At 48.0% G+C, this 72,089-nt stretch overlaps 1 protein-coding gene across 1 annotated transcript; it reads right to left on the bottom strand.

The window, feature by feature from the left end:
• Positions 1–35,558: 35,558 nt before the first annotated feature.
• LOC141264258 (protein QNR-71-like) lies at positions 35,559–44,245 on the bottom strand. Its single transcript, XM_073676546.1, has 11 exons — positions 44,057–44,245; positions 39,611–39,763; positions 39,389–39,532; positions 39,148–39,312; positions 37,956–38,114; positions 37,190–37,534; positions 36,893–37,051; positions 36,717–36,816; positions 36,435–36,637; positions 36,083–36,170; positions 35,559–35,766 (listed from the first exon to the last, which is right to left on the bottom strand). The coding sequence occupies exons 1-11, from the start codon at positions 44,121–44,123 to the stop codon at positions 35,616–35,618; spliced, it is 1,734 nt and encodes a 577-aa protein (XP_073532647.1). The 5' UTR covers positions 44,124–44,245; the 3' UTR covers positions 35,559–35,615.
• Positions 44,246–72,089: the final 27,844 nt, after the last annotated feature.

The following is a 72,089-nucleotide window of genomic DNA, read 5'->3' on the forward strand; positions in this document are numbered from 1 at the left end:
CTAACAGACCGTCGCATGCGACTATCCTCCGATAACGTTGACCGGCTTACTTTTCTCAAAATGAACAAGGCCTGGATCTCTCATGAATTTGCCAGTCCTCTTCCAGAATAAATAATTGGTTGGCAACAGTATCCAGGTCTCCTGTTCTGTTCATGTTTCTACCACCTGAACTGTAATCCCTGAGCTCCAACACCGCCAGTTGGCGCTCGGAAGTGCCGTCTGCACAGTCAACACTTGCTGCCGTGTTATTGGGGTTCAGTAACGTCAGCTGTTCTCCTGCTGTGCGGACGGCAATTTCTCCTGATTTGTCCACATCCACTGTACTACACATTTTAAAGTTGCTCCAATTACTCCTCTGGCTCCTCTGTTTTCATTCTTATCCCTGGGCTCCAGCACCGCCAGTTGGCGCTCGGAAGTGCTGTCTGCACAGTCAACACTTGCTACCATGTTATTGGGGTTCAGTAACGTCAGCTGTTCCCCTGCTGTGCGGACGGCAATTTCTCCTGCTCTGTCCACATTCTCACTACTACAGATTTTAAAGTTGCTCCAATTACACCTCTGGCTCCTCTGTTTTCAGTATTATCCCTGAGCTCCAACACCGCCAGTTGGCGCACGGAAGTGCCGTCTGCACAGTCAACACTTGCTGCCGTGTTATTGGGGTTCAGTAACGTCAGCTGTTCTCCTGCTGTGCGGACGGCAATTTCTCCTGCTTTGTCCAAATCCACTGTACTACACATTTTAAAGTTGCTCGAATTACACCTCTGGCTCCTCTGTTTTCATTCTTATCCCTGGGCTCCAGCACCGCCAGTTGGCGCTCGGAAGTGCCGTCTGCACAGTCAACACTTGCTGCCGTGTTATTGGGGTTCAGTAACGTCAGCTGTTCTCCTGCTGTGCGGACGGCAATTTCTCCTGCTTTGTCCACATCCACTGTACTACACATTTTAAAGTTGCTCGAATTACACCTCTGGCTCCTCTGTTTTCATTCTTATCCCTGGGCTCCAGCACCGCCAGTTGGCGCTCGGAAGTGCCGTCTGCACAGTCAACACTTGCTACCATGTTATTGGGGTTCAGTAACGTCAGCTGTTCCCCTGCTGTGTTCACGGCAATTTCTCCTGCTCTGTCCATATTCACTGTGCTACTTATTTAAAACTTGCTCCAATTACACCTCTGGCTCCTCCGTTTTTAGTATTTACCCTGGGCTCCAACACCGCCAGTTGGCGCTCGGAAGTGCTGTCTGCACAGTCAACACTTGCTACCATGTTATTGGGGTTCAGTAACGTCAGCTGTTCCCCTGCTGTGCGGACGGCAATTTCTCCTGCTCTGTCCACATTCTCACTACTACAGATTTTAAAGTTGCTCCAATTACACCTCTGGCTCCTCTGTTTTCAGTATTATCCCTGAGCTCCAACACCGCCAGTTGGCGCACGGAAGTGCTGTCTGCACAGTCAACACTTGCTGCCGTGTTATTGGGGTTCAGTAACGTCAGCTGTTCCCCTGCTGTGCGGACGGCAATTTCTCCTGCTCTGTCCACATTCTCACTACTACAGATTTTAAAGTTGCTCGAATTACACCTCTGGCTCCTCTGTTTTCATTCTTATCCCTGGGCTCCAGCACCGCCAGTTGGCGCTCGGAAGTGCTGTCTGCACAGTCAACACTTGCTACCATGTTATTGGGGTTCAGTAACGTCAGCTGTTCCCCTGCTGTGCGGACGGCAATTTCTCCTGCTCTGTCCACATTCTCACTACTACAGATTTTAAAGTTGCTCCAATTACACCTCTGGCTCCTCTGTTTTCATTCTTATCCCTGGGCTCCAGCACCGCCAGTTGGCGCTCGGAAGTGCCGTCTGCACAGTCAACACTTGCTGCGGTGTTATTGGGGTTCGGTAACGTCAGCTGTTCCCCTGCTGTGTTCACGGCAATTTCTCCTGCTCTGTCCATATTCACTGTGCTACTTATTTAAAACTTGCTCCAATTACACCTCTGGCTCCTCCGTTTTTAGTATTTACCCTGGGCTCCAATACCGCTAGTTGCTGCTCAGAAGTGCCGTCTGCACAGTCAACGCTTGCTCCAGTGTTATTGGGATTCAGTAACGTCAGCTGATCCCCAGCTGTGTGTCCGGCAAATTCTCCTGCTTTGTCCACATCCACTGTAGTACGGATTTAAAACCTCCTCCAAATACACCTCTGGCTCTTCTGTTTTTAGTATTTACCCTGGGCTCCAGCACCGCCAGCTGGTTCTCGGCAGTTCCATTGGCTCTTGTACCTTCTGCTACCCATCCGGGTTCCAGTACCGTCAGCTGGTTCTCGGCAGTGTCTTTGGCAGGGGTACTCCCTCCTGCCCAGCCTGGTTCCAGCACGCCAGCTGTTTCCGGGTAGTGTCAACGTCACTTTGCCTCCAATGCGTTGTCCTGTCGTGTTGCGGTCGGGTTAGCCGACTCTATGGTGCCTGCAGTTTAGGTGACTCCTATGTGGGCTGCGGGATCTGGCAATGAAGGCTGGTTCCATAGTGCCAATAGGACAAGCACCCTCTGTAGGACTGTGGGTTTTGGTAACTGCGGCCGGCTCGCGGCCTTGAACTTTTTTTTTACATGGGTACCTTCTGCTACCCATCCGGGTTCCAGTACCGTCAGCTGGTTCTCGGCAGTGCCTTTGGATTAGGTGCCTCCTTCTCGGTATCCAAGTTCCACCAACGTCTGCTGGTCCTTGGTAGTGCTTTCTGGCACAGGTACCTCCTGCTTAGTAACCGAGTTCCAGTAACATCAGCTGGTCCTCGGTAGTTCCATTGGCTCTTGTACCTTCTGCTACCCATCCGGGTTCCAGTACCGTCAGCTGGTCCTCGGTAGTTCCATTTGCTCTTGTATCTTCTGCTACCCATCCGGGTTCCAGTACCGTCAGCTGGTCCTCGGTAGTTCCATTTGCTCTTGTATCTTCTGCTACCCATCCGGGTTCCAGTACCGTCAGCTGGTTCTCGGCAGTGCCTTTGGATTAGGTGCCTCCTTCTCGGTATCCAAGTTCCACCAACGTCTGCTGGTCCTTGGTAGTGCTTTCTGGCACAGGTACCTCCTGCTTAGTAACCGAGTTCCAGTAACATCAGCTGGTCCTCGGTAGTTCCATTGGCTCTTGTACCTTCTGCTACCCATCCGGGTTCCAGTACCGTCAGCTGGTCCTCGGTAGTTCCATTTGCTCTTGTATCTTCTGCTACCCATCCGGGTTCCAGTACCGTCAGCTGGTTCTCGGCAGTGTCTTTGGCACGGGTACTCCCTCCTGCCCAGCCTGGTTCCAGCACGCCAGCTGTTTCCGGGTAGTGTCAACGTCACTTTGCCTCCAATGCGTTGTCCTGTCGTGTTGCGGTCGGGTTAGCCGACTCTATGGTGCCTGCAGTTTAGGTGACTCCTATGTGGGCTGCGGGATCTGGCAATGAAGGCTGGTTCCATAGTGCCAATAGGACAAGCACCCTCTGTAGGACTGTGGGTTTTGGTAACTGCGGCCGGCTCGCGGCCTTGAACTTTTTTTTTACATGGGTACCTTCTGCTACCCATCCGGGTTCCAGTACCGTCAGCTGGTTCTCGGCAGTGCCTTTGGATTAGGTGCCTCCTTCTCGGTATCCAAGTTCCACCAACGTCTGCTGGTCCTTGGTAGTGCTTTCTGGCACAGGTACCTCCTGCTTAGTAACCGAGTTCCAGTAACATCAGCTGGTCCTCGGTAGTTCCATTGGCTCTTGTACCTTCTGCTACCCATCCGGGTTCCAGTACCGTCAGCTGGTCCTCGGTAGTTCCATTTGCTCTTGTATCTTCTGCTACCCATCCGGGTTCCAGTACCGTCAGCTGGTTCTCGGCAGTGCCTTTGGATTAGGTGCCTCCTTCTCGGTATCCAAGTTCCACCAACGTCTGCTGGTCCTTGGTAGTGCTTTCTGGCACAGGTACCTCCTGCTTAGTAACCGAGTTCCAGTAACATCAGCTGGTCCTCGGTAGTTCCATTGGCTCTTGTACCTTCTGCTACCCATCCGGGTTCCAGTACCGTCAGCTGGTCCTCGGTAGTTCCATTTGCTCTTGTATCTTCTGCTACCCATCCGGGTTCCAGTACCGTCAGCTGGTTCTCGGCAGTGTCTTTGGCACGGGTACTCCCTCCTGCCCAGCCTGGTTCCAGCACGCCAGCTGTTTCCGGGTAGTGTCAACGTCACTTTGCCTCCAATGCGTTGTCCTGTCGTGTTGCGGTCGGGTTAGCCGACTCTATGGTGCCTGCAGTTTAGGTGACTCCTATGTGGGCTGCGGGATCTGGCAATGAAGGCTGGTTCCATAGTGCCAATAGGACAAGCACCCTCTGTAGGACTGTGGGTTTTGGTAACTGCGGCCGGCTCGCGGCCTTGAACTTTTTTTTTACATGGGTACCTTCTGCTACCCATCCGGGTTCCAGTACCGTCAGCTGGTTCTCGGCAGTGCCTTTGGATTAGGTGCCTCCTTCTCGGTATCCAAGTTCCACCAACGTCTGCTGGTCCTTGGTAGTGCTTTCTGGCACAGGTACCTCCTGCTTAGTAACCGAGTTCCAGTAACATCAGCTGGTCCTCGGTAGTTCCATTGGCTCTTGTACCTTCTGCTACCCATCCGGGTTCCAGTAACATCAGCTGGTCCTCGGTAGTTCCATTGGCTCTTGTACCTTCTGCTACCCATCCGGGTTCCAGTACCGTCAGCTGGTTCTCGGCAGTGCCTTTGGATTAGGTGCCTCCTTCTCGGTATCCAAGTTCCACCAACGTCTGCTGGTCCTTGGTAGTGCTTTCTGGCACAGGTACCTCCTGCTTAGTAACCGAGTTCCAGTAACATCAGCTGGTCCTCGGTAGTTCCATTGGCTCTTGTACCTTCTGCTATCCATCCGGGTTCCAGTACCGTCAGCTGGTCCTCGGTAGTTCCTCAGCTTTCTTGTACCTTCTGCTACATTTCCAAGTTCAAGCTTTTTGAAATGGTTCTTGGTAATCACTCTGGATCTCCCTGACGAGGACCCTGAAGACGAGGACCCTGAAGACCAACCCTAAGAAGACGAGGACCCCGAAGACAATGACCCTGAAGACGAGGACCCTGAAGACCACCCCGAAGAAGACGAGGACCCTGAAGACCACCCCGAAGAAGACGAGGACCCTGAAGACCACCCCGAAGAAGACGAGGACCCCGAAGACGAGGACCCAGAAGACCAACCCGAAGAAGACGAGGACCCCGAAGACGAGGACCCCCGAAGACGACGACCCTGAAGACCACCCCGAAGAAGACCAAGAAGATGACCCTGAAGAAGTTGACCAAGAAGACAAAGAAGAGAAGACAAGCACCAAGATACAGAAAAACAAGAGACAGAAAACCAAGAAGCAGAAATACAAGAAGCTGCAGAACAAAAAGCGGAAGAACATTAAGCATAAGACTAAAAATCAGAGCAAAAGATAATATCTAAATTATAAGCAGAAGATGACTAAGCAGTGTATGGGGGTGAGTCCGTTCCTCCTCGTGGTGCCCCTGGAAAAGACCTGCTGCTGCAGGCCAAACTGAACGCGGACAAATCCTGTTGTAAATCTTTTGTGACGGGCAGAACGAAAGGTGTAATGTCCAACCTTTTATAGATAACAACTACAGGAATGCCTGTCACAAATAAGAATATGATGAAGAAGAAGAATATGAAGAAGATGAAGAAGTAGAATATGAAGAATGTAAAAAAAAGAATAATACGAAGAAGGTGAAGAAGAAGAAGGTGAAGAAGAAGTGGATGAAAAAGATGCTGAGGATGATGAAGGAGAAAGTGTGGGAGAAGTAAAAAAGAAGGTGAAGAGCATGGAAGTAGTGAAACATAAATATCTGACAAAATATAAAAATACTTAACATAGTTAATATTTCCGTAACTCAGAACATAATAAAAAAATATTAATTCCTGCTATTCCATTTGACTGGGCTAAACCTCTATGCCTTTATTGTCTCCCCCACCTCCCCCAATACATTCTACATTATTCTTAGTTGTTTTCCTTCATGTAGAAATAACCTACAAGGAAAGAAAGGGTTTATTTTAATTCCGATATTTATGTCCCATTGACTTGCATTGGTTTCCGGTATCGGAATCGGCGATATCCGATACTTTTTCGGTATCGGTCCGATCCAATCCGATCCGATATTTCCCGATATCGGAAGGTATCGCTCAACACTAGTGATGAGCGAACGTGCTCCCCACTGTTCGGCACTCGCCCGAGCATCACTGTGCTCGACGAGCTCGGTTCTCGCCGAGTATTTCCGGGTTGCTCGGATGGGAACTCGGGTCCCTTCCCTGCATGTTTGCCGCTCTTTAGAGAGCCAATGAACATGCAGGGATTGCCTGTAATGCACTGCAATGCCGTAGCCATGTTGGTTGTGGGCATTACAGTGATTGGCTGGCCGCACAGCATCATCAGGTGTATATAAGACCGGGCGCCGCCATGCTCGTCACAGTCTACCCCGGAATCAGGGAGAGTAGGGAATACTGCTGCTGTGTCAGGGAGAGATTTGCTTATTTACAGTTAGTTTAGGTATTCCACAACATATATCTATATCCATCTGAACTAACAGTCCTTCTGAGGACTAATCCAGCTGCATATAATCAGTGCTAGGCAGGCAGGCAGTGTATGTGACAGACTGCAGTGTATGATACAGTGCAAGAGGGTCCATTGAATGTCCTGTCTGCTGCTGCTGTTATAATTACAGATATTTCTAGACATAGAAGGGCAATTTTTTTCATCTTAATCCTGATTATTTGCTTACAAAGCAATCCAGAGTACACCCTTTTTCTGCTACATTTGCTTGTTCTTACTGCAGAATAAAGCCAGATCTGTTCCATATTTCAGATATAAAAATCCAGAAATTTGAACTGAACGTGGAAAAGCCTCCTTTTCCATTCTGTTGCAGTGTGTCGTGAAGCTATTCACACTAGGTCTCTGTGTAGAATAATATTACTAAATTACAGGCCTGCTATTTAAAACCGTGGTTCTCTGTCAGACATATCACCTATAAGACTGTTCAAAAATCATACATTTCTTCCATTTTCATTCCGTTGCAGTGTGTTGGTGAAGCTATTCACACTAGGTCTCTGTGTAGAATAATATTAGTAAATTACAGGCCTACTATTTAAAACTGTGGTTCTCTGTCAGACATATCACCTATAAAACTGTTCAAAAATCATACATTTCTTCCATTTTCATTCCTTTGCAGTGTGTCGGTGAAGCTATTCACACTAGGTCTCTGTGTAGAATAATATTAGTAAATTACAGGCCTGCTATTTAAAATTGTGGTTCTCTGTCAGACATATCACATATAACTGTGTTCCAAAATCAGCCATTTCTCGTGAACGTGGAAAATATTGTCATCCATTAAAAATGGGCAAGGTGCGTGGCAAGGGACGGGGAAGTGGACATGATTGTGATGGTGCATGCAGAGGCCGAGGATGTGGCCGTGGGCAAGCCAAAATTGTGCCACAACAAACACTGACATCTTGTCGCTCGACCTTCCTGTCCCAATTAATAGGGGACCATAGAACACCACTATTGAACACAGAGCAGTGTCAAAATGTTATTGGTTGGATAGCAGATAATGTTTCCAGTCACTTAGCCACCACCACCAGCACCACCCTGTCTTCCACACGGTCAAGTCTCAGTAGCAGTGAGTCTGGACCGCATATTCCTCACCCTGATCCTCCTTCCTCCCACCATGCCGAGTGCCCGGAGACAACTGATCCCACACTTGGACACTCAGAAGAGCTGTTCACTTTTCCATTTGTAGATTCGGGCCTCTCACCCGGCCAGCTTCAAGCGAGTCAAGAGGAGAATGCATGTAGCAATGCCCAAATATTGGAGCATCCACCGTCACATGCGACTTGCGACTGTAGGAAAGTGAAATTACTGTCGCAAGAGGTGGATGATGAAGATGATGAGACACAATTGCCAGAAAGTCAGGAGGAGGACCAGGGTGCGGAAATGGAGGACGAGGTGGTAGATGATCTACAGTAACTGACAGTTAGAGTCTGTTTCTTTGGACCATCCGCCATTTTGTTGTGGGTTTCTGGCTGTTGGTCTTTTCCCCCTGGTGTTGGTTTTGACTAAGGTCAGGTGATTCTATCATTCTTTATTACCTAGTACCTGCCTCCTAGTCCTTGCCGGACAACAGTGCAGTGTAAATTCGCGAGAGTTGTGGCTAGGAGGTTTGGTAGCAGTGGTTTCTGTGTTTAGTTTTGTGCAGTTCTGGGATCTTCTAGTTCTGCCTGCTGAAATTCCTGTATTCCCTTTTCGTTTCTGCAGCTTCCTCTAGTTTCCTGCTAGGAGGTCACCTGTTTGTTTTCTCACAGTCCTTAGTTCTTTCAGGGTCTCCTTTCCCTCTTCCTTTAGGTCTTCTTTTTAGTTTAGTCTAGGAAAAGTCAGTGGGTCTATTCTCTAGGAATAGGTTGCCCACTCCATCGTAGAGCTTTAGTCTAGTCCTAGTGCAAGGACAGCTTTTCCCCCTTCTGCCCTAGTTCTGAGTTGCAGTTTCGTAACACTGATTTAACCTGGCAGGGGGACATACAGAGTGATGACAGCAGCACACAGGGGAAGGGAGGCGTAGCACCACAACAGGCAGGAAGAAGCAGCATGGTGGCCGCAGACACAAGGCTCAAAGGCATTCCTGGTAACGCCAACACGACGGAAATTGGCAGTACAACTATTAGGTCTTCCCGAGTCTGGTTATTTTTTTAAAGACTTTGCAGATAACCCCAAATAGGCCTTTTGCACCACCTGCCAGGCCAGCATCAGCAGGGGTAGCAAAACTAGCAGCCTGACCACCACCAGCATGATCAGGCACATGGCAGCAAAGCACCCGACTAAGTGGGCCGAACCCCATTGTCCAGCAACAGTGTCTGTGGGTGACACCACTGTTTGTCCCGCTGTTGTGCATGCACACCAGTCCCCTGTCCATGGCGCATGCCAAGATGCCTCCCGTCCTGCATCCGTCATTGCACACTGTCAACTAGCACCATCAGCAAGCACGTCCACGTCCTTGTCCCAGCGCAGCGTTCAGTTGTCCCTACCCTAGTCCTTGGAACGCAAGCACAAATACGCAGTCAACGCCCCACAGGCCATACTTCTAAATTCACACATTTCACGAATGCTTGCGCTCGAAATGTTGCCTTTTAGGCTCGTGGAGATGGAAGCTTTCCACAACCTGATGGCGGCGGCCTTCCTTCGGTACTCAGCCCCCAACCGCCACTATTTCTCCCAGTGTGCCGTCCCTGCATTACACGAGCACGTGTACCACAACATTAGACGTGCCCTCAACAACGCAGTTACAGGGAAAGTCCACCTAACCACAGACACGTGGACAAGTGCTTGTGGGTAGGGACGGTACATCTCCCTGATGGCACACTGGGTTAATATAGTGGAAGCCGGGACCCAGTCGGACCTTGGGACGGAACACGTCCTCCCGATGCGGAGGATTGCGGGCCCTGGGTCAATCAAGGTTTCCCCCACATTCTACAGCTCCTGCACTTCCTCCTCCTCTTCAGCATTCATCTCCGAAATGACCACATCAGTCACAAGCTGGAAGCACTGCAGCACTGCCTCGACCAAGCGGCAACAGGCTGTGCTGAAGCTAATATGCTTAGGTGACAAACCACACAACGCTGAAGAGTTGTGGACAGCTCTGAAAGAGCAGGCAGATCTGTGGCTGACACTGCTGAACCTACAGCCAGGCATGGTCATGCGTGACAATGGCCGGAAACTGGTGGCGGCTCTGAGGCGAGTCGAGCTCACACACGTACCATGCCTGGCCCATGTGCTTAACCTTGTGGTTCAGCGGTTTCTCAAAACCTACCTGGATCTGATGGATCTGCTTGTCAAAGTATGCCGCCTGTGTGCCCATTTTAGAAACTCACCTGGTGTGTGATTTCCCCACGCGTTGGACCTCTACATTACAGATAAGAGCAGTTGTTGATTACCAGTATCAACAAGGCCGTTTGTTTTCAGTTGAGACTCCACACATAAGACCTCAGGAGTGGACATAGATGTCAGACATATGTACCATCCTCCAAAACTTTGAGGACTCCACCAAGATGGTGAGCGGCAATGATGCCATAATTAGCATCACCATCCCGCTTCTCTGTCTTCTGAAACGCTCTCTGCTCACAATCAAAGAGGATGCGTTGCAGGCGGAGAACGATGAGATGGAGCAAGAAACCATACAGGGTGATTCCACACAGCCCAGCCTCATCTCATCCCAACGTGGATTGGGTGACAATGAGGAAGAGGAGGAGGAGGAAGAACAAGAGCTAGTTTACTGCGCTACAGACGGTACTAACTGCACAACTGTCATACCGTCTGTTCAGTGTGGATGGCCTGAGGACAGGGAGGAGAAGGATGAGGTGGAGAGCATGGTCAATCGTCCTCTTGGTGAGGACACGGAAGTCTTGCCTGTTAGCAGTCTGGCACATATGGCTGAGTTTGTTACGCTCCCTTTCCCATGACCCTCGCGTTCTCCAAATTTTGGGTGACAGTCATTACTGGTTGGTGACACTTCTAGACCCACGCTACAAGGAGAACTTTCTATCTCTTATTCCCGAGGCGGACAGGTCTACTAAAATGGGGCAGTACCAGAAGGCCCTTGTTGCGGAATTATTAAAAAAATTCCCATCTGAAAACGCTGGTGGCGGAGGTCACAGTTCGTTGGACAACCAAGGAGTACAGGCCAGAGAGACACAACTCCAATCCAGCAGAGGCAGGGGAACACTGTTAAAGTTCTGGGACAGTTTTCTCAGACTCTCTCATCTTACAGGCCCTGAGGCGTGGGGTACTCTCACAAGGAGTGCAAAGTTTCGGAAGATGGTGAGGGAGTACCTTGCCGACCGTACCAACGTTTTCCGTGATTCCTCTGTGTCTTATAATTACTGGATATCCAAGCTGGACACGTGGAATGAACTGGCTCTCTACGCCTTGGAGATCCTGGCCTGCCCTGCCGCTAGCTTTTTATCAGAGCAGGTTTTTAGTGCCGCCGGTGAAATTATAACGGATAGGCGCATCCGCCTGTCAACTGAAAATGCTGACAGGCTGACTCTTATAAAAATGATCAAGGGCTAGATTGGGCCAGACTTCTCAACACCAACGAATGATAGCAGCGTAACCTAAACTAAAAAACAGTGTCTTTTATCGGGAGGTCTAATTCTATTCCCATGCACCTCTGTCTTCATACCCAGACATGGATATACGCTTCCTGATTTTGTCTATTTGCTCTTGTCCTCCTCCTTCTCCTCATCCTCCATCACCATATCATTCACCACCATATCTACCAAATCACCTCCTCTACGTGTCTTGCAAGGGGCATTGGAGTGCCTTCAGATTTTTGGCAGCTTTTGCATTCACTGCATAGGCAAACACTATGGGAGACCCACTTCCTAATAATGGGAACATTGTTTTTAGGAGGCTCTCCAACCTCTATGTCTCTTCTAAGGGGCATTGGAGTGCCTACAAATTTTTGGCAGCTTTTGCATTCACTGCATAGGCAAACAGTATGGGAGACCCACTTCCTAATAATGGGAACATTGTTTTTAGGAGGCTCTCCGACCTCTATGTCTCTTCCAAGGGGTATTGGAGTGCCTGCAAATTTTTGGCAGCCCTTGCAGTCACTGCATACGCAATAACAGTATAGGAGACCCACTTGTTAATAATGGGAACAACAAAGCATAGCTGGCTGATGGCTCTCTAACAATAGCGAGGGCCAACTTCTGGCCCTTTAAGAATAGTAAGGGCCGCCTGAAGGCCCTATAAAAAGAGGCTTTGCGACTTTCAGAGTCCCTCCATCATAAATGAAACAGGATGTGCCTCATGATGTGTCACACACCACATGGCCAGATAAGATTGTAAAATGTTAAAATTACATTTACCAATGAATGCATTTGTCTTGATTGAAAGCAATGCAAAAGTGCAAAAAACGCATGAAAAACGCTACGTGTGAACATAGCCCAAGGTGTGGAGGAGCATTTTTGTTTTGGTTATTTATTTTGCCTTATATACAAGTCTTTACCCTGGAAAGGATGTTCCTTAACATTTTTCCCAGGAAATTCCATTTTGGTTTTGTTTTTGTATGTTTTATTGTGAATCCGTAAAAGTGGCGTAATACCTCTGACAACATTGTTGACAGCAGTGACATGGGAGTCAGGTTACTCTGCTTTCATTCGTTGGTGTTTAGAAGTCTGGCCCAATCCAGCCCTTGTTCATTTTTATAAGAGTCAGCCTGTAAGCATTTTCAGTTGACAGGCGGATGCGCCTATCCGTTATAATTCCACCGGCGGCACTAAAAACCCGCTCTGATAAAACGCTAGCGGCAGGGCAAGCCAGGACCTCCAAAACGTAGAGAGCCAGTTCATGCCACATGTCCAGCTTCTATACCCAATAATTATAAGGCACAGAGGAATCACGGAGAACATTGGTACGGTCGGCAAGGTACTCCCTCACCATCTTCCGAAACTTTTCCCTCCTTGGGAGAGTACCCTGCACCTCAGGGCCTGTGCGATGGGAGGGTCTGAGAAAACTGTACCGGAACTTTGATAGTGTTCCCCTGCCTCTGCTGGATTGCATTTGTGTCTCTCTCGCCTGTACTCCTTGGTTGTCTAACGAACTATGACCTCTGCCGCCAGCGTTTTCAGATGGGAATTTTTTCAATAATTCCGCAACAAGGGCCTTCTCATACTGGCCCATTTTATTAGGCCTGTCCTGCGCGGGAATAACAGACAGAAAATTTTCCTTGTAGCGTGGGTCTAGAAGTGTCACCAATAAGTAATGACTGTCACCCAAAATTTGGACAACGCGAGGGTCACGGGAAAGGCAGCGTAACATAAACTCAGCCATGTGTGCCAGACTGCAAAGAGGCAAGACTTCCGTGTCCTCACCAAGAGGACGATTGACCATGCTCTCCACCTCATCCTCCTCCTCCCTGTCCTCAGACCATCCACACTGAACAGACGGTGTGACAGTTGTGCAGTTAGTACCGTCTGTAGCGCAGCAAACTAGCTCTTGTTCTTCCTCCTCCTCCTCTTCCTCATTGTCACCCAATCCACGTTGGGATGACATGAGGCTGGGCTGTGTGGAATAACCCTGTATGGTTCCTTGCTCCATCTCATCATGCTCCGCCTGCAATGCATCCTCTTTAATTGTAAGCAGAGAGCATTTCAGAAGACAGAGAAGCGGGATGGTGACGCTAATTATGCCCTCATTGCCGCTCACCATCTTGGTGGCGTCCTCAAAGTTTTGGAGGATGGTACATATGTCTGACATTAATGTCCACTCCTGAGGTCTTATGTGTGGAGTCTGAACTAAATACCGACGGCCTTGTTGATGCTGGTAGTCAACAACTGCCCTCTTCTACTCACAAATCCTTTCCAACATCTGCAATGTAGAGTTCTATTCCAATGCATAGGGGCATCGCAGATCAGTCGGTGAGCTGGTAGCTGCAAACGCTGCTGAAGCACAGCAAGGTGGGTGGAAGCTGTAGCTGACTTTCTAAAATGGGCACAGAGACGGCGTACTTTGAAAAGCAGATCCGTCAGATCCAGGTAGGTTTTGAGAAACCTCTGAACCACGAGGTTAAGCACATGGGCCAGGCATGGTACGTGTGTGAGCTCGCCATTGTCACACACGACCATGCCTGGCTGTAGGGTAAGCCATGTCAGCCACATATCTGCCTGCTCTTTCAGAGCTGTCCACAACTCTTCAGCGTTGTGTGGTTTGTCACCTAAGCATATTAGCTTCAGCACAGCCTGTCGCTGCTTGGCCGAGGCAGTGCTGCAGTGCTTCCAGCTTGCGACTGATGTGGTCATTTTGGTAATGGTTAGTGATGAGCGAGCATGCTCGCTACTGCTCGGTGCTCGCCCGAGCATCTCACTGCCCGAGATGCTCGGCGCTCGCCGAGTATTTGCGGGTTGCTCAGCGGGAACTCGGGTCCCCTCCCTGCATGTTTGGCGCTCTTTAGAGAACCAATGATTGCCTGCCATGCATTGTAATGCCGTAGCCATGTTGGTTGTGGGCATTACAGTGATTGGCTGGCCGCACAGCGTCATCAGGTCTATATCAGACCTGGCGCTGCCATGCTCGTCAGTCACTCCAGATCAGACAGTGTAGGGAGAGCTGCTGCTGTGTCAGGGAGAGATTTGATCGTGTATTAGGTAGTGAAGGGAGAAAAACCGTACATTACACATATCCATCTTAACAAACAGTCCTTCTGAGGACTAATCCATCTGCAGAGATATCAGGCAGGCAGGGTGTATAGGCAGGCAGTGTATATAGCAGACTGCAGTGCATATAGCACAAGAGGCTCCATTCCAATTCTGCCTTCTGTTGCTGTTAGATATTTCTATACAAAGGCCCAGGTCTCAGGGGCCAGGAATACTTTTCTTTGGATCTTAATCCTCATTATTTGCTTAAAAAGCAATCCAGAGAACTCCATTTTTTCTGCGCCATTTGCTTGTTGGCACTGCAGAATACAGCCAGGTCCTTTCCATATTAGAGCGCTAGAAATCCAGCTGTTTAAAACTGTGTTTTCTCCGTCAAATGGATCACATATACGTGCCATTTCTGGCCTCCATTAAAAATTTCCTTTAGTGTGTCATTGAAGCAATTCACCGCAGTTTGCTGTTCAAACTACTTACCTACAGGCCAGGTATTTAAAACTCTGTTTACTCTATCACACGGATCACATATAAGTTCACTCCAAACTCAGTCATTTGCAGTGAGCGTGGAAGATACTGTCCTCCATTTAAAATGGGCAAGGCACGTGGCAAGCGACGGGGAACTGGACGTGATGGTAATGGTGCATGCAGAGGCCGAGGACAAGGCCGTGGGCAAGCCGAAATTGTGCCACAACAAACACCCACATCTTCTCGCCTGACCTTCCTGTCCCAATTTCTAGGAGACCGCAGCACACCACTATTGAACCCAGAGCAGTGTCAAAAGGTTGTTGGTTGGATAGCGGATAATGCTTCCAGTCACTTAGCCACCACCACCACCCTGTATTCCACACGGTCAAGTCTCAGTAGCCGTTAGTCTGGACCGCATATTCCACACCCTGATCCTCACCATGCCGAATACCCAGAGACAACTGATCCCACACTTGGACACTCTGAAGAGCTGTTCACTTTTCCATTTATAGATTCGGGCCTCTCGCCTGGTCCACTTGAAGCAGGGCAAGAGGAGATCGCGTGTAGCGATGCCCAAATATTTGAGCAGCCATGGTCACACGAAGGTGACGGTGGGAAAGTGTCACAAGAGGTGGACGATGATGAGACACAATTGCCAGAAAGTCAGGAGGACGACCAGGGTGCAGAAGTGGAAGACGAGGTGGTGGATGATATAGTAACTGACCCAACCTGGCAGGAGGACATGCAGAGCGAGGACAGCAGCACACAGGGGGAGGGAGGCAGAGCACCCCAACAGGCAGGAAGAAGCAGTGTGGTGGCCACAGACAGAAGGCAGGCAACCGTTCCCCGTAACACCAACACGAAGGAAGTTGCCAGTACAACTGTTAGGTCTTCCGGAGTCTGGTTGTTTTTTATAGACCTCAAAAAGGCCATTTGCACCACCTGCCAGGCCAGCATCAGCAGGAGTGGCAAAACGACCAGCCTGACCACCACCAGCATGATCAGGCACATGGCAGCAAAGCACCCGACTTTGTGGGCCGAACCCCAGGGTCCAGGAACAGTGTCTGCGGGTGGCACCAATGCTTATTCCGCTGTTGTGCATGCATGCCAATCCCCTGTCCATGGTGCATGCGAAGACGCCTCCTGCCCTTCACCTGTCGTTGCACACTCTCAAGTAGCAGCATCAGGAAGCATGTCCTTGTCCCAGCGCAGCGTTCAGTTGTCCATACCCCAGTCCTTGGAGCGCAAGTGCAAATATGCAGCCAACGCCCCACAGGCCACACTACTAAATTCTCACATTTCATGAATGCTTGCGCTCGAAATATTGCCTTTTAGGCTCCTGGAGTTGGAAGCATTCCGCAACCTGATGGCGGCCGCTGTCCCTCGGTACTCGGTCCCCAGCCGCCACTATTTTTCCCGGTGTGCCATCCCCGCATTACACAAGCATGTGTCCCAAAACATTAGCCGTGCTCTCAACAACGCAGTTACCGGTAAAGTCCACCTAACCACGGAGATGTGGACAAGTGCTTGTGGGCAGGGACGGTACATCTCGCTGACGGCACACTGGGTTAACATAGTGGAAGCCGGGACCCAGTCGGACCTTGGGACAGAACACGTCCTCCCGACACCAAGGATTGCGGGCCCTAGGTCAATCAGGGTTGCCCCCATGGTCTACAGCTCCTGCACCTCATCCTCCTCAGCCGCCTCCTCCTCTTCAACCTCCATCTCCGAAATGACCACATTAGTCACAAGCTGGAAGCACTGCAGCACTGCCTCTGCCAAGCGGCAACAGGCTGTGCCGAAGCTAATATGCTTAGGTGAAAGACCGCACAATGCTGAAGAGTTGTGGACACCTCTGAAAGAGCAGGCAGATCTGTGACTCACACCACTGAACCTACAGCCAGGCATGGTCGTGTGTGACAATGGCCGGAACCTGGTGGCGGCTCTGAAGCGTGGCGAGCTCACACACGTACCATGCCTGGCCCATGTGCTTAACCTCGTGGTTCAGCAGTTTCTCAAATCCTACCCGGAGCTGCCGGATCTGCTTGTTAAAGTACGCCGCCTGTGTGCCCATTTTAGAAAGTCAGCTATAGCTTCCGCCGCCCTTGCAGTGTTTCAGCAGCATTTGCAGCTTCCTGCTCAGACTGGTGTGTGATGTCCCCACGCATTGGAACTCTACAATGCCGATGTTGGCAAGGATTTGTGAGCAGAAGAGGGCAGTTGTTGACTACCAGCATCAACAAGTCCGTCGGTATTCAGTTCAGACGCCACACATAAGACCTCAGGAGTGGACATGGATGTCAGACATATGTACCATCCTCCAAAACTTTGAGGACTCCACCAAGATGGTGAGCGGCGATGACGCCATAATTAGCGTCACCATCCCTCTTCTCTGTCTTCTGCTCACAATCAAAGAGGATGCATTGCAGGCGGAGCACGATGAGATGGAGCAAGGAACCATACAGGGTGATTATACACAGCCAAGCCTCATCTCATCCCAACGTGGATTGGGTGACAATGAGGAGGAGGAGGAGGAGGAGGAGGAGGAGGAAGGACAGGAGCTAGTTTCATGCACTATAGACGGTACTATCTGCACAGCTGTCATACCGTCTGTTCAGCGTGGATGGCCAGAGGACAGAGAGGAGGAGGAGAGCATGGTCAGTCATCCTCTTGGTGAGGATACGGAAGTCTTGCCTGTTAGTAGTCTGGCACGCATGGCTGAGTTTATGTTACGCTGCCTTTCCCGTGACCCTCGCGTTCTCAAAATTTTGGGTGATACTTATTACTGGTTGGTGACACTTCTAGATCCACGCTGCAAGGAGAACTTTATATTTCTTATTCCTGAGGCGGAAAGGTCTACAAAAATGGGACAGTACCAGAAGGCCCTGGTTGCGGAACTATTAAAAAAATTCCCATCTGAAAACGCTGGCGGCAGAGGGTACACTTCTTTTGACAACCAAGGAGTACAGGCGAGAGAGACACAACTTCAATCCAGCAGAGGCAAAGGAACACTGTCAAAGTTCTAGGACAGTTTTCTCAGACCCTCCCATCGCACAGGCCCTGAGGCGCGGGTTACTCTCACAAGGAGTGCACTGTTTGGGAAGATGCTGAGGGAGTACCTTGCCGACTGTACCAACGTCCTCCGTGATTCCTCTGTGCCTTATTGGGTATACAAGCTGGATACGTGGAATGATCTGGCTCTCTATGCCTTGAAGGTCCTGGCCTGCCCTGCCGCCAGCGTTTTATCAGAGCGGGTTATTAGTGCCGCTGGTGGAATTATAACTGATAAGCGCATCAGCCTATCAACTGAAAATGCTGACAGGCTGACTCTTATAAAAATGAACAAAGGCTGGATTGGGCCAGACTTCTCAACACCACCGAATGATAGCAGCGTAACATAAACTCAAATCCAGTGTCTTTTCTTGGGAGGGCTATTCCCATGCACCTTTTCACACCCACACATGGGTATACGCTTCCTGATTTTGTCTATTTGCTCTTGTCCTCCTCCTTCTCCTCATCCTCCACCGCCATATCACCAGGGTGACCGTGGTCCGTGATGCAACACCCACATAATTTTTTTAAAAGGTGTTTATGATGCCCGCAAAAATTTTTTTTTATTCAGTATGTTCATGGATGCCCCCAGGGGTAAATGTCAGCCCATACACTTAGTCCATGCGCATTACAAGTATAGGAGGCCCGCTCCTTTCTAATGGGAACATTTTTTTATGAGGCCCTCCTCCACGTCTCTTCCAAGGGGCATTGAAGTGCCTCCAAATTTTTGGCAGCCCTTACATTCACTGCATAGGCCAACACTATGGGAGACTCTCTCTCCTTTCTAATGGGAATTTGTCGTTACTGTGGCCCTGCTCTATGTGTCTTTAAATTCTTAGTGGGGTTTTTCCTAAAATTGGTCAGCCTTTGGGCTCACTGCATACCGTATAACTGTATAGCAGACCCTCTCCTTTCTAATGGTAACATGTCGTACCTTGCTACTGTGGCCCTGCTCCATGTGTCTTTAAATTCTTAGTGGGGTTTTTCCTAAAATTGGTCAGCCGTTGGACTCACTGCATACCCTATAACTGTATAGCAGACCCTCTCCTTTCTAATGGGAACATGTCGTACCTTGTTACTGTGGCCCTGCTCCATGTGTCTTTAAATTTTTAGTGGGGTTTTTCCTAAAACTGGTCAGCCGTTGACTCACTGCATACCCTATAACTATATAGCAGACCCTCTCCTTTCTAATGGGAACATGTCGTACCTTGTTACTGTGGCCCTGCTCTATGTGTCTTTAAATTCTCAGTGGTGTTTTTCCTAAAATTGGTTAGCCGTTGGACTCACTGCATACCCTATAACTGTATAGCAGACCCTCTCCTTTTTAATGGGAACATGTCGTACCTTGTTACTGTGGCCCTGCTCTGTGTCTTTAAATTCTTAGTTGTGTTTTTCCTAAAATTGGTCAGGCGTTGGACTCACTGCATACCCTATAACTGTATAACAGACGCTTTCCTTTCTAATGGGAACATGTCGTACCTTGTTACTCTGGCCCTGCTCTGTGTCTTTAACTTCTTAGTGTGGTTTTTCCCAAATTTTGGCAGCCCTTGCAGTCACAGCATGGGCATTACTACTATAGGAGACCCGCTCCTTTATAATGGGAACATTTTTTTGACTGAGACCCTCCTCTATGTCTCTTCAAAGGGGTACTGGGTTGTGTCCAAATTTTTGGCAGCCCTTGCAGTCACTGGATACGCAATAACAGTATAGGAGACCCACTTGTTAATAATGGGAACAACAAAGCATAGCCGGCTGATGGCTATCTAACAATAGCTAGGGCCGACTGCTGGCCTTTTAAGAATAGTAAGGGCCGTCTGATGTCCCTATAAAAATAGGCTTTATGACTTTCAGAGTCCCTCCATCATAAATAAAAAAGGATGTGTCTGATGATGTGTCACACACCACATTGCCAGATAAGGTTGTAAAATGTTAAAATGACATTTCCCGGTGAATGCATTTGTCTTAAAAAATAACGTAAAAAAAACAAAACAATAGGATCTTTCTTTAGTATAAAAAACAGCGTCACCAATTTAACCTCAATGTAATCACATTGTTCAGCTCATGCACCTCCTCCTCCATCTCCGAAATGACCACATCAGTCACAAGCTGACAGCACTGCAGCACTGCCTTGGCCAAGCGGCAACAGGCTCAGCTGAAGATAACATGCTTAATTGATAAACCGCCCAGCGCTGCAGAGTTGTTGAAAGCTGTAACACAGCAGCCTGATCTGTGGCTCTCACTGCTGAACATACAGCCAAGCATGGTTGTGTTTGACAATGGGTGGAACCTGGTGACGGAGAAATGACAGCCGGGGTAGATACGGTTTCCCTCCATGCCAATCCTTTCACCGAGCTAAAGAATATGGCTGTGGTGAAATAAAACTCCCACTGAGAAGCTGTTTCAGATTGAAAAACATTGTACCCACCAGAGGATTTGATTCTGAGGGCTAACTTTTCTCACCCGCTCAAGAGCCCCATAGCAGCTGCAAAGTTAGCGCTATCATGAACTCTCCTGAGGTAAAAGCCAAGGCACACCAGAGGATTCTCTGGTGGGACTGTCCAACCCTGCTGAGAAGCAGTCCTGGCTAAGAAAAGTGTGTGGTAAGGTTCCCGGACACTCTATGGCTGCTTTTTTACTGAGGACAAAACACACGCAAACATGGGGAGAACATACAAAGTCCTTGCAGATATTGTCCTTGCTGGGATTTGAACTCAGGATCCCAGTGCTGCAAGGCTTCAGTGCTAACCACTGATCCAATGTGCTGCTGTTCACCCTCTAATATCTAACAGGCTGGAAAAACATGGACCTACTGCCACTCTATCTTCAGCTCCTGTGAGAAAATGTATTTGGGCAGCCACTCAGTCTACCAAATAAAATTCCTGAGAAGGAAATTGGGGATGGCTTCACTACTGGTACTGGGGGCGAGTAAATTCCCACAGAAAAGTACCAGCAGTAATGTTCAGGCCACATTTCAAGTGCAAGCAGCTTTAGAGGACTTCCTGGGAGAAATGACACGCAGGGTAGATACGGTTTCCCTCTATGCCAGTCCTGTCACCGAGCTAAATACAACTCTCAGCAAAAAAAGTTGTGGACTGGCTCCGTACCGTCCCTGGCCACATTCACCTGTTCACGTGTTTGTGGTTAGGCGGTCCTTCCCAGTAAGTGCACTGGGGAGGGCACGGGTAATGCTGTGGGACCCGTGCTTGTGGAAGGCGGAGGCGATACCGGGAAATATAGTGGCGGCTGGGGATGGAGTATGGACACCTGGCCGCCGCCGACATGAGGTTGTGAAAAGCTTCCACCTGCACGAGCTTAAAAGGCCATATTTCAAGAGCTGCCCAGAAATCTGGCAGTTTAGTGTTGTGGCCTGTGGATGGGTGGGTGGCTGGCTGCATACTTGCACTTGCATTCCAAGTAACAGAAAACTAAGCAGATGGTGGCCTCTATCATCATCATGGCCTCACCTCGGCACTATGAACTCTCCTGAAGGAGAAGCCAGGGCCCGCCGGAGGAGTCTCCGGTTCTCTGGTGGGCCTGTCCAACCCTGCCAAAAAGCAGCCCTGGCTAAAAAAAGTGTGGGGTAAGGTTCCCAGACACTCTATGGCTGCTTTTTTTTAATGTGGATTGGCCATGCTTATGCATGTTATTTCTCAAAATGCATTACAGATGAGGCCATTGTCCAACTCTGTATTCAAGAAATTAAATGCGCAAAGAAAAATGTGTGTGTGTGTGTGTGTGTGTCAAAGCACCACCGACAAATGCGAGTTGATGTTGGACGGGCTGCCATTGCTTCTGCAACAAGCTCAATTACAGGACTTCCTGGGAGAAATGACACGCAGGGTAGATATGGTTTCCCTCTATGCCAGTCCTTTCACCAAGCTAAATACAACCCTTAGCAAAAAAAGTTGTGGATTGGCTCTGTACCGTCCCTGGCCACATTCACCTGTCCACGTGTTTGTGGTTAGGCAGTCCTTCCCAGTAAGTGCACTGGGGAGGGCACGGGTAATGTTGTGGGACCCGTGCTTGTGGAAGGCGGAGGCGATACCAGGAAATATAGTGGCGGCTGGGGACCCAGTATGGACACCCGGCCGCCACCGGCATGAGGTTGTGAAAAGCTTCCGCCTCCACGAGCTTAAAAGGCCACATTTCAAGTGCAAAGAGCTGCCCAGAAATCTGGCAGTTTAGTGTTGCGGCTTGTGGGTGGGTGGTTGGCTGGCTGGCTGCATACTTGCACTTGCATTCCAAGTAACAGAAAACTAAGCAGATGGTGGCCTCTAGCATCATCAGGGCCTCACCTCAACACTACGAACTCTCCTGAAGGAGAAGCCAGGGCCCGCCGGAGGAGTCTCCGGTTCTCTGGTGGGCCCGTCCAACCCTGCCAAAAAGCAGCCCTGGCTAAGAAAAGTGTGGGGGAATGTTCCCGGACACTCTATGGCTGCTTTTTTAATGTGTATCGGCCATGCTTATGCATGTTATTTCTCAAAACGCATTACAGATCAGGCCATTGTCCAACTCTGTATTCAAGAAATTAAATGCTCAAAGAAAGATGTGTGTGTGTGTGTGTCAAAGCACCACCGACAAATGCGAGTTGATGTTGGACGGGCTGCCATTAGTGTTGAGCGAACATGCTCGACACTGCTCGGTACTCGCCCGAGCATCACGCTACTCGGGATGTTCGGCGAGCACCGCCCTGCATGTTTGGCGCTCTTTACAGAGCCAATGAACATGCAGGGATTGCCAGCCAGTCACTGTAATGCCGCAGCCATGTTGTTTGTGGGCATTACAGTGATTGGCTGGCCGCACAGCGTCACCTCGAGTATTTAAAACCGGGCGCCGCCATCTTGGACACAGTCGCTCTGGATCAGACAGTGTAGGGACAGCGCTGCTGATTTAGGGAGAGATATATACTGCAAAATAGTTAGTGTAGGGTCTGTAAAGGCTGCCAGATCAAACAAACAGTCCTTCTCAGGACTAATATCCATCCCAGGTATATCAGGCAGGCAGGCAGGCAGGCTGTATAGGAGACGCAGTGGTTATACCAGCAAACGCTGCATTACAGTCCTGTGTGCTGCTCCTGTTGCTGAAATTGCTGGACTTAGCTCCAGGTCCCGGGGGCCAGGAAAAATCCTTTTTTTTATCTAAATCCTCTTTTTTTTTTCCTCCTTCACAATGTACAAATACCGATATTATATGCCTTTTGGTGCCCCCCCCCCCCCAAAAAAAAAAAAAAGTGTGCCTCTGATTTTTCAGACACAAATATATCTGTTGAAAATAGTCTGGTGTAGGCCAGAGAAATAGAAGTGTGGTTTTGCAGTTCTATGGGCCATTTGTATCTAAAAAAAACCAGTTTGAGTGTGTCGCTCACTGTTCAGCCGCAAATATATATTATATTTTAAAAAGCCTGGTATACACCAGTAAATTAATACTGTGGTTTTGATGTTCCACGGTAAAACATCTCTATTATCCTGTTTTTGGCGTTTTTTGCTGTATAAAAATAATAATAGTGTCTCCCTGATTTTTCAGACACAAATATATCTGTTGAAAATAGTCTGGTGTAGGCCAGAGAGACAGAAGTGTGCTTTTGCTGTTCCACGGTACAAACCTCTGTATTATCCACTTTTGGGCCTTTGGTTTCTAAAAAAAAAGCAGTTTGAGTGTGTCGCTCACTGTTCAGCCGCAAATATCTCTATTTAAAAAAGTGTGGTATACCCCAGTAAACAATAACTGTGGTTTTCCTCTTCCACGGTTCTAATCTACTCTTTATTACCCTTTTTCCATTGATAGTGCAAATGTAAGCTATTTTACTTCATTTACAATGGGCAAGGGACGTGGAAGTGGACGTTCTGGTGATGGTTCGTGCAGAGGACGGGGCCGTGGCCAAGGTGAAAATGTGCCACCACCAACAGCCACATCTTCTCGCTCCCACTTCTTGACCGAATTACTTGGGAAGCACAGAACAACACCAGTATTGAGAACTGATCAGTGTGAACAGGTTATTAATTGGATAGCAGACAATACTTCCAGTTACCTGGGCACCACCACCTCCGGTCTGTCTTCCACACGGTCAACTCTTAGTAGCCGTGAGTCTCGACCGCATACTTCTCCTCACCCTGATGCTCCTTCCTCCCACCATGCCGAGTGTCGTCAGACAGCAAGTGATCCCACACTTGGACACTCTGAAGAGCTGTTCACTGGTCCATTTCCATATTTGGGCCCCTCGCCTGATACGCTTGAAGTGGTGGAAGAGGAGATCCCATGTTGCGATGCCCAAATATTTGAACAGCCACGGCCACAGGAAGTCGACGTTGGCAATCTGTCACAAGAGGTGGACGATGACGAGACACAATTGCCAGGAAGTGAGGAGGAGGATCGTGGTGCGCAAGTGGAAGAGGAGGAGGTGGTGGATGATCTAGTAACTGACCCAACGTGGAAGGAGGACATGCAGAGTGAGGCCAGCAGCACACAGGGGGAGGGAGGCAGAGTACCCCAACAGGCAGGAAGAAGCAGTGTGGTGGCCGCAGACAGAAGGCAGGCAACCGTTCCCCGTAACACCAACACGAGGGACGTTGCCAGTACAAGCGGTAGGTCTTCCAGAGTCTGGAATTTTTTTAAAGACTCTGCTGATAACCCCAAAAAGGCCATATGTTCCATCTGCCATGCCAGCATCAGCAGGGGTGACAAAACTACCAGCCTGACCACCACCAGCATGATCAGGCACATGGCAGCAAAGCACCCGACTTTGTGGGGCGAAACCCAGGGTCCACGACCAGTGTCAGCGGGTGTCACCACTGCTTCTTCCACTGTTGTGCGTGCAATAGAACCCCCTGTTGTGTATGCTAGGCAATCCCCTGTCCATACTGCATGTAAAGATGCCCCCTCCTCTCAGTCTTCACTTGTTATGGCAGTTTCTCAAGAAACAGCATCAACGTCCTCGTCCACGTCCCACCGCAGCATTGAATTGTCCATATCCCAAACCTTTGAACGAAAGCGGAAATTCGCAGCTAACGCCCCACAGGCCACAGTCCTAAATTCGCACATTTCTCGACTGCTTGCATTGGAAATGCTGCCTTTTAGGCTGGTGGAGACGGAATCCTTCCGCAATCTTATGGCGGTGGCCGTCCCTCGGTACTCGGTCCCCAGCCGACACTATTTTGACCGGTGTGCCATCCCCGCACTACACAAGCACGTGTCCCAAAGCATCTGCCGTGCCCTCAACAACGCAGTTACTGGGAGAGTCCACCTGACAACGGACACGTGGACAAGTGCTTGTGGCCAGGGATGGTACATCTCTCTGACGGCACACTGGGTAAACATAGTGAAAGCCGGGACCCAGTCGGACCTTGGGACGGAACACATCCTCCCCACACCGAGGATTGCAGGCCCTATGTCAGTCAGAGTTGCCCCCACAGTGTACAGCTCCTGCGCATCCTCCTCCTCCTCCTCATGTTCAGCCTCCATCTCAGATATCACCACATCAGTTACAAGCTGGAAGCATTGCAGTACTGCCTCCGCCAAGCAGCAACAGGCTGTGCTGAAACTCATAAGCTTAGGTGATAAACCTCACACTGCTTGTGAGTTGTGGACAGCTGTGAAAGAGCAGGCAGATCTGTGGCTGAGACCGCTGAAGCTACATCCCGGCATGGTCGTGTGACAATGGCCGTAACCTGGTGGCGGCTCTGAGGCGAGGTGAGATCACACACGTACCATGCCTGGCTCATGTGCTTAACCTCGTGGTTCAGCGGTTTCTTAAATCGTACCCCGAGTTGCCAGATCTGCTCGTGAAAGTACGCCGCCTGTCAGCTCATTTTCGCAAGTCGGCTACAGCTTCTGCCGCCCTTGCTGTGTTGCAGCAGCGTTTGCAGCTTCCGGCACACCGACTGGTGTGTGATGTCCCCACACGTTGGAACTCTACCCTCCACATGTTGCAAAGGATTTGTGAGCAGAAGAGAGCAGTTGTGGAGTACCAGCTGCAACAAGGCCGTCGATATTCAGGTCAGACTCCACACATAAGACCTCAGGAGTGGACCTGGATGTCTGACATATGTACCATCATGACAAACTTTGAGGAGGCCACCAAGATGGTGAGTGGCGATGACGCCATCATTAGTGTCAGCATCCCACTTGTCTGTCTTTTGCAACGCTCTCTGCAGAGAATTAAAGAGGAGGCATTGCAGCCAGAGTATGATGAGATGGATCAAGAAGCCGTAGCGGGCGATTACACACAGCCCAGCCTCATCTCATCGCAACGTGCATTTGGGGACAATGAGGGAGAGGAGGAGGAGGAGGAGGAGGAGGAAGAACAGGAGCTGCTATCATGCGTTGTAGACGGTAGTACCTGTACAAGTGTCATACCGTCGGTTCAGCGTGGGTGGCCTGAGGACAGGGGGGAGGAGGAAGAGGAGGTGGAGGAGGAGAGCATGATCAGTCGTCATCTTGGTGAGGACACGGAAATCTTGCCCGTTACCAGTCTGGCACGCATGGCTGACTTTATGTTACGCTGCCTTAACCGTGACCCTCGCGTTGTCAAAATGTTGGGTGACAGTCATTACTGGTTGGTGACACTTGTAGACCCCCGCTACAAGGAGAACTTTCACTCTCTTATTCCTGAAGTGGAGAGGTCTACAAAAATGGGGCAATACCAGAAGGCCCTTGCTGCAGAACTCTTAAAAAAATTCCCATCTGAACACGCTAGCGGCAGAGGTCACAGTTCGTTGCCCAACCAAGGCGTACAGGCGAGAGAGATGCAACTCCAATCCAGCAGAGGCAGGGGAACACTGTCAACGTTCTGGGACAGTTTTCTGACACCCGCCCAGCTTACAGGCCCTGAGGCGCGGGGTACTCTCACAAGGAGTGGAAAGTTTCAAAAGATGGTGAGGGAGTACCTTGCCGATCGTACCAGCGTCCTCCGTGATTCCTCTGTGCCTTTTAATTATTGTGTATCCAAGTTGGACACTTGGAATGAACTCGCTCTGTACGCCTTGGAGGTCCTGGCCTGCCCTGCCGCTAGCGTGTTATCGGAGCGTGTTTTTAGTGCCGCTGGGGGAATTATAACTGATAAGCGCACTCGCCTGTCAACTGACAATGCTGACAAGCTGACCCTTATCAAAATGAACAAGGGCTGGATTGAGCCAGACTTCGCATCACCACCAAATGACAGCAGAGTAACATAAAGTCAAATCCACTGTGTTATTTCGGGAGGTGTATTCACATGCACCGCTTCACACCCACACATGGGTATACGCTTCCTCGTTTCGGCTGTTTAATCTTCTTCTCCTTATCCTCAGCCTCCACCACCACTATACCACCAGGGTGCCAGCATTGCAAGTTCCTCCGTCCTAATTTTTGGCAGCTTTTGCTGGGAAAGCATAAGCAAATACCATGGGACACCCACTCCCCAATAATGGGACTTATGTTTGTAATATGCTGTACTGCATGGCTCTTGTAAGGGGCATTGCAAGTTGCTCCGTCCTAATTTTTGGCAGCTTTTGCTGGGAAAGCATAAGCAAATACTATGGGACACCCACTCCCCAATAATGGGACTTATGTTTGTAATATGCTGTACTGCATGTGACGCACCCCCTGGGCCGTGTGTACTCGTGTGTGGGATACCCGGTGCCGGGTCTCTGGGGTCTGTAGTCTCCGTGGCGGTGACCCGGTCCCGTGGCTCAGGCTGGTCAAACCAGTGGCAATCTTTCTTAGGTTTTGAGGTTAATTGTCCGACTGCGCCACCAGTGGATTGCGGTCAGGGAGTACCACCGCTGCGAGGCAGACCGCTGAGGCTGGTGTTGTGTGCGCAGCATAAAATGGGATAACTCCCCTCGGGAGGAGTATAGCCTCAGGGCAGTGAGTGTGGATGATGGGGGTGATGGTGCACGAGCGCAGCAGGAATGACTCAGAGTCTTTGCAGTGCAGTTCAGGGTCTTTACTGATGATTATAAGGTAGACCCTCCCGGGAGTACTGGCTAGCATAAGAGGCCTGGTCAGTCTGTGAGCAAGCAGGAGTTCCTCTGGCCAGGTGGAGTTGTAGGCCTCCCCGTCTGTCTGCACTCTTCCTGGCTACCTTGCTGTAAGCGGGTAGAAGTAGCCCACGTCCCTGAGTGTACCGTGTAGTGCTCACCCATATGGCTGGTGACTTGGGGCCTTCTGTTAGCCTCCGCTCCACGACGGCGGTGCTGGTCCCTTGCTTGTGACTGAGCCTCCGGGCTTCTATGGCCAGAGGACCTGAAATCCCCTGCCAGCTGGTTTCTGCTGCTGGATATATAAGTCCTCACAGCTTCGGACTCCTGTGTCCGGTTCCTATTGTCTTCTGCCAGGGCGAGCTCTGCTCAGCTTCCAGCCCCTCGTCTTTAGCTCCTACAGAGCTCCTTGCTGTTACTTTCCCTTGCTCTCACTCTGACTCTGACTGTTCTCTGTTCTCTGACTCACTCAACCCCACCCCAGATCCAGTTTATAAGGGCAGAATTCTCCCCTCCCAGGACTGGGGCAGGAGGATGTTGCATGTTTAAGGGATCCTGACCAGGAAACCTCCCACTTGCTCTCCGACGTAATCTTTATTACTGTGGTGACCAGACCCCTGGGGTGCCACACATGGCTCTTGTAAGGGGCATTGCAGTACCTCATAATTTTTGGAAAGCATTCCATTCACTGCTTAGGCCAACAGTGCACAGGAGACCCAGTTGCTATAAATAGAAAAAAAGGTTTAGTTAACGCCCTCTGACCTCCATGTCATTTCCAAGGGGCATTGGAGTGCCTCGAAATTTTTGGTAGGCATTGCACTCACTGTATGCCCTATAACTGTGTAGCCGAACCGCTCCTTTTGTTACAGAAACATATCCTACAAGACATATGTGGTTGACTGGCCTGATATTGATGTGAATGGTCCCTGTTCCTCCTGCTCTTTCTCCTTTGCCACTACCTCATCCATCATTTATCACCTGAAGCTTTGTTTTAACGGGAGTCATAGAACTTGGATAGTAGCAGGAAAACATCCAGCAATCCTCGGAGGAGGTAGGATATGCGCCAAAACACTGACCTCCTCAGGCCTAGCCGCTACTACATACATGCGCTTGCATTATAAAAAAACAAAGCAGATGCTAACTTCTATCATCCTTATCATGCTCCTCACCTTGGCACTCTCAACTCCCCTGATGGAGAAGCCAGGGCCCACCGGAGGAGTCTGATAGTCCGGTGGGCTCGGCCAATGCTGCCCTAAAGCAGGCCAGGCTAAGAAAAGTGTGGGAAAGGTTACCAGTACAAATAGGGGTGGCTGGGGACCGAGTATGGCCACCCGGCCACCCCCTGGAGGCTGGGGAGCAAGCGGGGACACCCGGCCACCAGGCGGCTGGGGACTGAGTATGGATACCAGGCCCCGACACAGCCATGGCGTGGTGGCCAGATTCCGCCTCCACATGCCTAAAAGGCCCAATTTAAAGTGCAAGCAAGCAGTATGGTATTGCAGCCTGGGGGTGGGTGGGTGTCAGGCTGCATACTTGCGCTTGCATTGCAAGGAATGGGAGAGGTACAATTGAACACTGCCCTGGGACAAGGACTTGAATGGGGATAGTTGCAAGTCTGCAACGACAGGTGCAAGGTGGGAGGCATCTTCGCATGTACCATGAACAGGGGTGTGGCATGCACACACTACAGCGGAATAGGCTCTCCTTCCCACTAAATGCACTGGGGAGGGCACAGGTAATGTTTTGGTATACGCGCTTAATCTTATGTATAAGGCACACCAGGACAAATAGGGGCGGCTGGGGACTGAGTATGGATACCTCGCTGCCGAAGCAGCCATGAGGTAGTGGCCAGCTTCGGCCTCCTCTAAACTAAAAGGCCCCATTTCAAGTGCAAGCTAGCAGTATGAATTGCAGTCTGGGGGTGGGTGGGTGGCAGGCTGCACACTTACACTTGCATTAAAAGAAAACATAGCAGATGCTAACTTCTGTCATCATCATCATGCTCCTCACCTTGGCACTCTCAACTCCACCGATGGAGAAGTCAGGGCCCACCGGAGGAGTCTGGTTCTCTGGTGGTCTCGTCCAATGCTGCCTAAAGCAGGCCGGGCTAAGAAAAGTGTGTGGGGGGATGTTCCAAGGAGAAATGGGGGCGGCTGGGGACCGTTTATGGACACCCGACTGCCCCCAGGCGGCTGGGGACCGTGTGGACACTCGGCCGCGGGGCGGCTAGGGACTGAGTATGGACACCCGGCCGCCGGGCGGCTGGGGACTGAGTATGGATTCCAGGCCGCCAACACAGCCATGACGTGGTGGCTAGATTCCGCCTCCACATGCCTAAAAGGCCCAATTTCAAGTTCAAGCAAGCAAGCAGTATGGTATTGCAGCCTGGGGGTTGGTGGGTGGCAGGCTGCATACTTGCGCTTGTAGTGCAAGGAATGGGGGAGGTACAATTGAACACTGCCCTGGGACTAGAACTTGCATGGGGATAGTTGCAAGTCTGCATTTTCTGATGCGGCAAGGATCACTTATGATGGGCACACTTTTAGACAGTGACCTGGGAGTCAGAGATGCTTCCAGGGGTCTTCCCCATGCTGTTCCCATGTCTTTTCAGCACTTTATGCATGTGTCACACAGCACATGGCCAGATAAGGTTGTAAAATGTTAAAATGACATTTCCCGGTGAATGCATTTGTCATAGTTGAAAGCAATACAAAAGTGCAAAAACGCATAAAAAATGCTACTTGTGAACATAGCCGAAGGTGTGGAGGAGTATTTTTGTTTTTGGTCATTTATTTTAACTTATACACAAGTCTTTTCCCTGGAAAGGATGTTCCTTAACATATTTCACAGGAAAAAGTTTCACTTTCGTTTTTTTGTGAGCCTGTAAAAGTGGCTTAATACCTCTGACCATGTTGTTGACAGCAGTGACCTGGGGGTCAGAAATGCTTCCTGGGGCGATCCCCATGCTGTCCCCATGTCATTTGAGCACTGTCACTATCGTTTTGGGCACTTGTTAGGCTTTTAAAAGACTGCCGGGGGTGCCACTGCAAAAATGCTCGAGTCTCCCATAGACTAACATTGGGCTCGTTGCTCGGCCCGAGCTTCGAGCACCCGAGCATTTTAGTGCTCGCTCAACACTAGCTGCCATTGCTTCTGCAACAAGCTCAATTACAGGACTTTCTGGGAGAAATGACACGCAGGGTACATACGGTTTCCCTCTATGCCAGTTCTTTCACCGAGCTAAATACAACTCTTAGCAAAAAAAGTTTTGGACTGGCTCTGTACCGACCCTGGCCACATTCACCTGTCCACGTGTTTGTGGTTAGGCGGTCCTTCCCAGTAAGTGCACTGGGGAGGGCACGGGTAATGTTGTGGGACCCGTGCTTGTGGAAGGCGGAGGCGATACCAGGAAATATAGTGGCGGCTGGGGACCGAGTATGAACACCCGGCCGCCGCCGGCATGAGGTTGTGGAAAACTTCCGCCTCCACGAGCCTAAAAGGCCACATTTCAAGTGCAAGCAGCTGTCAAAAATTTGGCAGTATAGTATTGCTGCCTCTGCGAGGGTGGGTGGCTGCCTGCATACTTGCGCTTGCATTCCAAGGAATAGGGTAGGGACAACTGAACGCTGCAGTGGGACAAGGACGTGGATGGTGATTGTTGCTAGTCTGGAATGACAGGTGCATGGCGGGAGACATCTTCGCATGCGCCAAGGAACACTTATGATGGGCACACTTTTAGGCAGTGACCTGGGAGTCCGAGATGCTTCCAGATGTCTTCTCCATGCTGTTCCCATGTCTTTTCAGCACTATATGCATGTGTCTGATGATGTGTCACACACCACATGGCCAGATAAGGTTGTAAAATGTTAAAATGACATTTCCTGGTGAATGCATTTGTCTTGGTTGAAAGCAATTCAAAAGTGCAAAAACGCATCAAAAACGCTACGTGTGAACATAGCCCAAGTTGTGGAGGAGTATTTTTGTTTTTGGTTATTTATTTTGCTGTATATACAAGTCATTACATTGGAAAGGATGTTCCTTAACATATTTCCCAGGAAAATCCATTTTGGATTCGTTTTGTATGTTTTATTGTGAGTCAAAAGTGGCGTAATACTCTGACCACGTTGCTGACTGGAGTGATCTAGGAGTCAGAGATGCTTCCAGGGGTCTTCCCCATGCTGTTACCATGTCATTTGAGCACTGTTTCCATCGATTTGGGCAATTTTTAGGCCCTCTGCAGACTGCCAGGGGGAGCCGCCTGAAAAATGCTTGAGTTTCCCATAGACTTACATTGGGCTCGTTGCTCAGGTCGAGCACCTAAGTATTCCAATTTGCTCGACCCGAGCAACGAGTACCCAAGCATTTTAGTGCTCGCTCATCACTAATAATGGTGGCTGAAGAGGAGGCGGAGGTGCAGGAGCTGTAGAATGTGTGGGCAATCCTCGGTGTCTGGAGGACGTGTTCCGTCCCAAGGTCCGACTGGGTCCCGGCTTCCACTATATTAACCCAGTGTGCCGTCAGGGAGATGTATCATCCCTGCCCACAAGCACTTGTCCACGTGTCCGTGGTTAGGTGGACTTTCCCATTAACTGCGTTGTTGAGGGCACGACTAATGTTTTGGGACACGTGCTAATGTAATGCGGGGATGGCATAGAGGGAGAAATAGTGGCGGTTGGGGACCGAGTACCGAGGGACGGCCGCCGTCATCAGGTTGCGGAAAGCTTCCTTCTCCACGAGCCTAAAAGGCAACATTTCGAGCGCAAGCATTCGCAAAATGTGTGAATTTATTAGTGTGGCCTGTGGGGCGTTGGCTGCATAATTGCACTTGCGTTCCTAGGACTGGGGTAGGGTCAACTGAATACTGCACTGGAACAAGGACATGGATGGTGCTAGTTGAGAGTGTGCAATGACACGTGCAGGGTGGGAGGCATCTCTGCATGCACCATGGACAGGAGATTGGCATGCATGCACAACAGCGGAAGAAGCAGTGGTGTCACCCGCAGACACTGTTTCTGGACCCTGGGGTTCGGCCCACTTAGTCGGGTGCTTTGCAGCCATGTGCCTGATCATGCTGGTTGTGGTCAGGCTGCTAGTTTTTCTACCCCTGCTGATACTGGCCTGGCAGGTGGTGCAAATGACCTTTTTGGGGTTATCTGCAGAGTCTTTAAAAAACAACAAGACCTAACAGTTGTACTGGCAACTTCCGTTGTGTTGGCGTTACGAGGAACGCTTTTCCGCCTTGTGTCTGCGGCCTCCCTCCCCTTGTGTGCTGGTGTCCTCGCTCTGTATGTCCCCCTGCCAGCTTGGGTCAGTTACTATATCCTCCACCACCTCCGCACCCTAGTCCTCCTGACAAATGTATCATCCACCTCTTGCGACAGTAATTGCACTTTCCCACCGTTGCTTTCGTATGACCATGGCTGCTCCAATATTTGGAACACGCGTTCTCTTGATTTGCTTGAAGCTGGCTGGGCAAGAGGCCCGAATCTATAAATGGAAAAGTAAACAGCTCTTCGGAGTGTGCAAGTGTGGGATCAGTTGTCTCCGGGCAGTCGGCATGGTGAGAGGAAGGAGGATCCGGGTGAGGAATATGCGGTCCAGACTCACGGCTACTGCGACTTGACACTGCTCTGGGTTCAATAGTGGTGTACTGCGGTCCCCTAGTAATTGGGACAGAAAAGTTCGAGCGACAAGATGTGGGTGATGGTTGTGGCACAATTTCAGCTTGCCCTTGGCCATGTCCTCGGCATGCACGATCACATACCTTGCCCATTTTAAATGTTTGAAAATATTTTCCACGTTCATGAGAAATTGCTGATTTTGGAATGCAGTGATATATGTCTGACAGAACGATGGTTTTAAATAGCAGGCCTGTAATTTACTAATATTCTACACAGACTTAGTGTGAATAGCTTGACTGACACACTGCAACAAAATGGAAAAGGAGGCAATAATAATTGGAATATGGAACAGATCTGGCTTTATTCTGCAGTGCTAACAAGCAAATGGAGCAGAAAAATTTGAGTACTTTGGATTGCTTTTTAAGCAAATAACCAGGATTAAGATCAAAAAAATTTTGCCCTGGCCCCTGATATCTGGAGCTGTCTACAAATATCTGTAATTACTACAGCAGCAGACAGGACGTTCAATGGACCCTCTTGTGCTTTATCATGCACTGCAGTTTGACACATACACTGCCTGCCTAGCACTGATTATATGCAGCTGGATTAGTCCTCAGAAGGACTGTTAGTTCAGATGGATATAGATCTATGTTGTGGAATACCTATGTGACACCCCAGGGGTCTGGTTGCCACAGTAATAGAGATATTATGTCTGAGAGCAAGTGGGAGGTTTCTCTGGTCAGGAGCCCTAAGCATGCAACACTGCCCACCCAGACCTGGGAGGGGAGGAATCTGCCCTTATAAACTGGGTCTGGTGCAGGATTAGGCGAGACAGAGCCTGCAGAACAAGCAGAGCAGTCAGAGCCTGGAGAGGGAAAGTGAGAACAGGAGCTCTGTAGGAGCAGAGGCAGAAGGCCAGGGGCTGTGAGCAGAGATAAAGCTCGCCCTGGCTGAAGTTACTAAAACCGGACACAGGAGTCCGAGGCTGTGGGGACTGATATATACCCAGCAGCAGAAACCAGCCGGCAGGGGATTCCAGGTCCTCTGGCCATAGAAGCCCGGAGGCTCAGTCACAAAGAAGGGACCAGCGTCGCCATCCAGGAGCGGAGGCTAACAGAAGGCCCCAAGTCACCAGCCATACGGGTGAGCACCACACGGTATACTCAGGGACGTGGGCTACTTGTAACCGCTGACAGCAAGGTAGCCAGGAAGAGTGCAGATAAACAGGGAGGCCTACAACTCCACCTGGCCAGGGGAACTCCTGCTTGCTCACAGACTGACCAGGCCCCTTATACTAGCCAGTACTCCCAGGAGGGTCTGCCTTGTACCATCAGTAAAGACCCTGAACTGCACCTCACGTCTCTGATTCCTTGCCGCACCAGCACCATTAGCACTGGGACCCTCACACCATCACTCCCATCATCTCTCACATTAGCTGCCCTGAGGCAATACTTCTCCCGTAGGGAGTTATCCCATACTCTGCTGCGCAAACAACATCAGCCTCAGCGGTCGGCAGCGCAGCGGTGGTCCCCACTGACCGCAATCCACGGGTGGCGTAGTCGGAAATTTGCTATACATTAAGACTGCCACTGGTTTGACCACCCTGGGCACGGACCGGGTCACCGCCACACGGAGACTACAACCCCCAGCATGCTACAACAGGCCCGGTTCCGGGTTCCCCTGCACAACACAGGCCCAGGGGGCGCGTCACCTATACTAACTATAAACAAGCAAATCTCTCCCTGACACAACAACACCTCTTCCTACTCTGCCTGATTCCAGGGTAGATGAGCATAGCAGCGCCAGTTCTTATATAGCCGTGTTGACGCTGTGCAGCCAGCCAATCACTGTAATGCCACAACCAACATGGCTACGGCATTTCAGTGCGTGGCAGGCAATCCCTGAATGTTCATTGGCTCTCTAAAGAGCGTTGAACATGCAGGGAAGGGACCCAAGTTCCTGCCAGAGCAACCCAGAAATAGTAGTCATGCTCTGGAGGGGGGAGGGGGTGCTTGTTCGCTCATCACTACTAGCCATATCACTGGTTGATACATCTGGATAACTTTATGCTAATCTTGTAATAGTACCTTGGCATCACTTTGCCCTTTACTCTCTCTCTCCTATAGATTCTAAATATTAGCATGCTCTATTAAAGAACAGTTCACAGCAGCAGTTACTATGATGTAGCCCCCCCACCCAATAGTGTCTTATTGAGGGCACTGTAAATGGCACAATATTCCACAATGCAATTAGATTTAGACAGGAGACATTTTATTAACTGCAGCTTAAACACCTTAGATGAAACAGCAGAATACCAATACATGGCAGACATTTACAGCAGAGTTATATTATTGTAGCTTTGCTTTTCAGAAGAGGATCATGCTCATTGCTTCTTTTGAAGAGAACATCCTTGACCTGACTGAAGTACACAGCAATTCCTTGACCACCCCGTCCATCTGATGCATTTGCAATAGGCTTGTATTCCTTGTATCTCCTAAAAAAGAAAAATATGTATTATTTCACACAGCATGTATTAGGCTGGTCTAATTTATGGTCTAGACTTGTGCAGGAGATGCCTGACATATACATCTATTATGCAGGAACATCTTCCAGTGTCTTGTTTTAGTACTGTCATCTGAACTACAGGTTCATTTCTGAGCAAGCTTTTTTTTTTGCAGCAACAGCTGGATAGAGTCCACAAATGCTCATCCAGTTTGCTGTAGAGTATCCACTTCGGGTAAAGAACAGACCCTAAAGATTAGATTGCAAGTGAATCCCATAAATCACAACGTGCTGGAGCATTAACTCACCTGTACAAGGCAACACCAATCACCAGAGCAACAAGGGCTACAAGAGCAAAAGGAACAAGTACTGCAGAAGCCGTCTGTGGTGAAGAACCTACAGAGGGGATGAGGAATATGAAAGGCTCAGACATTTGTACAACATTGTTACCTAGTTTCATGCAAGATCACATTTGAGGGCCAAGAATATTAGCAGTTATGGACTGGGAGTAACTGCCAATTCACTTCAAGAAACATTTTGGCTATATCAGGGGAGAAGAAGAATGTAACAGCAAGTTCACTCATTTGTAAGCTTATTAAATTAGGGTCTATATACTAGAAGCCACTATGGGATAGACATTAGCAGTACAGAGTCACTTACCACCATCTACAGACACCAGTGTGCTAGCGAGAGCCAGACTGGCACCATCGCTCAGTGTAATATTGACACAGTAGGATCCTGGCTCAAATGTCCTGCTCAGGGTCAGTAAGCATTGATCAGAAGCCGGAACTTCATCACAGACCATGTCTTGAGGAATCATGCAGCTGGCATCTGAGACTATTGTGCAGGCATCTGTAGGCAGGCTGAAAGGACAGTAGTCATCTCAAACAGGGAACAGCATTACAAGTTCTGCAGAATGGTCTTACTGTTGCAGAGACGTACCTTCCTTCACAAGTTACCACAAAGTCAATTAGAGACTTGCCGGTTGTAGATGTGGATACCTGAACACTGGTCATTTCAATGTTGACCTCAAGGATACCATCTAAAAGTTAGTGAAGAATTGAGGTTCTTGACCCTGTATATTGCAAGAATCAGTGTAGAAATATCAGACAACTCACCTACAACTGTGAGGTTGTTGTGGTAATAGCCATATCTATATATGAAGCAGTCTGGGGCAGGAGTTGGATATGGAGTGGTGGTATGGCTGGTGGTAACATTGGGCAGCTCAGTGGGTAGAGGAGTTTCAGTGTCAAAGGATGGCAAGTCTGTAGAGTTACCTGCAAGGAAAGGTTGCTGGATTGTGGTGTAGTCTTACACGGAGAACATCTGAGATACAGGTCACTATACAGCACACTGTATCCCTGAAGCTCCATACCTGTTCAGATTACATAAAGATTAAGGCCATTCCTACTTACCAGTAGAGTTGGGAGTGGTGAAAGTACTGATGGTAGTTGGTAGAAGTGTTGTATGGACTGGAGTGGGTGTAGCTGGTTTACATGGACCAGGAATGGCAGCTCTGATGGTCAAGTTAACAAGAAAGTTTCCAAGCTGGGTGTAGTTATGACTAGAGACTGGGCTGTTGGATAGTGAATCATTCCCATCACCATAATCCCAGTCGAAGGTCAGCTCATCTTTAGCCAGATAATGGCTTGGATCATGGATTCGGATGTCAAACTTGATTGGCGAATCCTTAATAAAGATGTTGTCTGAGGAATTCTTGTCATTCTTCTGAGAAAGCTTCACATCAAATGGAATTTCATCTTAAGGGAAAGGAATATATACAATTGAGAAATGCCATTAAAAACTGATCTTTATTAGAATTATATTAAAAATCCTGAATATTGAGTATACCTTTTGGGTCAATATACCAGATCTAAAGAAGCAGAGAGAAATGACTATACTGGCCAATAAGTCCCTGCCATGGAGTTTGGTACCCCTTCAACGTAGTGAGTGAGCTTTTCCACTCGACGCATGTAGTATAGTTATGAAGCCCTAGCACAAGCAAGTGCCCCCCACAGCATTTAATTTACAGAGGACACAGTACTGGATAATGTCCATTCTGCTCTACATAGCCTTCATGAATGACCCTCTAACATGTCTCTTCAGAGGCATTCTAGGATGCCACCACATTTGTTAGTATGAGCTACAGTTTATGGGCCCAATTTCTGCTTCACAACTTACCTGTTACTACATAAATGCTGCTTGCTTTTGCAACTGGGTAATGCTTCCGGTAACCTCTTCTGAATACTGTGACTGCAATCATTTGTGTGCCGGCTGTGATGTTGGTGGTATTTATGGACAGAACAGCAGAAGATCTCCCCATCTGTTGGTAATACTGGCCTGATCAGAGGGGAAAAGAACAAAGTCTTCACCATGTCAAATTAAATATTTTAGGGGAGCACCATCATCCCAACATACACCGCACCAGCCTGGTTACATGGTTCATGCCTTTTGTAAGTTTAAGTAAATACATTATAAAGTGGGTGGGGAAATTTAGTTACTCTTTTTAAACTTAATAGGTACAACAGATGCACATATCTAAATTAAGCTGACATGAAATTAATGCATCATTTAATTTAGAAGGTTTTCACCAGTGTCTCACCTATACAGTGGCTAGCTGAGAGCTTGTGGATCAGTGGTTTTATCGACATCACCTGTACAGGAAATAGGTATCCATGCTACATAACGAAGTAGCAGGTCAGAGGCCTGATTGCTACGCCACTTACTAGGAGGCTGCCAGGAAAGTCTGAGCTCAGTGCTTGGCAGCCCCATAGAGAAGGAGTGTAGTGGTGGTCAGGCAACTGACCCGCTGCTTCATTATGCAAGAGGAAGAAAAATGCCCCAGTGTGCTGATCTATGCTAGCGCTCAGACACCCACTATTCAGAAAGTGGTGACCTAACCTGTAGATGTCTAGTGAACTAAGTTCTTGTCTATCTCCTTTCAGGCACTGTTTATGACCACAACCCTGGTGTTCTTGGTGGGGTCAGATGCTCATGATTCTTGAAGAGGTGCACATCTCTACGTAACTCTGGACACACCGCTAGAAATTTTACTCCAGTCAGTAACTTAAATGAGATGTCTGGTGTAGGGAACACCACAGCTAGTTATGAATTAGACAACTGGTGGCATCACACCCCTGTTCAGGCTCTGCCTATTTTAGCAGAGCTAGGAGAACTGTTGTGAAGACTCCAAAAGTCAAAGTTTAGGTGCAACTCTGACATGCACTTAAATGTTGCAACCCATTAAAGCTTTTACACCAGAACGCTCGTGTGGAAGCTTTGATGAATTGGGCCCCAAATTCTTTAGACTATAGCTACCTGCCTTACTCAGAAGGGGAGGCAGGGGTTGAGAGTGGGAATCCACAAGCCTTACCTTGGGTGGAGAAGATATAAATGAAGTTGTGTTGTCTCCAGTGTGGGTGATGCGGGAATGGTTTTCCATCTGGAAAGTTACTGGGGAAACTGCAGTTTCCTTCATCACAGAAGTCCATCCACTTGGTCCAATTGTACACATACTGGTCTGGGAAGCTGGAGGATTCTAGATATAGACAATAGTTGAGTAGCCTCATACTATGATACAGCATCTAATATATAACTGCTCGATCTGCATTTACCATTTCCACATCCCCTTTCATATTCAATGTCTCCATCTTCATTCTCTTTCTGACACTGGGGAAACTGCTGGTTCACAGCAAAAGTGATATTTGACCCTATCAGCGCAGGGCTGTCACTGGTCAGCAATGCCACCACTTTGCCACCTAGACAGAAAGGATAAGGCAGCATGATTTTAAGTCATTTTCAATGAAATGGAGCCATGCATACACCTTGAGGAATACCTCTCCAGCAGTTCTCCCATCTAGAATCATCAGACTTCCAGGCAGGGTAGAGCTTCTCATCCCATGAGTTGGTGTCAGGAGACCAGCCATCAATATGGTTACTGCGACCTTTATAGCCAGATCTCCCTCCAAACCGCATTACATCCTGAAACCCTGTTTGTACAATGTAGGACATATGTATAAAGATCTAAACAAATCTTCTAGAAGCCATCTATACATGGACTAAACTGCTCCCTACATTTCTTGCCATTAACAGAACAGAAGGTTATACTTAAAGTGACACACACCTCCATCTTTGTAAGTGTTGCACTTCAATAGCCACCATCTAATACTGGTTTAACAGTCCAGACTAAACCCAGGGGTTAAAGCGGCCTAGGCTTGATTATACCCTGGATATATTATGGACTAGGCCAATTTTTACTGCAGGGTATAAAACTGACCCAGGCCATTTCATACCCCCTCCTCCACCTTGATATTAGCAAGTTATGTGGGAAGATAACTGACTTAAAATGTTCAAGTTCTAAATAGACTTATTACTTGAATTAGAAAAACATCAATCAGTAAAACAAAATCAAACTTCCACAAAGATATGAGGTAGAGAATCCTATTGCCCTTCGCAGTAGTTACACATTAAAAGTAGCTTTGTGTATGGTCCGAGAATGATAGAAAGATCTGCACACTTCTCAACCAGAAACTGGGTAAGAAAATGAGAAAACTAGTGAAGTGATAAAATCAAATTACAGTTGCATTCTAAGGTAAAAGCACAACGGTAATCTCAGATGTAATGACTGTTCGTTACCAGTAACATTGTATTGCAAAATCAAGCATCATGTGATTAAACACATTTACCTTCCCACTACGTGCAAGTCAGTTTTAAAATTAAAAAAAGATGGTATCTAAAAATCTTTCCTTTACAAGGGCTCAAATTAGAGAGGTATAGTTTGGTCTAGGCCATTTTACACCCCCGGGTATGGTTCAGCCTAGGACAGTTTATCCCCAGGGTATACTCTGGCCTGGGCTAAACTATACCTAGGTTTAGTCTGGACAAGGGCTAATTTGGCCTGCTACACCAGCATTGTGCCTTCAGCAGGGGCTCCAGGCCCCAACATGTGTCCAATTTAGCTTATGCTTCCTCAGGGCCTAGATTTTTATCTCCAATTAAAAGGGGTTGTCTAATAAAGAAAAGCAGACACCCATCCATAGGGCAAGCAGCAACTGCATTCATTATGGTACCATTCAGCTTTTTCTGGCAAACCCATAGAGTCCTGTGGAAGGAAGAGACATGTCTAATAACCCAGTTAGAGAGTGGTGGCTACAGGTAACACCAGGTTTAGTTAACCTTACCAGTATTTTACATATTACTCTCTCCCTATGAGAACTAGACACCATTGATAATCCCTTATTGGGACCAAGTTTCTACAGCTGTACAGAGTCAAATATTGCCATATGATCACTCAATTTACACCAAATCATGGAAATGATCTGGGGGACAATTGTGTCACCCTGGCCTGGATGCCACAAGTGTAATTAAAGCTGTGTCTGAGAGCAGGGGGGGGGGGTTTCCTCTAGTCAGGGGAACATTAGCATGCAATGCCTCCTGTCTCAGGCCAGTAGGGGGAGCTGGCTGCCCCTATAAAAGCTGGTACTGGGGGCAGGGTTAGGGAGAACTTGATGGCCTGTCTCAGCACTGAGACTTGTCCCAGAGCAGAACAGGGACAGACAGTTGCACTGCACCTAAGAGGAAGTGTGGCAGGAGGAGAGCCACAAGCCAGAGACAAGAGGCGAAGAGAGCCCGTCTTGGCAGAAAGAGGACTTAATTTACCAGACTTTGGTGTCTGAGGCTGAGAGGATTCCACATCCCCCAGCAGATAACCAGTCCGCAGGGGACTGTATATTCCCTGGCCTAAGAAGCCTGGAGGCCCTGCCACAACCGAAGGGACCAGTAAAGCCGTACCAGGCTGGGAGCAGAAAGGAACCCACGTCGCAGGCCATACAGGCAAGAATACACGGAAAGCTCGGAAACGTGGGCTGTTACCCTATCAGGAGGAAATAGCCAGAAGGAGCGCAGAAAGCATGGCAGGCCTACACCCTCACCCTGACCAGGGCCAATTTCCCCGTTGCTCTCAGACATCCAGGTCCCCTCCTAGCTGGGACTGTTTGTGGGTCAGTTTACCTGTTTAGTAAAGACCCTGGACTGCAACCTGTTGTCTGTGTGCTCCTTGCTCCTCCAGCACTATCATCACCGGGACTCTCACTACCATCACTCCCACCATCCACTATACTGCCCTGGGGCCGCACTCTTCCCGTGGGGAGTCACACTACCCTAGCTGCACACCTCATCAGCCCCAGCGGTCTGCATGCAGCGGCGGTTCCTAATAACCGCAGTCCACGGGTGGCGTAGTCGGACATAATTAATAACACATAACAGACTACCACTGGCCTGACCACCCTGAGCCACGGAACCGGGTTGCCACTACTACTCCCATCGTTCCCCCTATTGCCCGGATCTGAGTGCCCCACGGCCCAGGGGGCGAGTCACAATCTATCATTAGTAGTTGTCAATAAGTCTCAGATTCATAAAGACAAATAGTAACAATTTGTTTGTTTATTTCATAAAGCAATTGTAGAAGTTTAAACAACTCTAATGCATTGGATTCCTTCTCCTCCTGGATTGATTTTGCATTCAATTCATGAGTAAAATAACAGAATCTGTATTCAGTGAAGACAAGTAGTAGAGTTACATTTGGTGCCTTTAAAGTTCTATGAAGAGGGAAGGTGCTAGATGCAGAGTATTCTGCCACAAGTGCACCTGAAACCAGTTACATTCCTCCATAGAAACATGAGCACCAACTGTAAACTGGTCTCAGAAACAGGAAGAGTCTATTCAGACTTTACCCATGAATTGGGAATGAAAGATCTCAGGAGGGGAGCTTAAGATCTATTACCAAGTTTTTCCATTGGTTTATAGTAAACAACAACAACAAAAAAAAGTTAAACAATGGTTATGTGGCACCCCTGAGGGTTCAGTTGCCACAGAGGTACTGCACCTCACCCCGAGGTGTGGGGTCTCCCTTCTCTCGTAAGATGGGAGTGCTGCACGGAACCCCAAACACCTGCATCCAACACTACACTGCTCCAGGCCAGCATGCAGAGAGCAGCTGCTGAGCCCTGACCCTGGCTGGAGTGGGGGGGAACCCAAAGGTAGGGGGAACCAGTAGTGGGTGTGGGTGGAGGAAGTAGTTAGAGGGAGCACTTTAGTGGGAGTATAAATAGGGCAGCCATCTTAAGGTGGCAGATCAGAGTTCTAGGGAGCAGTTCAGAAGAACAGTCCAGGGGCAGAGTCTCATTAGGAGATCTGCTCCACAAGTAGGGCCAAGTCAGAGGCCCAGGAGGGGAGCAGGCTCCGTTATAGAAGGGATCCCAGGGGGTACGGCGCGTGCAGGACAGCACCCGTACGCCCCGCATCTGTCAGAAGACAGAGGGATCGTTGCAGCATTCTAGTCACCAGGAGGGTCAAGTAGGTCCCAGATCCGACGTACAGGAAGGACTTCAGAGCACCCAAGCGGGATTGAGAGTGGGCAGCACAGAGCAGGAGGGAGAAGGACCTAGTGTGAAGACGGTCAAAATAGGAACATGAGAAAGTGGGGTTCTGACAGGTATTCCCAAGCTGCCTGAGAAAGGATTGAACCCCTGCTTGGGGAACGCAGCGTGACGTGGGAGGCCTGAACCTGTACGGTGCACCTGTGGACTGTCTGAAGAATTGTGAGTAAAACCTTGGATGACTGCACTGTACTGCCTCCGTCCATTCTTTAATCGGCACCATTGTTCCTCCTGCACTACAACACCCAGCACAACCCACTCTCCCTCACATCACTGACCTGAGGCCTGCTCCACCTGTGGGGAGCCATCCCATCCCAAGCTGCCCTAAGATCTGCCTCAGAGGACAGTTGCAGCACTGGTGATCCTCACCAGACACCACAGGTGGCATCACAAAAAATCCTAAAACCCCATATAGAATTATCCCTCCTTTTGCAATGACCACCCTGGGTCACAGACCAGGCCAGCCACCGTGATATTCCCCAGCAGCCAGAGGCCCAGCTGCCGAGTACCCCACGGCCCTGGGGCGCATCAGTTACTTCTTAATATACTTTAAAGAGGCTTAGTGAGCTAGACAAGTATCAATTCCATATACTGCCTGACTACAGCCACAATGAACACCCTGTACAGATACAGTGACCACTTCTCTACTGTAGCCATTTTGTGTATAAGCCACTAAGCCCCAATACTGATCAGGAGATATAGCACAGAATTATCATCATTGACACCTAAATAACCAGCACAAAACACCACGTCAATCTTCCCACATCTAGGTCTATAACATACATTGTGGATCTTGTAATACTAAAATAGCTAATCGCCAACCAAGTTGGTTAACCCCTCACTTACTTTTTCCTGCCTGGATGCCAGAGACCAGGCAGAGCACCACCAGCCCTCCCACTGCTGCCACCAGCATCCTGAGAAGTGAATGAGCTGCTCAGGGATCTGCACTCCAGCACTTATATTCTGCTCAACAAGTCACAGCTGCAAGACATAGAGGTAGATCCCCATGATCCCTCCTCCTGTTTAGGCCACCTACACATCTCCATATAAAACACTTAAGCTACAGCCCCGCTATCAGTATTCGGTCAGTATTTTTTCTCAGGAGTGGGAGACAAAACCAGGTGAGGAACAATCAGAGAAAAGGTATAATAGAAACAAGTCACCAATTCTGCATCTATCACCCACTCCTGCTTTTGGCTCCCACTCCTGAGAAAAAATACTGACCGAATACTGACCAAATGCTGATAGTGGGGCCGTGGCCTTACATATAAAATTGATACAGGTGGCATAAAAGTGTCATCCGTGTGTCCGGTTTTACCCCTTCAGTGTCATCAGTGTTTTTTCCGGTTTGGATAAAGAAATAAATAAATTACTAAACTTTGCATTGTTAAACATAGTCAGCACATGGATGACACACTAACGCCATCCGTGTGCTGTACGTGATTTTCACGGACCCTTAGACTTGTATTGGTCCTTGTCATCCGTGCTGCCGGAAAAACACGGAAATATGCGCAGCCCCATATGTTATAATGGGTGTGTGTGGTGTCTATGAAAACAACGGATACAACATGTACTGGAAACACAGACGTGTGACGGAGGCCTAAGATTCTTAAGGTTACATTTACATCAGACTTTTTGCATCTTGAAAGGTGAAACAAAAATCATGGTAAATCTGTATGGAGATTTTATAGATTAAACAAATCTCACATAATTGTACCTTTATGGTACGTTCCACGTTCGCTTTTTTGTGCGGTTTTTAAAGCCAATGCTAAAAGGAAATGGAAAAAAAAAGGTCTCAGAGGGAAATATATTCTGGCATTTAGTATGGTGGTCTTAATTAAAAAAAACAAAAAAACCACCACTAGAGTAAGATATGCCTGCAGTTTGTCATTTTTGCTGTGTGTTTTTTATTTCTGAAGTGTCTTTTTACAGTTTTATTTAGACCTTTCCCTAAAGTAGTTTTCAAGCTTATTTTGTTGGTGTTATTTTATTTTTGGGGGCGTTCTTTTGTGCATTTTTTGTAATGCTTTTTGAAGTCTTTTAAGCAATCAGTAAAACATGAGCTTTTTTTTTTTAATTTAGGTGGAAACGCTCATAAAACTCCCTCCCCCCTCACCCCTAAAAAAAAAGCAGGCATCTTTTGGACTTTTTTTTCCCCCATCCTGCTGTAAAGAATGGAGTGTATTCCAAGCGAAGAACACCTGAAGAATTGGTCCACACACTTCTTTTAACTGTTTGGTGCTTTTGGAAACCTGAAGTGATTAAAAGTCACTTAAAAGCCTGAACATATGAACAGTTATTGTTTTTATATAGAAATGAATATGGAGATCATTTAGAAGGTTTCTGATCACTTTGTTGTCAAGCTTGTTTCCTGTTTTCATAAAACCTGTATACACATTTGGTTATGCTAAGATTACAGAATTTATAACATTGTCCATTATTGTGTAGTATCCTCTCTAGTTATGTATGGGGAATACCTTATTATATAGTAATAATATTGTATATTTCATGTCATAGCTAACAAGAGTGCACACTATGAATTAACCCATTTACCCCCCAAGGCTGTTTGCACATTAATGACCAGGCCAATTTTTACAATTCTGACCACTGTCACTTTGTGGAACGCTTCAATGGATCCCACTGATTCTGAGACTGTTTTTTCGTGACATATTGTACTTCATGATAGTGATAAAATTTATTCAATTTCACTTGCGTTTATTTTTGAAAAAAAAAAGGAAATTTGTAGAAAAATTTAGCAATTTTCAAACTTTTAATTCTTATGCCCTTAAATCAGAGCGATATGTCACACAAAATAGTTAATAACTAACATTTCCCACATGTCTACTTTACATCAGCACAATTTTTGAAACAATTTTTTTTTTTGTTAGGAAGTTATAAGGGTTAAAAGATGACCAGCAATTTCTCATTTTTCCAACAAAATTTACAAAACCATTTTTTTAGGGACCACATAACATTTGAAGTGACTTTGAGGGGCCTATATGACAAAACACCCAAAAGTGATGACTCGCCCCCTGGGCCGTGGGGCACTCGGAGCCGGGCAATAGGGGAACGATGGGGGTAGTAGTGGCGACCCGGTCCGTGGCCCAGTGTGGTCAGACCAGTGGCAGTCCCTTTATAAGTTTTAAGTGATGTCCGACTACGCCACCCGTGGACTGCGGTTATTAGGAACCGCCGCTGCAAGGCAGACCGCTGGGGCTGATGATGTATGCAGGTGGGATGGTGTGACTCCCCACGGGAAGAGTGCGGCCCCAGGGCAGTGTAGTGGATGGTGGGAGTGATGGTGGTGAGAGTCCCGGTACCAATGGTGCTGGAGGCGCAAAGGAGCACACAGACAACAAGTTACAGTCCAGGGTCTTTACTCACAGTTCATTTGTTCCAGGTCACTTCTGTCAGCAGTGACCGCCCGAGCCGTGCTGCGTCCACCAGGTGTGGGGCTCGGTCAACTCCCAGGCAGCTCAGAAGTATGGCTCAGGACCCCCTTCAATCCTTCCTCTGGCCTGCCTCACTAGTGACCCACTTTTGTCCAGCTGCTTCGAACTTGTGCGGGTAAACGTGGATCCCATTCCCCGCTGTCCTTTATGGTGCCTTCCTAGCAGGTTTGATGAGGTGCTGCACCAATAAATGGTCACAGCCTCTGGTCTTTGGCTGAGGGTTGTTTCTCCTCCACCAACTTGGGATCCAGTACCCTTAATCTGCCTGACCCTTCACCTGGTATTCTCGTGGGTTCTTAGGGTCCCTTCTTCCTTCTTGTTCCTGAGTAGAGATGAGCGTTGTTCTACTCGAACTGTTCGCCAATCTCAAATTCGAGCTGTTTTGGGCGGTGTTCGAGCCGGTCGGCGAACACGAACAATTTGAGAAAAATTCGGCTGTTCGAGGTTATGTTCGATAACTGTTCGTGCACCAAAATCATAACTGGATTTTTTCTCAGTAATGATGAAAATTAATGTTAATACGCAGTTTGAGTGTACAGCGGGGCGGGGGGAGGGGCAGGGGATGGATCTCTGCAGGAACAATGAAGATCTCCATTTTTATTTCTCTTTCCCGCATTTGCAGTGGGGAGGTGCAATCTGTCAGCCTATCAGCAGCGCACACACGGAGCGAAGTGCTTTTTTTCACACAAGCAAGGGCATGTGTGATTGGCAGTGTATGTCACATGTCCTTGCCCTATAAGACCAAGCCATTTTCCCCGTCGCCACCATTTTCTCACTGCTGCAGCTGCGTGTTAGACGGCACCGCTGTTGCTGTGTGTGCTATACCTTGTTAATTTCAAGCCAATTTTCGCACAAATATACAGATAGCTTGGGAGTAGGGAATAGTTGTGATTGCAGTCCTTTTAAGGACTAGGTTACAGCATTTCCTACGACTTTTATCAGGGAGGTCTGTGCTCTTAAATAGATAGGTTGTGGGAGTAAAGACTAATTGTAATTGGAGTCCTTTTCAGGACTAGGTTACATGAGTTCCTATCAGTTTTTGCCAGGCAGGTCTGTGCCAGTGCTGTGCAAGTTTTTTTCACAGCATTTGGCTGAATCTAGCAAAGCTAATCCTTTTTGGCCTATTGCAGAGTGTGTTAGTCAGTGGAGTAGCCTATCTGTGTTGCAAGATATAACACCTGTGTATAGAATACCAATTTTTTTACTGCACCTAGTGAAGTAAAATCTTTTGGGCATAGCATCATTCTATTAGTCCATCTATACTGACCTCCATCAGGTTGCAAACTGAATATAATTTTTTTCTGCATCTAGCTCTGAAAAAATATTTGGGCTTCTAGCGGTGTGTGGGACTTGTTCTATTAGTCCATCTATACTGACCTCCATCAGGTTGCAAATTAAAAATATTTTTTTTCTGCATCTACCTCTGAAAAAATATTTGGGCTTCTAGCAGTGTGTGGGACTTGGTCTATTAGTCCATCTATACTGACCTACATCAGGTTGCAAATTAAAAATAATTTTTTTCTGCATCTAGCTCTGAAAAAATATTTGGGCTTCTAGCGGTGTGTGGGACTTGGTCTATTAGTCCATCTATACTGACCTCCATCAGGTTGCAAATTAAAAATAATTTTTTTCTGCATCTACCTCTGAAAAAATATTTGGGCTTCTAGCAGTGTGTGGGACTTGGTCTATTAGTCCATCTATACTGACCTACATCAGGTTGCAAATTAAAAATAATTTTTTTCTGCATCTAGCTCTGAAAAAATATTTGGGCTTCTAGCGGTGTGTGGGACTTGGTCTATTAGTCCATCTATACTGACCTCCATCAGGTTGCAAATTAAAAATAATTTTTTTCTGCATCTAGCTCTGAAAAAATATTTGGGCTTCTAGTGGTGTGTGGGACTTGGTCTATTAGTCCATCTATACTGACCTCCATCAGGTTGCAAATTAAAAATAATTTTTTTCTGCATCTAGCTCTGAAAAAATATTTGGGCTTCTAGCAGTGTGTGGGACTTGGTCTATTAGTCCATCTATACTGACCTCCATCAGGTTGCAAATTAAAAATAATTTTTTTCTGCATCTAGCTCTGAAAAAATATTTGGGCTTCTAGCAGTGTGTGGGACTTGGTCTATTAGTCCATCTATACTGACCTCCATCAGGTTGCAAATTAAAAATAATTTTTTTCTGCATCTAGCTCTGAAAAAATATTTGGGCTTCTAGCGGTGTGTGGGACTTGGTCTATTAGTCCATCTATACTGACCTCCATCAGGTTGCAAATTAAAAATAATTTTTTTCTGCATCTAGCTCTGAAAAAATATTTGGGCTTCTAGCGGTGTGTGGGACTTGGTCTATTAGTCCATCTATACTGACCTCCATCAGGTTGCAAATTAAAAATAATTTTTTTCTGCATCTAGCTCTGAAAAAATATTTGGGCTTCTAGCAGTGTGTGGGACTTGGTCTATTAGTCCATCTATACTGACCTACATCAGGTTGCAAATTAAAAATAATTTTTTTCTGCATCTAGCTCTGAAAAAATATTTGGGCTTCTAGCGGTGTGTGGGACTTGGTCTATTAGTCCATCTATAGTGACCTCCATCAGGTTGCAAATTAAAAATAATTTTTTTCTGCATCTAGCTCTGAAAAAATATTTGGGCTTCTAGCAGTGTGTGGGACTTGGTCTATTAGTCCATCTATACTGACCTCCATCAGGTTGCAAATTAAAAATAATTTTTTTCTTCATTTATCTCTGAAAAAATATTTGGGCTTCTAGCAGCGTGTGGGACTTGTTCTATTAGTCCATCTATACTGACCTCCATCAGGTTGCAAATTAAAAATAATTTTTTTCTGCATCTAGCTCTGAAAAAATATTTGGGCTTCTAGCAGTGTGTGGGACTTGGTCTATTAGTTCATCTATACTGACCTCCATCAGGTTGCAAATTAAAAATAATTTTTTTCTGCATCTAGCTCTGAAAAAATATTTGGGCTTCTAGCAGTGTGTGGGACTTGGTCTATTAGTCCATCTATACTGACCTCCATCAGGTTGCAAATTGAATAAAAAAAATTTCTGCATCTAGCTCTGAAAAAATATTTGGGCTTCTAGCGGTGTGTGGGACTTGGTCTATTAGTCCATCTATACTGACCTCCATCAGGTTGCAAATTAAAAATAATTTTTTTCTGCATCTAACCCAGCCAATAGTTTTGGCCTAATACCACAGTTTGGCCACTCAGCTCTGCTCGGTTACCATCCATTGTTTTTTTGTGCAAACAACTCCAGAGTTGTGAATTAGTTAACCACCAAAATGAGTGGAAAAAGGCCTGCTGCTGGTGGAAAGGGGAATAGGCGTGTTGGGAAGGGGAAAAAAGGTTGTGTCCGTGGGGTAGGTGCAGAAGAAAGACCATCTTCCAGCCAAACTAAAATGTCTACTTCTTTTAGCGGACAATGTGATAAGATCCCTTTCTTACGGCCACGCCAATCGCTACAAATTCCAGATGAGGCACAAAAACAGCAGGTGCTTCAACGGATATCAAGTGCTCCTTTAAGTGGGCTCTCCTCCACATCAACTTCAACATCACAAATACTCCAGTCCTCAAAGGTGTCACCCAAATCGCACTTGCTTCCTCACAGCTCCCAAATCTCCAGCTGCCCGTCTGAGTGTGAGGTAGAACAGATGGTTGAGTCTGCAGAGCTGTTTACTCATACTATAGCCTGGGAATCAGAGGTCGACTCCAGCGCTTCTGTGAATCCAGACGAGGAAATGATCTGCACTGATGCCCAGAATCTTTATGAGTCGGATCCAGGACCAGACGCAGAAGGTTCTGACCATAATGTAGACCCTCATTCCCAAACTGTAACTCCTGTTGGTGGAGACAATGAGGAAGACGATGATAAGACTCAAATACCTGATTGGAGCGACAACTTTAGTTTTTTGTCAGGGCAGGAACAGGTTGGCTCTGAGGACGACGGGTGTGATAACGCACAGGGTGATGATGATGAGGTCGGAGATCCCACTTACTGTCAACCCACAGTCAGCCAAGAGATGAGGTCAGCAGAGGAGGTGGAGGAAGATGCTAGTGACGACGAGGTCAGGTTGCGCCTTCCTGGACAGAGACGTAGTACTGGAAGCACGTCAACAACTGCATCCTCAAACACAACTCTGCCTCTCACCACAAGTCGTGGTGGCTCTTCAGGTCGCATGGGTGCTAAGCCTTGCATAGCCTGGGCATTTTTTCAGATCGATAAAGATGACCCAACTCGTGTGATCTGTAACATTTGTCAGCAAAAGCTAAGTAGAGGCCAAAAAATACATAGTTTGAGTACTTCATGCATGAACCGGCACATGGACATGAAGCATAAGTTGCAGTGGGAAGCTCAGTGTGCTACAATGCGGCCTAGCCGGCCGGGCCAATCACCGTCTGCCATATCTTGTGCATCCGCGGCCTCTTCATCCTCTGTGACTGGGGGGACAGCAGTCACACCTGTTTTGGGGCGCAGACCTGCCACCTCTTTACCCGCAACAGCCAGCGTGATTGGCAGGTCATCATTTTCTTTGGAGGTGGTAACACCAGCTGGTGTTGAGCGCTGTCCGACATCGATAGCACCACCTTTGGATCAAGGCAACCTAACATGTCCGCCTGCATCTTCCTCACAGACCGGCAGTTTGCCGGGGACACCCTTATCAACCCCGTCTAAGCACAATAGCCAGCCCTCGGTCCCTCAGATGTGGACAAGTAAAAGACCATTTCCTCCTAGCCATGAGAAAGCTAAGAGGTTGAATTTCACCATCTGCAAGCTCTTGGCTACAGAAATGCTGCCTTTCCGCCTGGTGGACACAGAGGATTTTCGAGACCTTATGTCCGTCGCAGTGCCCCAGTACCAGATGCCCAGTCGGCACTACTTCTCAAAGAAAGGTGTGCCTGCGCTCCACCAGCATGTCGCACACAACATCACCGCTTCTTTGAGAAACTCTGTGTGTGACAGGGTGCATTTCACCACAGACACTTGGACGAGTAGGCATGGACAGGGGCGTTACATGTCGCTGACTGGGCACTGGGTAACTATGGTGACAGCAGGACAAGGGGCTGCTGTCCAAGTCTTGCCGTCCCCACGAGTTGTGCGTCAATCCTCTTTATGTCAAAGTTCCTCCACTGCTTCTGCCTCCTCAACCTCCTCTCGGTCTTCCACCTGCACCCAAAGCCTGTCTGGTCATGCCACAAGCTTTCTAACTGCGCAGAAGGGATCCTGCACACCTCCTTACTATGCTGGCAGTAGGGCTCAACGTCATCAGGCGGTTTTTACATTGAAATGTCTGGGAAATGTGAGTCACACAGCTGAGGAGTTGTGGTCAGCTCTGGAGAACCAATTTCATGAATGGTTGTCTCCACTGGACCTGAAACCAGGGAAGGCCGTGTGCGACAATGCTGCAAACCTGGGTGCGGCCCTTCGCCGGGGCAATGTCACACACGTGCCTTGTATGGCTCATGTGTTGAACCTGGTTGTCCAGCAATTTTTAGCCCACTATCCCAGACTAGATGGCCTTCTGCAGAGGGCACGGTCGCTGTGTGCTCACTTCCGCCGTTCGCATCCCGCAGCTCAGCGACTTACATCTCTACAGAAGTCGTTGGGCCTGCCACTTCACCGGCTAAAATGCGATGTGCCTACCCGGTGGAATTCAACTCTGCACATGTTGCAGCGACTGTGGCAGCACCGACAAGCCCTGGTGCAATACGTTCTGACGTATAGCTTGGGCCAATGAGATTCAGAGGTGGGGCAAATCACGCTGGAGGAGTGGTCTCAGATCAGGGACCTATGCACCCTTCTGCACAGTTTTGAAATGGCGACGAAGATGTTTAGTGCTGACGATGCCATTATCAGCATGACTATTCCGGTGATTTACATGCTGGAGCACATGTTAAACAGAATTCGGAGTCAGGTGGTGGCACAAGAGGAGGTGGAGGAAGTAGAGGAGGAGGAGTTGTGTGCGGAAGGGCTAACATCTGCAAGGTCCAGACGGTCGGCAGCACCAAGGCGGCAGGCATGTGAGGGTGGGGGAGATGGTTTTACCAGGGCGCATGGTAGCAGCCAAACTAGTGAGGAAGGTGCAGGAGCCCAGGAAGAAGTGGAGGACGAACTGATGGAAGACTCATCAGATGAGGGAGACCTTGATCACATTTCTGTTGTGCGAGGTTGGGGGGAGAGGACAGAGGAAGGAAGCATGATTGTTACCTCGCCACCAACACAACAGGGACTTGGTGCTCCTGGATGCGCAACACACATGAGTGCCTTCTTGCTGCACTACCTGCAACATGACCCTCGAATTGTGAGAATTAGAAATAATCCTGACTACTGGGTTGCCACACTGTTAGATCCCCGGTACAAAAGTAAATTTGCAGAAATTATTCCTGCCATAGAAAGGGATGCACGCATGCAGGAGTATCAGCAGAGACTGTTGCAGAATCTTACATGTGCTTTTCCACAAAATACCAGTGGTGCACGTAGTGAATCTCACAGTTCCAACTTGCCAACCGTGGGACCGTCAAGTGTTCAGCACTCAAACCGTAACAGAACCACAGTATCTGCTGGTAACATCAATTTTGCGGAATCATTTCACCACTTTTTTAGCCCATCCTTTGCAAGGCCACAGGAGACAAGAAGTCTGACACATAGTCAACGCCTAGAGACGATGGTACAGGAGTATCTCCAAGTAAACATTGAAGCCACGACTGTGTCACTGGACCCTTGCTCTTTTTGGGCTTCCAATCTGGATAAATGGCCGGAGCTAGCCACTTACGCCTTGGAGATCTTGTCATGCCCCGCAGCCAGCGTTCTGTCTGAACGTGTGTTCAGCGCTGCTGGTGGTGTGCTGACAGATAAGCGCACGCGGCTCTCCACTGATAATGTAGACAGACTCACGTTCATAAAAATGAACAAATCATGGATCCGAAACGACTTTTCTACCCCTGTGTCATCCTGGGGAGAGTAAAAGCTTGATGATTGGTTAAAATCACCCTACCAACCGTTTTAAGCTTTCAAATTACTAATCATGTTTATCTGTATCTTGACTGGAAAATAATTTGGGCTTTGTAGCAGTGTGCAGCACTGATCCTATTAGGCCATCTATACTAAAGCTTCACCAGATTTAAAATTAAAAATAATTTTTAGCTGCATCTAGCCCGGAAAATAATTTTGGGGCTCCGAGATGCGCAAGGCACATAAGTGCCTTCTTGCTGCACTACCTGCAGCATGACCCTCATATTGTCAGAATTCGAAGTAATCATGACTACTGGGTTGCCACACTCTTAGATCCCCCAAACTTTTCGATCAACCTTTTCATTTTAATAAAGACCAAAAAAATGGTCATTTTTGAAATTATAAGCATTAGCAGGTTGTTAGAAACTGAAATCAAACAGTTTTCAACTCAAAACTTTATTCTAGGTGATGTTACATTTTCACATAGGACCCCTTGTTCGAAAGGAGCTTCTGAACTCTCTCGTCCATTGAATTTGTCAGGTTTTGGATGGTTTCTGCTTCAATTGTTTTGCATGAGGACAGAATACCCTCCCAGAGCTGTTGCTTAGATGTGAACTGCCTCCCGCCATCATAGACACTCCTTTTAATGATGCTCCAAAGGATCTGAATGGGGTAGAGGTCAGGGGAGCATGGGGGTCACACCATAAGTTTGTCCCCTTTTATGCCCATATCAGCCAGAGATGCAGATGTTTTATGTGCAGCATGAGATGGTGCATTATCATGCAGAAAAATGATCTTGCTGTGAAATACACGGTTCTTCTTCTTGAACCATGGCAGGAAGTGCTGTTTGAGAAAATCCACATACATTATGGAGTTCATCTTTAGCACCTTCAGGGATCCTAAAGGGGCCGACAATCTCTCTCCCCATGATTCCAGCCCAAAACATTACTCCACCTCCTCCTTGTTGGCGCTGTAGCCGTGTTTGCGTGGGGTGTCCATCAACCAGCCATCCTCCACTCCATCCATCTGGACCATCGAGCGCTGCACGGCACTCATCCGTGAACAAAACAGTTTTGAAATCAGTCTTCATGTAATGTTTGGCCCACTGGAGCCGTTTCTGCTTGTGTGAAGTGGATAGAGGAGGTCGACAGGATGGCGCATGCACAGCTGCAAACCTCTGAAGGACCCTGCATCTTGTTGTTCGGGGGACGTTGGAGGCACAAGCAGCTTCAAAAACTTGTCTGCTGCTATGACAAGGCTTTTTTGCCGCTGCTCTTTCAACCTGACGTAATTGCCTGTAGGAAAGAGTCCTCAATTTGCCCTTATCAGCACGCACACGTGTGTACTGTGAATCAGCTACATACTTCTTGATTGCCAGGACACTTCATCCTGATCATCGCACAATGTTGATTGTAGTCATGCCTTGACCTAAACACTCCACAATTTGTTGCTTCTCAGCAGCCGACACATCCTTTTTCTTTCCCATTTTGGCAGAAAATGTAGGCTGCTTAATAATGTGAGAGAGCCTTCTTAAGTAGTCTTGCCTTTCATTGGACACACCTGCCAAACTAATTAGCACAGGTGTCTGCAATTGCTTACAGTGATATAAAGAGCCCTGACACACATCACCATCAATGAGTTTAACTGACAAACAAACAAATTCTTCCCTTATCACTCCTAAACACTTTTTGTATAATAATTTGGAACGCAGTGTACATGTGCTTTTCCACAAAACACCAGTGGTTCACGTAGTGAATCTTACAGTTCTAACTTGCCAACCGTGGTCTGTATGGAGTTGTTCAATAAAGGGCCCAAAATTAAGATAACATAGATGGGAGAGGTCTCTATGAATAGGAATTCCTAAGTATTTGATACCCTGTGAGGGCCAGGCAAAGGGAAAGTTGGACTGGATGGAATCCTATATGGATTTGGGGAGGGAGACATCGAGGGCCTCAGACTTCGCTGCATTGATTTTAAAATTTTACCATGTAACAAAGTGATCTATTTCAGCCATAACAGCATGGATGGATATATGTGATTGAGTGATATATACTAGGACATCATCAGCAAATAGAGAGCACTTGTACTCGGTGCCTCCCACCTCAATCCACCTAATATTGGGGTTATGGCGAATTGATGAGAGCAGGTGCTCCGTCACTAGGATGTATAAGAGAGGGGACAGAGGACATCACTGCCTTGTCCCATTGGTGATTGTGAAAGGTGATGAAAATGTTCTGACGCACCCCCTGGGCCTTGGGACACCCGGAGCCGGACCCTTTTTGGTGGATGCTGGTGGTTGTAGTCTTCGTGGCGGCGACCCAGTTCCGTGGCTCAGGGCGGTCAAACCAGTGGCGGAACTATTTATGTGGTTTTCATGTTTAAATGTCCGACTACGCCACCCGTGGATTGCGGTCAGAGTGAACCGCCGCTACAGGGCAGACCACTGAGGCTGGTGTTGTGGGTGCAGCAGAGCGTAGCATAACTCCCCACGGGAGGAGTATAGCCTCAGGGCAGTGTATGCGGAGGATGGGGGTGATGGTGCAGGGCAGCAGCAGTAACGACACGGAGTCAGTGATGCAGTTCAGGGCCTTTACTCACAGTTCTTATTATCCAGACCACGTCTGCAGGTAACGGCTGCCCACGTCGTACTGTGCTCACCAGGTGAGGGGCTCAGACAACTCCCAGATAACTTTGGAGCACTTCACAGGACCCCCTTTGTGTGTCCTTTGTCTGGCCTTTCTTACCAACACTTCTGTCCGGCTGCCTCGGGCCTCCTCTTGGTAAACTTGGCGCCAGTTTCCCTGACCCTATGTGGTGCCTTCCTAGCGGGTGTAGCGAGGGGCTGCGCCACATAAAATGTCAGAGCCTCCGGTTTCTAGCTGAGGGTCGTTTCCTGCCTCCACTAGTTCGGGGACCGGTCTCCCCCTTTGGCCTGACCCCTCCACGCAGGTGGATTCGGGCGTGCGGTGGCGACTCGCCCGTCCGCACCCCTGGGATCCCTTCATTCCTCGTTCCTGGAGCCTTCTCCGCTCCTCTTCCTTCCTTCTCCCTCTTCCAGGCCTGGGCCTCTGTTACTAGGCCCGCCTCCGGAGCAGAGCTCATGCAGAGCCCCTGCTCCCTGCCACTTCTGCTCAGACTTCTCTGCACTGAACTAAGATGGTGCCCACCTTTTATACTCCCTTCTCAATGCACCCAGGAACTGCTTCCTCCCTGCTCCTGCACTACAGGGTACCCCTTCCTCAGTGTTCCCTCCCCCCACTCCAGCCAGGGACAGGGACTGTCGTGCCCATCTCAGGGGCATATTGGTCGCCCTGCCCCACGGCAATGTGGTGTAATGCATGCAGGTGTCGGGTCCTGATCCACACTCCATCCTTACCTGAGAGTGAGATATCACACCTCTGGGTGAGGTGCAATACGTCTTTAGCAACCGAGCCCTCAGGGTGCTACAGTTCCATTTATCTTCAGCCTAGGTGACGTATTGCGATACAGGGCCGTGATTTTGGCTATAAAAGGGTCCCCTAGACCCCTACCCCAAGCTTTTTAAGAGAATCATATATGGCGTGCCAGGAGACTCTATGGAATGCTTTCTCAGCATCCAACGAGAGTATCTAATTACAAATTTTTAACTGCATCTAGCCCAGGAAATACTTTGTGCCTAGTAGCAGTGTCTGCTAGTAAGCGGATTATCCCGGCTGTTAAGCAAGCTGCACCACCTGTAGTTTAGACACTTAATTTTTTCAAAGGAAATGCTTCGGGACCATGGGATACTTAGTGAAGAGCATCAGGAGGCACCCCAAGGCATAGGGGCTGGGACTGGCAGTAGGATGCCTTGCGGTGGACAGCCGAGCTCGATCCTTATAAAAGCTTTTTAACTGCAGCAGCTTTAGTGGACGCTACTGGAGCTGGAATTACCGCGGCTGCTGGCATGAGACTTGCCCTCCAATAGATCCTTGTAAATGGATTTAAAGTGTATTCATTCAAATTAGAGAGACAATTTAAATTAAAAAGCTTAGAGCTGCCTCCACCACAGGGGGGCTCGCTCGACCCACCAGCGGACAGGCACCAGTATTGGGAGAGGGGGGCTGGCCGTCAGGGTCCACCGCGGCTCTGGCACAAACCCGGCGACACGGAGGTGGCACGGGCAGGAGCGGACTGGCCGTGTCGGCTTCTCACTTTTTGGATTTTAGAAGGGCATGACATGCCTATATCTGTGTCTCCCCCTCCTTTTACTCCTCCACCTCTTTTATTTTCGCATGACTATATGTACTTGTCACTTTTCCATGTGTTAGTTATGTCTTCTGAGCAGTTTGTCAGCTTTTGGACACCTTTGAAGGTGTTTTCTATGTGTTTCTATGTGTTTTTGTTTGCCTGCCATTGGTTTTAACGGTGTTCGAAGGTGTTCGACGAACAGTTCGACGAACAGTTCGGCGAACACACGGGTGTTCGACGAACCGAACCGAACTCGAACACTACGGGGGTGGCTCAACACTATTCCTGAGCCCCTCTGTTCCTCTGTCTCTTCTTTTCCTCCTTTCTGTTCCTCCTTCTTCTCCTTTCCCGTGGAGCTGGGCTGAGATGGAACCACAGCTCCCCTTCACCTCCTCTCTCTCTCCACTCTCCTCCTCGGCCTCTCTCTAGGCCCACTCTGGAGTAGAGCTCCTACAGAGCCTCTACTCACTGTCTTCTCCTCTCTCTGCACAGACTGTCTGAACTGACTGACTGTCCTAAGATGGTGCCCACCTTTTATACCTCCCTCTAGCCATGAGCCCAGGTGACCAGCAACCAATGGGCTCCTACCTACGCTCAGGAACCAACCCCTATCTGCTCCTACATCACTGGGTATTCCTCCCCCCTCCCCACTCCAGCCAGGGACATGGTCTGTCATACCTGCATTTCTGTCTAATGGGAGTACCGTTGAGCTGTTCCTCGGAAATGGGGTGAGTATGCTGTATGCAGCTAACTGAGCCCTGGTCCATACTCCATCCTTACCCAGGAGTGGAATACCACACCTCTGGCAGATGTGCAATACCCCTGTAGCGTCCGAACCCTCGGGGCGCTACATTCCCCACGGTAAACCACAGCACGTCCTCGGGCTTGAAAAGAGCAAAAACAGTTAAGTACAGGACATGCAAAAACTTTTTAAAACTTTTCACATCAGGAAACAGGCAACACATTTCAGTTCCCTTTATGGGAAACACTTTCCTTTTCTTGTTACTGTTCGCAGAGGATTAATCCGCGTGACATCCAAGTTTAGAACACAGAATGTAGGTTTATTCATATCCAGCATAGGCACAGCATGGAGTCTGGTGTTACTGCAGCATGAGGAGAAATAAAAACATATATCAACAATACAGGAAGAGAAGGAGGGGGCATCCTGTCTGTGTGAGTTTTTTTTTTTTTTTTTAAAACACAACTTTGTTAACAACCTCACAATATGCACAACATATGAAACAGCACACAGTAGTTGTTGCAATACACATACAGATTAATATGTATTATTCCAACACCCCCACTCAACAACTACTTATCCTCTTAGTCCCATTGTGGTTCTCAATTCTTGGAACCTAGCTCGTGGCAATGGCTTTGTCATAATGTCAGCTACCATCTTATCAGTTTCACAATAGACAAACTGAATTATGCCACGATCTATCAAATCACGTAGATGATGATGTCTGACGTCAATGTGCTTGGTTCTAGCACTGATCTTTTCACTGCATGCAAGTTTAATGCATCCTTGGTTGTCCTCATAAATTACAGTCGGCTGAGTTGACGGTTTGCCAAGATCGTCCATCAATTGTCTTAGCCAAACAACCTCCTGGCTTGCATAGGCTGCGGACACATACTCCGCTTCTGTAGATGACAAGGCAACAGACACTTGTTTCCTACTAGACCAGGAGATTGAACTTTCTCCAACTTTAAATTAGTATCCACTTGTGGATTTACGATCACGCGAATCACCAGCCCAATCTGCATCTACATACCCGGTAAGTTCTAGATCTCCTGCTGCAGATAGTTTTAAATTTACATCTTGCGTTTCTTTCAAATATCGGAGAAGTCTCTTAACAGCATTCCAGTCTCTTTGGCGCGGTTTTTCCACATATCTGCAAAGGATTCCAACTGTTGTTGTGATATCCGGTCGAGTCATAGTTGATATGTATAGAAGTGCCCCCACTGCCTGACGATATTTCTCATTGTTAGGCAACAGGTCATCTTCTCCTTCCAGCTTCAGGTAGGATGGTTCCATTGGGGTTGATATACCTTTGGCCTCTGACATTTTAAACTGATTCAGAATCAAATTAATTTTTGCACTTTGGTTTAGAAGAAAACTTCCATCTTCCTCTCTCTGGATTTGGATTCCTGGATAATATGTCACACTTCCAAGGTCTTTTGTTTCAAAGTGCTGATTCAGAATTTCAGTCATTTTTCCAATTTCTGCGTCGTCTTGATGAACAACCATCACGTCGTCCACATATAAGAGAATATACATCCACTTTCCATCTGTATATTTTGTGTATAAGCACGGATCTGCTTGACCTCTTTTAAATCCTTCTTCCAACAAGACTTTATTCATCTTGGTGTTCCATGCTCTTGCTGATTGCTTAAGACCATAGAGAGATTTTTGTAGTTTGCAAACAAGATTCTCTTCACCTCTTTTTACATAACCTTCAGGTTGAGTCATGTATAAGTCCTCCTCAATGTCACCATTTAAAAAGGCAGTTTTTATATCCAAATGCCTGACATACATCTTTTGTACAGCAGCTACAGCTAACAAAGCTCTGAACGTGGTCTGTTTAGCGACTGGAGCAAATGTAGCATCGTAATCTTCGCCATACTTTTGAGAATATCCTTTTGCGACCAACCTTGCTTTGAATCTGTGGACTTTACCTTCAGAGTCATTTGGTTTTGAAGACCCACTTGCACTTGATTGCCTTTTTGCCCTGTGGTAGCTTGGTGAGTTTCCAAGCTTGGAGTTGATGAAGCGATTTGATTTCCTCATTAGCGGCATCGATCCACTTTGTTCTTTCATGGACAGGTAGTGCTTGCATTTCATCCCATGACTGCGGCTCTGATTCAGGTAGTGTCTTGACAATGTAGGATAGACGTTTAGCGGGTATACCTTTGTTTGATCTTGACGATCTCCTGATTTCAGATTCAACTGATTTTTCTGTTGTTCCTTCATTAGTTGAAGAATCCAGCCAGACCTCTACATCCTCCTTGTTGCTGTCTTGTAATTGTGACTTCAGCTGGACTACTGGCGTGATGTCACAAAACTTGGGTGATACAAAGTTCTCATCAATCACTACATCTCTACTTATTGTGATCTTGTTTGTTTCTGGGTGTAGAATCCTATAACCTTTCTGAGTTTCTCTGTAGCCTACCAGGATACCTTCCTTAGCGTGAGATTCCCACTTAGTTCGCTTTTCTTTGGGAACATGTACAAATGCTTTACTTCCGAATATTCTTATGTGATGTAGTTTTGGCTTTCTGCTATTCCATTGCTCAAATGGAGTTTTCTCTGTAGCTTTACCTGGTAGTCTGTTCTGAAGATAGCAAGCTGTCATGATTGCTTCACCCCAATATGCTGTGGGCAGATTTGCATCAAATAACATGCTTCTTCCACTTTCACATAGTGTTCGGTTCCTTCTTTCCGCGACACCATTTTGCTCTGGGTTGTACGGTACAGTGGTCTGAAATAGGATTCCATTTTTCTTTAAAATGCTCTGTGTCTCATTACTTGTATATTCAGTCCCATTATCTGCACGTAGAATCTTTGGCATTCTTCCAAATTTATTATATACTTCAGCTAGGTATATTTCAAGTTTCTCTGGAACTTCCTTCTTGCTGTGAAGCAGGTGGACAACTGTATATCTTGAATGATCATCAATAAATGTGAGAAAATATCTCTTCTTCCCTGGAGTCAGAGTGCTCATTGGACCACAGACATCTGTGTGTATTAAATCTAGTGGCTGCGCTGTTGTTGTACTAATTCTCTTAGGAAAAGCTTTCCTAGACATTTTCCCTTTGATGCAGCTAGTACACTTCATTGTCTGGTTACATAGATCAATTGTAATATCCTCAGCTAGTCGCTTTTGGACTAACTTTCTTATTGCTTCTGGGTCTCTGTGTGCCAGACGCCTATGCCACACATGAATACAGTTTTTATGCTCTTCTTGTTGCGCTGTATACACACACTCTTTGCATTTCAGCTGATAAAGTTCATCTGTGATGTTTCCCTCTGCTAGTGTGTGACCTTCCTTTGAGATGATGCAGCTATCATGCTTAAATGTAACTTCATTTCCTAGTTTTGTGAGTTTCTTCACAGATAGTAGATTACTTTCAAGACTAGGCACATACAGCACATCCTTTACTGGGATCTTCCTGCTTTGTTTTGGTGAGATTTGACAATCAATATATCCATCTCCTATGCCTTCTGAAGTCATGTACTGACCATTAGCCATAATCACTTTCTCTGATTTACTTTGGTCAAGCTTAGAAAAGAAGTCTCTGTTATTAGTCATGTGACTAGTTGCTCCAGAGTCTATACACCATGCATGCTTTGATGTATTTGCATTGACCGTAAATGCAGTTTCAGTATTCACAGAATCATTTTCTCCAGATACAGCACTTTTAACCCTTTGATGACTGCTTTGCTTTTTCAGCTGATTCATTCTAGCTTTCCAGACTCTGCAGTCAGCTTTCAAATGTCCTGATTTCTTGCAAACAAAACATTCACGTGTTTCTTTTATGTGCTTCCTGTTATCAGTTAGGTTTTGTGTCTGTAAAGCAGATTCTGTGTTGCATGTCTTACTGTTTAGACCTTCTGCCTTTCGCTTATATTCATCTATGAGCTTCCCCCTGACATACTCCAGTGTAAGCTCATCATCTGGACGCGCATCTAGTGCGGTTACAAGCGTATCATAGTTCTCTGGAAGGCCACTAAGCAGTAATGCGGCCACATGAAAGTCCTTTAGATCTTCCCCAATGCCTCTCAGGCGTTCTACAACTTCCAGAACACTTCTTATGTAATCCTGCATATCCTGACCTTTCTGTAGCTTAGACTGGTACAGCTTTCTCATAAGATAGAGCTTATTGCTTAAATTTATCCTCTCATGAACCTTTTGCAACTGCTCCCACATTTCCTTTGCAGTATTACATTTACACACATGCACAATCTGGTCATCATCTATACTGAGTGATATGGTACTTTGTGCTTTCTGATCCATCTCTGTCCACTCCTGTGGCACTGGGTCAGGTATAGGCTCCTGTGTGTATTTCCACGTACCTTCTCTTATCAGCAGCATTTTCACTTTGAATTTCCAGGATTGATAATTCTGGTTAGTGAGACTTGGCACTGTAAATTTCATGGAGCTGCTGCTGCTGGTGGCCATCTTTGCTTCTTCTCAGTTTGCTGTCTTTCTTTCTTTTCTTTCCTCTGTGTTCTGGGGATCTGTGACTCTGGGAACTCTGGGGACTCTGGTACATCTGGGCCCATAACCTGTTAGCAGAGGATTACTCCGCGTGACATCCAGAGTTTAGAACACAGAATGTAGGTTTATTCATATCCAGCATAGGCACAGCATGGAGTCTGGTGTTACTGCAGCATGAGGAGAAATAAAAACATATATCAACAATACAGGAAGAGAAGGAGGGGGCATCCTGTCTGTGTGAGGTTTTTTTTTTTTTTTTTTAAAAACACAACTTTGTTAACAACCTCACAATATGCACAACATATGAAACAGCACACAGTAGTTGTTGCAATACACATACAGATTAATATGTATTATTCCAACAGTTACACTATTATAAAACACGTACTAATACTTCTGGAACTCTTTTGACATATAAACATTATAGAAAACATTCACAACACTATTTAGCAGCATATAAAACCTATTCATATAAAACATTTACAAGAAAACATTTTCAAAACACATTCTTGGATCCTGGCGGCGGTGCAACTTGCGACCAAGTGTGCATTCTTCTTTTAAGTGCAGGAACTTTGGCAAACTTGTAAACATGAGGGACTTGCTGTCCCGAGGTAGACGTGGTAGTCTTTTTATAAAACCAGTAGGGGGCGCTTTAGGAAGCGCAACTATTTACAGGGGATTGGCCGCTCTCAGTCCTCGGCCAGTTTTGGGGAGGGGAATGGCTGCTCACAGTCCTCAGCCTGGTTAGGGATGAGGGGCACACAGGTAACAGTCTCTTAACAGTCGCAATGGGGACCACACACTCTCTGGAAACAGTTCTTTTACCCTGACGGGTAACTATTTACACATATGCTTTTGCTACTTACTAGTAGCGGTGTCCTCCATATGCTCCTTCTTCCTCCTCTTCATATGGTTCTTCAGACCCGTCCGGGTCCTCTTGGCTTTCCTCATAGCCATAGTGCCGCAGTTCTTCTTCTGTAAGTCGATGGACATGGAGGGCGTATGGTCCTTTTGCGCCCTCGTGTCGGGTGAAGGTGACCACGTCACCAGGGTAGAGGTCACGGCCACGGAGTCCCTCCGGTAGGTGGCTTTCAACGTTCCGGCAGGTTACAAAGACGTCGCCTGCCGTTTCCGGGCCCCTGATGAAGCCCCAACCGTTCTCCATATGGAATTTAATTATGGTCCCGGTTTTGACGGGCTTTGCGTTTTTGCTCCGCGCTTCGGGCCTGGAGCCGCTCCTCCCTGCCGCGCCTCTCCCGCCATTCCCGTTTGAAGGTTGCCAGTTGCTGCTGACAAGCCTCCAGACAACGGACCGCGTTCGCCCGGGTCTCCTGAGTGAACCCCATCAAGTTCTCGCTGGCGGGGTCCCACTCAAATTGGGCGTCTTCTAGTGGGGGCGGGGTGACCTCTACGGGCTCCGGAGCCGGTATCAGGGGCTCGCGCGGGGGCTGGGTTTTCCATGGCTGACTGCTGGTCAGTTCAGCCGGCCACTCCAGCGGCAGTCCATCCGGACCGGTATGCTGGGCAAACAGGTCCACGCCCAGAGGTGATATAGTGGAGGGCCTTGATTTGGGAGCAGCGCCCGGGGGCACTCGGCCTTGCGACCAGGCCGGGGGTCTTTTGGTCGTGTCCAGTGGTGGCCCAGTCCGGGAAGGGGGCGCTGGTGGGGTGACGGCGCCCGGGTTTACCAGGCCTTGCGACCAGGCCGGTGACGCTTCCCTTTTTACGGCGCCCGGGATCAAGGCGCTGGGCGGGGCGTGGCCGCGGCGCTCGCCGCTTGAGGCCTAGCTGGGAGCAGTGGCGGTGCGGCAACAGGTGCGGTGAGTGGGGCTTCGGGTTCTGCGACGGGAGGCTGGGGCAGGCTTGCAGCTGCTGGGCCTGGGGTGGTTATGTCCCCTGTACTTGCCTCAGCCCTCGTGGCTCCCTCCGCGACGTCATCTCCGGCCCTCAATCCTCCTGCGCCGTCCTCAGAGGCAGGCAGACTCCGGGGTGCGGTTGAGTCCTGTCGCTGGTGGATTCCAACCTGCCGGGCCAGTTCCTCCCTCCACTCGATGAGCGCACCCCGCTGCGCTCGGATCATCCTCCGCTCCAGGTCCTCCAGTGCAGCTTGCGCACACTCCGGGTCTCTAGGGAGCTGCGCTAGGATCTCTGCCAGGCTGCAGGGTGGTTCAGCTTGCAGCAGGCTCCGGGCCAACAGGTTGGTGCTGTGGAATGCGTCCATTCCCGGGTGCGGTCTGTCTAGACTGATCCAGACCGCGCCCTGCCCCACAGTTTTCTTCTCTTCCCACCCCCATTGCGGGTGGTCCTGGGGCAACTTGGTGACAATCACTTTCAGGGGCAGCCCCCCCACCTTGATGGACATTTCCACAGCCGCACTCATGGCTGTTGGTGGTGGGCTCCTTCTTTGGCACCATTCTGGGACCCGGCCCACGATGGGAGGCGGCCTCCTGTGGTCTTTTGGCGCGCACATTATGGCATTTGTTCTTCTGGGGCGGGCGCCATTTTCAACACGGTCAATTTCAATAAAACAGTCTCTTTCTCTTCAGGCGCGCAGTACCCGTTGTTAGCGGGCACGAAATCCTGCCGACTACGCCAAAGCTGACTCGCCCCCTGGGCCGTGGGGCACTCAGAGCCGGGCAATAGGGGAAGTAGTGGCGACCCGGTCCGTGGCCCTGGGTGGTCAGACCAGTGGCAGTCCCTTTATAAGTTTTAAGTGATGTCAGACTACGCCACCCGTGGACTGCGGTTATTAGGAACCGCCGCTGCAAGGCAGACCGCTGGGGCTGATGATGTATGCAGCTGGGATGGTGTGACTCCCCACGGGAAGAGTGCGGCCCCAGGGCAGTGTAGTGGATGGTGGGAGTAATGGTGGTGAGAGTCCCGGTACCAATGGTGCTGGAGGCGCAAAGGAGCACACAGACAACAAGGTACAGTCCAGGGTCTTTACTCACAGTTCATTTGTTCCGGGTCACTTCTGTCAGCAGTGACCGCCCGAGCTGTGCTGCGTCCACCAGGTGTGGGGCTCGGTCAACTCCCAGGCAGCTCAGAAGTATGGCTCAGAACCCCCTTCAATCCTTCCTCTGGCCTGCCTCACCAGTGACCCACTTTTGTCCAGCTGCCGCGAACTTGTGCGGGTAAACGTGGATCCCGTTCCCCGCTGTCCTTTATGGTGCCTTCCTAGCAGGTTTGATGAGGTGCTGCACCAATAAATGGTTACAGCCTCCGGTCTTTGGCTGAGGGTTGTTTCTCCTCCACCAACTTGGGATCCGGTACCCTTAATCTGCCTGACCCTTCACCCGGTATTCTCGTGGGTTCTTAGGGTCCCTTCTTCCTTCTTGTTCCTGAGCCCCTCTGTTCCTCTGTCTCTTCTTTTCCTCCTTTCTGTTCCTCCTTCTTCTCCTTTCCCATGGAGCTGGGCTGAGATGGAACCACAGCTCCCCTTCACCTCCTCTCTCTCTCCACTCTCCTCCTTGGCCTCTCTCTAGGCCCACTCTGGAGTAGAGCTCCTACAGAGCCTCTACTCCCTGTCTTCTCCTCTCTCTGCACAGACTGTCTGAACTGACTGTCCTAAGATGGTGCCCACCTTTTATACCCCCCTCTAGCCATGAGCCCAGGTGACCAGCAACCAATGGGCTCCTACCTACGCTCAAGAACCAACCCCTATCTGCTCCTACATCACTGGGTATTCCTCCCCCCTCCCCACTCCAGCCAGGGACATGGTCTGTCGTACCTGCATTTCTGTCTAATGGGAGTACCGTTGAGCTGTCCCTCGGAAATGGGGTGAGTGTGCTGTATGCTGCTAACTGAGCCCTGGTCCATACTCCATCCTTACCCAGGAGTGGAATGCCACACCTCTGGCAGAGGTGCAATACCCCTGTAGCGGCCGAACCCTCGGGTCGCTACAGTGACACCAGTCAAAAAATTGCACCCTCTAGGTGCTCAAAACCACATGTAAGAATTTTATTAACACGTCAGGTGCTTCACAAGAATTTTTGGAATGTGGAAGAAAAAAATTAACATTTAACTTTTTTTCCCAAAAATGTTACTTTAGACCCAATTTTTTTTCCGCAAGGTAACCAGGAAAAAATGGACTCCAAAATTTGTTGTGCAATTTCTCCTGAGCATGCTGATACTCCATATGTGTGGGAAAACCACTGTTTGGGCCAATGGCACGGCTAGGAAGGGAAGGAGCGGCATTTGACTTTTTGAATGCAAAATTTGCTAGAATAATTAGCGGATGCCATGACGCTTTCGAGAGCTCCTTATGTGCCTAAACAGTGGAAACCCCCCCACAAGTGACACCATTTTGGAAACCAGACCCCTCAGGGAACTTATCTAGATGTGTGGTGAGCACCTTGAACCCCCAGGTGCTTCACAGAAGTTTATAACATTGAGCCGTGAAAATAAAAATTTCACATATTTCCCACAAAAATGATTTTTAGCCCCAAATTTTGCATTTTCATAAGAGTAACAGGAGAAATTGCACTATACAATTTGTTGTGCAATTTCTCCTGAGTAAGCCGATACCCAATATGTGGAGGAAAACAACTGTTTGAGTGCACGGCAGGGTTCGGAAGGGAAGGAGCGCCATTTGACATTTTTAATGCAAAATTTGCTGGGATAATTAGCGGACACCCATGTTACGTTTGGAAAGCCCCTTTCTGCAGTCTGATCGCAGTTATAAGGTATAGCAATGCTCCTGCATTGCTATACCTTATAACCTGTCAGTGCTGCAGACACAAGTTAGTTAGATCATGCACTGCGCATGATCTAACTACCTTGCTAGTGCCTGGTGACCTGGATGACATCGGGTCACCATGTCAACGATCAAGACCTCGCGATGATGTCGCGGGGTCTCCGATCCAAGAGCAGAGGGACTTTCTGTCCCTCTGCCTGCTCGCTAAATGCTGCGATCACAGCGATCCCAGCATTTAGAGGGTTAAAGTGCCGAGAGCGGTACGGGCACTGCTCATGGCACTGAGAGTCGGGTGTCAGCTGTCAGAATCAGCTGACACCTGGCGGCGATCGCGCGTGCACAGCCTCTGTGACTGCAAAATCACCTAGACGTATACATACGTTCGAGGTCGGTAAGTAGTAGGCCACCTGGACGTATGGATACGTCTAAGGTCAGAAAGAGGTTAAAGATAGGGCAATGTGAATAACCAAAATAATGAAAGTACACTTTGTTAGTGATGGTATTAAACATAACTGTATAGTAATGAGGCGGCGCTACATATAACAAAGAGGACGCTGTGTAGTAAATAAAAGAATATATACATACTGTGCATATATGTATCTATATATATTTATATGTACATATTATACAGACAGAATATATCATCTGTAGCTTTGTGACCAAAAAAAGGAGGAGGGGCCCAGAATTTCTAGCACAGAGGCCCCAAGCTGTCAGTGTCCGCCCCAGAATGTGCATGTGCCACGTAATACATATCTGACATCTTATTCCAGTGAGCTTTTTTGTTTTGATTTTGAATGAAATGCCAGTCTTTATAAATTGCCCTTATGATTTACAGTGTAAAATAAAACAACAGAAAGAGGACAGCGCCTCATGTTATACATTTCCACAAATCAGTATACAAAGCAGAGGGACCCAACAAGAGGGTGCTCACCTTCTAACTGTTGATTAAAAGCATATCCGTTCTTATAAGGGGAGGTGCAAACACAGGTATTTTCAGTCCCAGTGCTATCCAACAAAACATCGGTCACGAAAATGGTGCAGATCTTAGCGTAGGGAAGCTCTCCTTTTGAAAATAATACAGAACTACAGCGAGCTGTATGTTCCAGAACTGACAATGTCTATAATTTATTTATTTTACTCACTTATATTTAGCGCTATTAATTCCACAGTGCTTTACAGACATTATCGGTACTGTCCCCATTTGGGCTCACAATCTAAATTCCCTATCAGTATGTCTTTGGAGTGTGATAAGAAACCAGAGTACCTGGAGGAAACCCACAAAAACACAGAACAATATACAAACTTCTTGCAGATGTTGTCCTTGGTTCTATTTGAACTCAGGACCACAGCACTGTAGTGCTAACCACTGAGCCACCGTGCTGCCCATCAGAATTTATATTAATTAGATAACAGTCACTCCCACATACCTCCCCTTGGTTAACTCATATGGGGGCTGGTCAATGGGATGTGACTAGGGTCCCAAAAAATAATGGGATCCACGATTTTCAAGATATCTGTCCCTTCCCACTCTTGGAGGTATTAGACTGGAGATATTAATGCCATATTTCCTATCATCATTTTAACTTTCCATAGATAGGAAACATGGCATGTATACCATCATCCATCGGTCCGATATTAATTCGGGTCTCATGGGCTGGTCTGACCACAATTTAATTGCATGCATTGTATTCATCCCAGGCTCATGATGCCGAAAGTATGTCACCCATAATTATGCCTGTCACAAAATCCAAATATTCTTAACTGGACTTCAGTGCTAGAGGGTCTGATATAATCCTTTTGAACACCAAAAAGGTTTTCTCCAAAGGTGATGAATGTGTTGCCTCCCAGCCACTGGAATACATTGGGTCCAGACCTTGTGTCTGTTCCCAGCAGATAACCTACTTTAATTACCTGTTCACAGCAGGGAACATCGATTGGAATGAAGTGTTCTCTCTTTTTTCCCTTACCAAGTTATAATTAAGACATGCTTCAATTCCCAACATGATGAGGTTGACACATCGTTGAGAGATGGCTTTCTTGATTTTGGTCCTATTTTACCATTATATCTATGACACCATCTTTCTTCCCAGAGGTAGAAAATTGTGACCACTTACATGAAATATAATTATTTCCACCATACATGTGAGTGCTGATACCGTGAAGTAATGCACAAGTGTGTATATTATTTCTGATGATATGCAAATCAGTCTGAGCTTTAACTGCACCATTAAACAGGTTGTCTGGTGAAAGTGTAACCACTGACACCCACACCAATGGGCAGAACAGAGAACTTTGGCTTTTTCTGCCAGCCCCATAGAGAACAAATAGAGTGGAGGTCAGGCTTCCGACCTTCCATGCTATTTTGTAAATGGGATAAAAATTCCCCATCAGCAATAAAAATTCCCTGATCTGCCTATCAGTACAGGAACCAGCAGTGGGACTCCCATCAATCAGCAAATTATGGCGTAGTTAGCAGGATGCAATATTCCAGTGCAGAAATGGCGGAACGGAGTGACAGCGGGTTCACCAGGTGAAGTATTTTCCTGGGGGCCATGCTCAGTAAACTCCAAAAATTCACAGTGAGTAATTTACAGTTGTGGGATTGGGTGGAGAGACTGTGGAGCATGTTACGGATGTATCCCATGACCCCATGCCTCTTACTAACCCTTGATGGAGAGGCATGACAGACTGTTATGTACCGGCAACCTAAGGACTGTGGCACAATAAAAAAGGTGATTGGGATTCTAGAGGATGTGCACGGTGACACTACTGACCTTGGTAGCTTGCGCATGCACTTATTGAAACAAATTCAAGGGGAGGGTGAGACTATAGCGCAGTATGTCAATGCTCTGCAGGAGATGAAGGCCCATATCACCAAGATGAATACTGAGGGCTAGGATCCATAGACGAAGTATTGCAGGATCAATTTGTTGCCGGACTGAGGGATCGCTACTTGCGGCAGGCCCTGAAAGAGTGGTTACCGGCTAACCCGGTCATGTGCTTCCTGGAGATCGGGACTGAGGCACAAGCCCGAGAAAAAGAGGTGCCTGCCTAATGGGCGTGGTTCGGAGCCACCAAGTGGCTACCACCTCAGAAGCAGCTAGCAAAGAGCCTGACTGGGCTCAAGAATTACGTCAGGAAATCAGAGCTATTCGTGGAGAGTTATGCAGTATCAAAGGAGTCCCTAGTAGCTTGCAAAGGGACGACCCCCAACTAGATATAAGGGAAGGGATCAAGGAGAGTATTCTATGTACTCAGGCTCGTCATCTCAAGCTCATCGCCGTACGGAAGAACAAAGAGTAGAGTATTGGAAATGTGGTAGCCGAGGGCACATATCTCAAGAGTGCCCAAGCCGCGGTCAAGGAAGAAGGGGGCGTCCTTTAACCCTAGAACGCATGACCATAAAAATGGGTATTTTCAAAAAAGAGTTGTTATACCTAAAAACGCCTGTAACATAAAAATAAATGAACAACTGGAAATGACAAACAACTATATTCCTGAGGAATACCTAGAGTTTCAAAATTCTAACTAAAGTAATCTTGCAGAAAATAGAAAACAATTAACCGGGAGGGCCTGCGAGGCCCCAGGTATGCGTTCTAGGGTTAAACCAAGGAGCCCCACGGTCAAGGAGCACACCATGGGGTCCCGTGCCCCAGAAGAATGGGAAGAAGACTCTGAAGAGATTGTATCCGAAAGGCGTATGACTTGGGCTGAATTTGACGGGTAGCGCATCCGTTGTTTGATGGACACGGGGTCCCAGGTGACCACTATGCCCGAAGAGTACTTCCGAACCCATTTTCCCATTGCCGTCTGGTCCAAGAAGGGGCCGAATATTAGACTAGTGGCTGTCAATCAACTACCCATTCCATTGGCCGGGGTGATGTGGATGATCATCCATATGTGCAGGCGACAGTAAGAAAAGGTATCACATTGGTGAATAGGCCCTGGACCCATTGTGACGTTGGGAATGAATATCCTAAAGGAGGTAGGGAAATTCCTGATTGACGGACAGCAGAGGGGCGACTGGAATCTGCAACCAGGTGTCGCTCTAGGCGAACGGTGTTTCAACAGCTCATCCAGGTGAGTCAGGTCCAGAAATTACCGGACACCTCCCAGCTTCTTGGCAAAGCAGTCATACCTCCTGAGGCTGCTGTGACCCAGCCCGTCGGACAAACCATTCTCACCCTGCCTGTAAGAGCCTGCATACCAATTGAGGGGGGTAGTGATGCAAACTGAGCCTATAGAAGGAGACGAAACAATCCCCAGGATCTTGGTCTCCCGTACTATCGCCATGGTATAGCACAGGCATGTGCTGGTACACTGCATCCATTTGAGCAAA

Source organism: Phyllobates terribilis, unplaced genomic scaffold (assembly GCF_046119375.1).
Source record: "Phyllobates terribilis strain yellow unplaced genomic scaffold, ASM4611937v1 Scaffold_4__5_contigs__length_816908805, whole genome shotgun sequence".
NCBI classification, from domain to species: domain Eukaryota; kingdom Metazoa; phylum Chordata; class Amphibia; order Anura; family Dendrobatidae; genus Phyllobates; species Phyllobates terribilis.

Excerpts from the sequence above, each read along its gene's own strand:
- LOC141264258 (XM_073676546.1), bottom strand. The coding sequence starts at position 44,123 with ATGCTGGTGGCAGCAGTGGGAGGGCTGGTGGTGCTCTGCCTGGTCTCT. Across the intron at positions 39,764-44,056 it reads TGGCATCCAGGCAGGAAAAA|GGTTTCAGGATGTAATGCGG; the intron begins GTAAGTGAGGGG and ends TTGTACAAACAG. Across the intron at positions 36,638-36,716 it reads GTGGTAACTTGTGAAGGAAG|CCTGCCTACAGATGCCTGCA; the intron begins GTACGTCTCTGC and ends CTGTCCTTTCAG.